The following is a 72,089-nucleotide window of genomic DNA, read 5'->3' as shown; positions in this document are numbered from 1 at the left end:
GGCTATGGGGTATACATCACTTTTTCAGATGTGGAGCTGTTGGCTCCTTCTGGCATTGCATTGCATCAGATGGATCTCCATTGCAGGATACAACAGATTTGTGTCTTTCTGTATACAACCAGCCTGTAAATTTTGGAGATTTACCAGTACATGGGACAAGTTAAGTCTACACATTTATTGTATCTCTCCTTTTCTGTCTCCATTTCCATTAATGAAGCAGCTACATGAATCTAATATATATTTAAATGTGCATCTAAGACCCACTTAATTTGGGTATTCTCAAAGACTTGATGGGAGAGAGGCCATGTAGCTGTACAGCCACACTGTCTATACTATAGCTACATCCATCCTAGATTAACGCTGGCTGTATCAAGTGATGGTACAGATTTAATGGTGCCCAGTGAAACTAACAGATGTGGAGAATTCATAGCTGAGTTTCATTGTACTGGACAGCCTATAGATATTCTGTATGGTTTCAGTTAGGCTCAAATCTTGTACCTGAAGTAACTTGGATACCTCATTCTAGGAACACTTGGTCCCCAGAGTCGACAGGCATTGCCCAGGGGCACACAATAGCACGCTCTGCTCCAGCCATTGCTGTGGAGTGACCCCAAGATACAGCGGCTCAGTCTCAGGAAGGATGACTGCTCTTTTTCTCCATCCTGTGATCAAACATAGTAATTTTTCCTAAATTTGCGGGTTATGGTGTCATCCGGCACCATGTCAGAAATGGAGAAACCTAAGAGTCATGGCTAAGGTTTATGTTGAATAGCTTTATAGTCCCAATCTATTTTGTCCCTGCTTTGTTTTCCCTGAGAGCAATCGCCAAGGAGGTACCAATGACCAAAAAATACCTGAAGTATCAGATACTGAAGGACCTGCTGATGGCAGCATAGAGGATAACACTGGGCAAACTGGGGGTTACCTTCTCTCTGTGTCTGATTGCATCTGTTCTGGCAGCAAGTAAGAGATTTCCAGTTCCCAGACTCAGTACAGCACATTACACAAACATTAAATTCCCTTAAAAAATAAAAATCTCAATGGCTGAGTTGTAAACTCCCCAATGATAATCATAATGGAAACATTTATATATCCCCACAGCTATAATGGGATTGCTGCAGTAATCCTACACTGTTTATGGTGCTGATATTTTAAATAACACATTCGGTATCTTTTACTTTTCCCCTTTTTTCATGGCGCTGTACACACTTTGCATCCTTTCAATGACAAACACTGAGCAAAGTGCACCAATAAATTATTTCCTCTTTGGATCCTTTTACCAAAGGAGAAAAAAAAATCTATGTGCACACATGGCAGCTTGAGTCCAGCTAGTTAATCAGTTGCATTATTATTACCACCCACCTCATCCTGTTAAAAAGCCAGATTTTTCTACCATTTGTGCTGCTTTTAATCCATAGGAAGTCAATTTTCCACTCATATATTAGTTTATTTTATATTTTCAAATTGATTCTACTATACATTGATTTCCTGTTGTGTGTATTGTATCCTGAGCTAGGATTATACATTTAGTAGAAGTGGATATTCCTGCCACATAAAGGTTGCTGCAGCTCTATAGGACCCTTATCTTGAAAAGGGAGAGTCCAATTTTATTGAAACAGCTAAAATCCCACTTAATTGAATTTTTTTTTTTCTAAGATGTACAAGCTTAGAGACTTTTGGTTTCCAATTCAACTTCAGCTTCGCGGTGTTTAAATTTCCAAACCCATAAAGACCCTTATGAAAAAGAACTTACAAATATTGTATTTCTGATATGGTGAATTACTGGAGAAGCTCAAGGTAAGAAGCAGTGAAATATCAATACTTTGTAGAACATCTTTTGATCATGCTGGCTTTTCATGGCCTGTTTAACACATTCCTATGGAAAAAGATCGTGTTTGAACCTATATTTTACAATGTTAGAGCCCTGAAATGCTGCAGAGTAGAGCTAGGGCTGTGCACTGGAACAGAAACACACTAAGTGACAACATTTGATGCAAGAAGATGAGGCAAAAAGGAATTTTAGTTTCAGGGTGAAATTTTTGGCCCAGTCTGCAACCACAGGGGTTTAGTTCTCAAAGTGCAGGGGGCTTGACCTCCAAATATGATGGACATTTTCCCTGATTAGATTACTGAATACGTTGCGTCTAATGTTAATTTTTATAAATTGTATCCTTGACTTTCCTTAGTTCTTTAATAAAAAACAGACCTTGGAGGGCTCTTTATTTTGTTTTAAAGAAAAGCCAAAGCTCAGAGGAAGCTCACCCCTTATTCTGACTGCCTAAGCTCAGTTATACACTGTTGGCCCACCGCAGCCATGGTCATGTTTTCCGTCACAGAGTATGCCATGCTTATGGTGTCTGCTCTTACAAAGATTCAGATCCAGATTCTGTAAGTGGGTCTGAGAGCACATTTGCACCATTGCCCAGATTTCAGTCAGGCTTTGCTGCCAGACCCCTTCTTTCTGCAAGATCAAACCCTTCACCACAGCTTCCACTGACCTGTGCCTGTCTGCAGCTTCTTCCTGTGCAGCGTGATGCACATCAATCATCCCATACACCGAGGATAAATACAGCATGAGCAGAGACGTATGTACTCAGGAGCAAAATGCAATAAGAGAAGCAGCCTGCCCCAGCACTGCTCCCCATAAGGAAGGCAAGCAGGCAGCTAGACATGTGGCTGTGCCCACACAGCAAAAGCCTGTAAAGATGACCATATAGCCTATATGTAGAACACTAAAGCTGGCTGGAGGCAGAGGGTCCTATGCAGACACAGAACTAAGTAACAAAGGTAATGTAATGTGAAACTAATTACTTTTGCAACTCCAGGGTTTCAGTTGAACTATTAGAGTCATTTTATGACAGTGGAGAATTTAGACCCCAAACTCATAGGTCCATGGACCCAAATTGACTGAGATGCCATTAAACCTTAGGGCCAGAATTTTCTTGTGAGTTTGCCTCATTCAAAGCCATGTAAAACGGACTGAAGCCCCGCAATCCTTGATTCAGCATCATTTTCTAACCATCTTGCACCAATGACTATGCACGACACACAGCAACAATGTACGTGGTCCAAGTGGCTCAGACGAGGCTTGTGATGTGATTTCTGGCCTTCAGTTTATAGGTATTTAAGAGACTGCTGTATAAAGCCTAGCATCTGGTAATTACATTAGAGAGAGCTGAATGTGAGGCCCGGAGGATAAATCTCACTTCCTGTTGTGCTTGCACAGGGAGAGAGGAGATGCAGAGCATCTTCCCCTCTCCTTGCAGAGCAGTGGCAACAGGGATGGGTTCTCTGAGGAGGTGAAATGACCGTCTGTGGCAGAAGGAAAGAGGATCCCTCTTCCCTGACAAGCAGATTAGGTGCAGTCAATGGCTGCTTCCAACTAGAAAAGAGGAAAATCTGATCAATGCTGCTGGGCCAGCAGCAGCGATCTGCTCTGAGGAGTCGTCACTGGATGGATTAATTATCCTCCACCATTTCTTAGGAAGAACTATATTTCTGCACTGAAGGAGCAGTGGCTCATGGATTTTCCTCTTTGAGGAGTCTGTTCCTAAGGGCTCAAGGTGCTTTTTGCTGTGGATAAAAAGCAACCTTGCCAAGGAAATGCAAAAGGAAAGTGACAGGGGAAAGCACACTTGCATTCAGCATGCAGATTTCAGGCAGGTCTAGGTCTCCTGCATGCTGTACGCCCATTTCTGCTTTACTCCTTACCCCAGGCTCTTTGCACTTTCACCACCATATAACTCAGACTCAGACTCTCTGCCCCTCACCCTGTGTGCAAATACTTTTCTTCTCTGTCACCCATTTCAAACCCCATACCCTTGGCCTCCTCTTTTTTTCACATCATTAAAAGACTCAGATCACAAGTATCAGAGACACACTGGAGAAGCCACGTGGTCGTGCTGCTGTAGCCTCCTGGCTCTTTGCCCCTTCCCCTCTCCCTAAGACCCCATAGGCCCTTCTGGGTTTTGGTCACTTGCAGAGACCTTCATTATTTAAACTGCAAGCTCCTAGAGAGCAAAGATTGTAATTTTTATATGTGCTGTAATTAGCACCACATAAACAGCATCACATAATTAATTAACATTAATAATATTATTAACTGCATGCTTTATAAGTGGTAGAGGAGAAATCCAATTTTGCTACAGAAATCACTTCCTCTTTCCAGATGTGCGCCTTTGCAGAGGCAGAAGGGTTTTTATCAGTCAGTTTTGTACTTTCCTCACTGAAATACATTCACAGCTTCCCCTCCACCGTCCTCCTAAGTGCCGTGTAAATAAAAGAATCCCTAAATCTGCCCCAATGTGGAACATCTCTTTTAAAATGTCACCATGTTCATTTTCAGACTCCTCTTCTGCATGGCTATCACTGCTCTTTACATTTGCTACCTTGTTAAGCCCCCACTGTGGTAAATAAAACATGAAGAGAAATAGAGAAAAATGTAAGGCTTTTATTTACTCTCATTTTTTGGATATATTTCTCTAGATGAATGCTTCTCCCTTTAATGAAACCCTTGACTGCTCCAGTGGTGAATGTGATTTAAGTACAGTGGAGACAGCTATGATTCACAAACCCTGTTCTACTCCAGCACTGACCGTTATCTGATGCCTCTTCATGCACAGTTGCTCAAATGACAGTTTAATGGCTCACTGTAAAGGCTAGTTATTTTGTATCTCTATCCAGTGAAAATGGCTAATGGTGATAAGGAAAGGAAAAAACAAAGCAATTGTTCAGATCTTCAGACTCAACCGAGCTACTTAGCACGCGCTGAGAGCCTTCAATTAATTATTTCCTCAGTCCAGTGAAGCACTCCGAGATGATTTTAAAACTCACCGGCTGCACTAAGAGTCTGTGTTAACAGGGTGCAAGGAACTAAAATTGTGCATAAGCAGAGCTAACGGGTTTATTAGGGATACGCTGACCATACCTGTATGCACAGAAATAAACACCAAAAATGCCACAAGCTGATTTAAGGGAAAAAAATAAACACAAACAAGAAAAATCCCCAACCCATCTACTTTGCACAGAGAAGAGACAAATGAAGGAAAATACCAGCAAATTATTTAATGTCTTTCTCAAGAGACAAAGAAATTACTGTCATCATTCTGCTGCTCACTTCTTCTTGCATGCGTGCATAGAGTGTGTATCTTAAGGTCCTTTCCAGTCCTAATTTTTCTATGATTCTGTGTTTCTGCCTATCTAAAAAGAAATACAGAAAAGGGAACTGAGTAAGAACAAATGAAAGAAAAACCTGTAGAGCCTAATTCAAAACATGAATTAAACACATTTCTGATTTTTAGTATTTCAGTCTTCTTTATATGGCTATAGTCCATAGCGCAACAAGGATCCAATCCTAGATAGCGGATAGTGCCTTTAGGAGCTGCCACAATGAAAAAATTGCTGACTTTAATCATTGGTGGAATTGGCACAAGCCACAATCTGGAAGTCAAGATACTAAGTCAAATGGAAGAACAATTTTTTGACTTCACTTTTAGCAAAAGAATATCCAACTTATAGGTTCCGGGTAACATTTGCATTGGAATGCTCCCTAGATATCACAGAGGATAAAACAAGTAAGAGGGCCCGATGGAAAAAGTCAGGCTTTGAATCATAATTGAATCATAAATTTGTGACAGTTTACAGTGACTATATTTCAAAGATGATTTTTTTTTGGCTGGTCTAAACTGTACCACCTGTTAAGATTTAAAACACTGACTGTCTGCCCAGTGATGTTAGGTCTTGGGGTTTAAGCATAACAAGAATCTCTCTGAATAATCAGTTCAGGTCAATAAGAAGACATCATTCATGGTGGCGTCATGGTGCAGCTTGAGGCCATGCTACCTTGCTTTCAGCCTACCTTGCCTGAAAGATATATGCTTCTGAATAGCAAAACTGACAACTATGTGATCATCCAAACTTCTGCAGGGCAGTTGTCAGTGTAGAATGACCACTTTGTGCTATCAGTCCTTTAATATCACATAGCAGGGTTTGCAGGCTTTTTTCCCTGGGCAGAAAATATTCTACTGGTAGAATAATTTGGAATCAACTCTTCTATCTTTCAAAAACACTACCACCAAACCTGAAATTTCTCATGAAAACTTAAATGTAATTTCACTGCTGAATGTGCAGGTTTTGCACATCCTGTACTTTTAATCCCTCTTTATGAATTTTGCATCATAATACATTAACAAAAAAGTACTAATTTGTTTCTTACCCCTGTTTTACAAATGCTGCACAGTAAAGTTCCCTTTGGCCGTGAACATTGGGAAGCCGATGAGCTGTGCCTGAGGTTTCAGGTGAATAAGAGAGGTGAATAAGAGAAAACTTATTACTCTTTTGAAAATCAACAGATCCAATGCTGAATAACTTGTCTTCATGTTTGAGCCCAGAGCCTAATCTTTACAGCTGGTTGCCTATAAGCACCTAAATCCATGGTCATTCAAATACCTATTTTGTGCTGATTCAGTAACCAGACTGGCATCAAGCCTTAACCACACATTCAAATATTTGACTTGAAGCTCCCTAAGTCTGAAAATTGAGTCCCAGAATAAGTTCAGCTTTCCAGTGCCCCATGGCCAAGGATGTATGTTAGCTGTTAGCAGCACACAAACACAGCTAATCTGTCATTTCCAACACAAGCAGCCTTCAGTGGTACCCACACTTACTCTCACCAAGTTAAACTAAACTTAGGACAACGTGGGCATGACAACTTTCCCCCATCACCTGTGAAGCTGGCAGCTCATAACATTGATGACTGCCCATATTCTCCAAGACAGAAAATGTGTCTGATGGCACTGCATGTGCAAATGGGTGGAGAAGCGTGCAGATGTCAGTTTGGAAGTGTAATGTATTTGGCTGTTGTATTCCCTATATCCTTATCACTTGCTATCTTTGTGTATCAAGCACAGAGAATGTTTCATTTCTTTGTCTTGATCCTCAATGTATGGATCTCTTTTATTCAAAGGTACAATTTAACCTGAGATTTTCACATTTGCAGCAGCTATTTCCCCTTGTACAGTCCTGTCCTCTGCAATGAAAATGTGGTGTTAATTACCAGGAATTGCAGCTCTTGAATTCATGGGATAATTGATAATACCTGCATGCAGAAAATCCCCATCATGATGTTTTAAAGATTCAGTTAATTAGCCCTGTGTCTGGGAGATCAGGCATTAACCATTTGCATTAGGACTCCTCCTTCAGGCTTTTCAGAAACCTCTGTTATTTAGCTTTTAGAGGTGATTAGTAGAGAGAAAGCCAAGGGAGGAAGGCTGTGTGTGAGATGTTGTCAAGGGAATAAGGAGCCCTTTGTCCTGTCATGAACTATCCTAACAAAACATTCAAATAGGATTTAATCACTGCACTGGTCTGCTCACATTGCTCTTAGGGTTAGATACCCCCATAAATCATGCATAGCTTGGAGACTAGGGTGTCTTAGAGTTGTTCACAGCTGATTCTCCACTGCACATAGCAGATTGAGATCACTTATTGCTTTCCATGAGCTTTTTGGTCCAGCCACTCTGGCTCCTGTCTTTCATTCTTGAAAACCTAGCAAACCACAGAAAATAGGTCAAGAGTGCTTGCCTTATAAGCTCTGGTTGGGGTGAAGTATGCTAGCAGCTAAAAGCAGAATAATTTTGTTACAGATTCTGTAACTCATGTTTGATTACATACTAGTAGGAGGGAAAGAAATGATCGTCATTCTTTCATGTTAGAAGGAATCAAGACCAATTTTCTTTCAAATTCTTTTTTTTTAAATAGATATTTTGCCTAAAGATGGGTTTAATCAATTTTTTTTTAAAACCAGAGAGACTACTTCATGTACCCTGATACCCATTATCATTAGTTTTGAGCTTTTAAAGATACAGTCATGAAATTCCTGTCATCACACTAATGTGTTTCAGCCATGGCCTGGGGAATAAGTCTGAGGAAATCAGAGGGTACTTTGTAGTTTTGTTTCGTCTGTGATAATCACAGAGTTAAGTTTGGGCTGGAATACATGACATAAATAACAGCTCAAGGAATCGTATCGAAATTCTTAAACTTCTTTCCAGATTCACAATCAAACAGCAATGAAACAACACAGTGAGCAGAACAGTAACTGCTCATGGTTGCACTTGAGTTGGTCCTTTCAAAGCAAAATGCTCAATACTGAGTTCTTGAGACACATGATTTGCCAGCCATGGAAAACTGGCCATGACCCAGCACTCACAAAAATCAATGCCCTCAAGTGCAAATTGTGAAGGTTTCACAGAAACTGCAAATCATTTCACAGGGAGCACAAAACCCAGCCTGAGCCCACTCTTGCCTTCAGAATGTATTTCTGTATACGCATCCTGCAGAGACCTCCTTTTCCTCTTCAGATATTTATTAGTCAATAAAATACAACAAAAAGTGAACAAAGTAATTAAAAATAATCATTGGTAATACCCAACTCTTTCAAACGTACAACTCTGTTACGAAAGGTTCTGTGTCTAAATATCTAGAAAGTAAAAAACAAAATAATCAAATTATAGTGCCAGAAAGATACACGTCAGTGCAGAAATAGTACTATTTAATCTAGATGAAGAATTTAATTCCTACTGAACTAATGAGTGACTTCTACACAAGACATGTAGCACTATGTTCTAACAAAACAAGGACTTAAATTGTTTTCTTAATGATTAATATCATTGTGGCATTTTCTTTTGCATGTTATGGAAATAAAAGTATTTTCCAGCTCTCACAGACTGTAGCATTCCCCTGCACAGGCTTTCAGCATTGACCACTCCATCATGTATTTGCATGCTGTAGCCAAAAGGATTTCTTCCAGTAATCCTAACTGGCAAAGTTTGATTTGCAACTGCAAACATAGCAATTATATATACAAAGTGGTTAAGCATTCAGAAATTATTGGATAAACCAGATACAAAGTTTTCCCAGCACACAAATCAGACCAAAATATTATTAAGTCATAAGTTACACACGTAATCAGAAAAACAAAACTATAGCCAAATTGTATAATATTAGTAAAGCTAGAACACTGTGGTCTAACTGGAGATCCGTCCTAAATACTACATAGATAAAACCAATCCCAAGTACAACTTAAATCATTTTTGAACTAGCACCATTCATTTTCCTGTTAGGCTGAACTGCTCATGAGCCTTCTTTCATTTACATCATCCTGAGACTCCTTTAGCACCGCTGACCTCAAAGGTGTAACTCTTGATTTATGATGGTAAAATGTAGTGACTAGCCTTAGAGTAACTAGTGACAACTGCACACGTTAACTGCAAAGTTATCATTTCAAAGGATAATTTCATCTGTAGGAGCTTAATATATCAGAATCAAACCCAGTCTTTCTTTCAAAATACTTTTAACTTATCATAACTCTGTTAAGCTAAGTTACCTTCATCAGAGTTGGTCCTTATAGTGACAGGACAAGGGGTAACGGGTTCAAACTTAAACAGGGGAAGTTTAGATTGGATCTAAGGAAGAAATTCTTTACTGAGAGGGTGGTGAGGCACTGGAATGGGTTGCCCAGGGAAATTGTGAATGCTCCATCCTTGGCGGTGTTCAAGGCCAGGTTGGATGATGCCTTGGGTGGCATGGTTTATTGTGGGGTGTCCCTGCCCATGGCAGGGGGGTTGGAACTGGATGATCTTAAGGTCCTTTCCAATCCTAACTATTCTATGATTCTATGAGATGACATGAACAGAGAAATGGGCCTTATACATCATTATGCTGCGAGCCCACAGAGCAATACTTATTCACCATTCTTTTTACTGGAATTTACAATTTACACACTCAGAGGGCTGCTCCACTACTTATAGGAACCAGTGCAGCTTCATTGGCCTGAGACAGACACTGAGCCTGGGCTCTAAAGATGGGCACTTTAATAAATTTGGAAGTGAAGAGTTTTACTAGCAGCAGAAATTAATAAATACCAATTTCTTCTCTTCACCCCCTCTCCCAAAATCGATTTAAAAATTGGCCTATATTTGCCATCCAGTAACTAAAGACTAGTGTTCTGTATTTTACACTCCTGTTCCTATTAGGAATGGCATGTCACATATTGCAAGGCTACACCTGCAAGGGAGAGAATAAGGGCTGATACAATCTACCCCAGGTTCTACAGTGTCAGGACACTTATCAGTCTGCAAAGTGCAAGAGCAAGATTTAGGCTTTAAGGCAAAAAAGAAAAAGAGAAAGAATACTGAATGAAGAGATATTTTGCAGACTTGCCTGAAGGTTTATAAGGACAACAATAAGAGCATGACAGTGTTATTGGGAGCGTGCATGGTTCTTGGCATGCACAAATCTCAGCTTATATTGTGGACGTCAGTGAATTACATTCCCCATTCTGTACAAAGCTTTGCTGTTGGGATTTTTTATGAAGGTTCAAGGCCAACATTTTATAACCCCTTATGGAGCATTGAGAATATAAGGCTGTGCCCACTGATGGAGAAACTGGAGTCCGAAGAGGCAAAGACCAAGGAATGTACTTTTTGATTATTTCCTTTTAGCTGACTCTGTGTCTCACTTGAGGAGTGAAACATCTCAGAGACAGGCTAATACCTTTCAGGCGCTTCTTTTACTTTGAGTTTAAATTGGGGAATTACAGCCATGATATTTTTCTAGAAACAGCCTGAAAGTTCAACCTGTAGTTTGGCATGATCTGATCCTGACTATTCTTCCTGGCTGTTGAGTCTACAACATTCTCCTTACTTCTGAGACCCATGTACAGGGTCTACAATTTGCTACAATCACGGACATGCAAACCAGTCAAAGCCCGTATATAGCAGGGAAACCAACAGACACACATCACCTCCTCCCTGGAACCTCTCCAGTTATCTTTCATAGAAGCGTTTTCTTTTATAGCTGGAAGTCTCAGACAAGCGCTGTCTACCATTAAGAATAAAATTCCCAACAGAAACACTTTCTCCTCCAGGCTCCTGCCAGGCAAGCAGGGGAAATCAATAAATTCCGAAAATAAAAAGGAAAATCATTACATGGAGTTCTGACCCTGGAAAGGAAGGAGCACTGGAAATTCCAAAGAGTTCTACCAAGCTCTCCACATCAGGGTTTCTTGTACTCTAGGTACTGTAATTGTGGGAAAGACTGTTAAAAATGACACCAACGAATAGCTGAGTAGATCCTAACCTCCCCTGAACTGCTCACTTGTGCCTACTTGTTGCTGCAGAATCTCCACCTGGGACATTCTCAAGCCTTTCACCCACAGATCTGGCAGACAATACTCAACACATTATCCAACCTTACAACCACTTAAGAGTTTCAGATTTGTGCCCCACTACAAGATAGTCTTGCTCTTGATTAGCACTGAAGGAAAAACACAAGTGGCTTGTGCCCAAGGAAGATAAATAATGCTTGCTACTCTGTATCCTTTAAGGGATTCTACCTGAAAAGCAGCCACTGAATGAGAGAAAACACAGTGTTATTCACTTTCAAGCTGTCTGGATTCTTCAGAATATCTACTATTAAGAACAACCTGTTCTCCATGATGCTATATTTATCTGTTTGAGCAGGTAGAATATATACATTCTAGCAAGAAATTCACATAACCATTTTAATAGCAGAGTGTAATTCCTCAGCACTGGAGAAATGAAAGTGAAAGGTGTATGAATTATTACAAACCCACTCAATCTCTGGCCAGGCAGCAGTGCCCTGAACTGTAAAGGCTTTTTTCTTGTGTTTAAGTTACCATGGAAGATGAAATAGTCACACAGATGTACTGGCCAGTAGAAACTGGTATTGCTAGCTGTGTATCAGCTATAAATACTCTTTTTCTTTTTTTTTTTTTGTCTGATTTATAACCTATCTCCACAAATGGAAAAAAATACTCAACCCCAAAATCCAGAAATGGTTTGGTGCTTTTTCTATTTTTTCTGTTTTTAAACACAAACTTTCTTAGTTGAACTGTTCTTTTTAAGAAATAATATTCAAGATGCTAAAGTTATTTTGTGAGAATGCATCAGATTATGCGTTGTACTGCAGTATGAAAATAAAACTCACTTCTGTTACAGTGAAGTTGTTTTCTGCTACATGAATATCTCCCAACACCTCTTGGCTCTAGACCATATTGTTTTGCAGCCTGTTATCTTGCTGTCTTTCCCATGGATTACTGTAAAGCTTGGCATGTAAGCTAAATGCTGACTGAATCTTCCCTCTAAAGCAAGGTCTGTTTTCTAATCTGTGATGCATCAAAGTTTCTTTCTAACAGGTTGATTTTTTTATGATTGACCATAGGATGTTGCATGTGAGTATCTAGGAGGAAGCTGCCAAGTCAAAGAGGGAAGGATGCTCTAGAGGTGAAGACATCAAACTGACAAGTCCTAGACCTACCCATGAGCTCAGTCAGAGACATCCTGTGTGACACTGAGATGCTGCTCCTACAGCAGTGCAATACAGATAACATCCACTATGGACTGTGCAGCCCTTAAACATATCCAGGCAAAGAGAAAGTAGGGAATTAAATACTGCCACACTTACTGCTTCACAACAAATAGTGTAGGAAATAAATCCCACTGTCAGGAGAAAGGCCACATGCTTTTCAGTGAGCTGGGCAGACATCTGCTTTACACACACGTGCTGCCCTGTGAAAGGAGCTGCAAGGAGAAGCCCTGAGATTTCTGTGTGCCTCTTGCCCATCCTGTGCACTCAATGGTGCAACGGAGCATGACAGCTTTCAAGGGCACTTTGCAGAATTACAGCATGGTTAATCTAGAAGGGACTTCTGGAACTGATCCAGAATCAGCCCAATCCTCTGCCCCCAAGCTGGGTCAAGCAGCTCAAAGAAGGGTCACCAATTCAACAGGATCATCCAGAGCAAGTTCCCAGTATCACGTCAATATGGCTCCTGATTATCTACCAGGATGAAGATGTGCTTGTCCCCAGACATCCCTCTCTTCAGCTACTGTTAGATGTGTGCTCAGGATCTAGTTACCAGGAGCTATCTGTCATCCAGTAAAACAACTGGTTGCATCATTCATTTTACAATATATATGAAGGGAGCACGAAAGATTGCAAAGATTGGATCTACTAATTCCCACCCATCAAGAAAGCCCTTACAGATCTCTGGTTGTTCCACCACTGCCTTGCACAAACAGCAGGTTGAAGGGCTATGAGATGTTTCTGGGCTCTTAGGACTGAAAAACTACAGCTGGCACTTTCATGATATTAATAAGACATACATGGGCAGGACCCCAAATATCTCAAACACACCGCAGAACTCATGGACAACATCTGTTGTTCTTCCAGTGGGAAATGGTTGTCCATTACCTCAAGGAATGACATTAAAATAGCAAGACTAGACTTGCTGTCTTCCCATTGAACATTAGGGAAGCAAGAAAGTTTTAAATCCTGTGCAAAATAACTCAAACCATCATAAGCAGCAGCCTTTGCCATATCTGCTAAGATGTAAGGAGAAGCTAGGCTAGGGGAGGTTTACTCTCATTTCTCAAGGCACCCTTTTCATTATCAGACTTCACAGAGAGAAATGTGTGTGACAGTTTCACCTTGTTTGATTAAAACATTTTTATTATAACTTGTTTGGGGTTAAAAAAGTATTAGGAACTTAATATTTCACATTGGTTTTGGTCTGTGAATTTTTGAATCATCTAGAGAATATGAGCTCCTTGATGAAAAGTACTATTTTGTGTTATGAACCAGAAAATAACGGCCTATCAGACTATAGAAAGTGGTCTAAAGCATCTATCTTTAATCTTCTTGTGTAAGTGTTCTAGACACTGTAATTTCCAATAACAATAATGGAATAAATACCTCATTAACCCCTTTAAAGCTTCCAACACCATGACAATCTCTAAATGAACTGTCAGTGGAACAGGCATTGCTCAGTAAGACGGCAGACCAGAAAGTTAATATTGAGCTATATCCCAACGAAGTGACTGAAATATATTCTCATCCTCGGTAACTTGATAACTTATATTTTGTCACAAAAGGCAGAAGGAAAAATTTCAAACTCATCTTCTAAGTTCAACAAATCACCTCACCTTTCAGATCAGCTTTGAAACAAGAGATAAAACAGCACTTACTAAAGTTTGGAAGGGAATTTTTGTTTAGAATTTAACTCACTGAAGAGCCACTGATTGAACTTCGTATTTACACATTTCTGTTCCATAAACCTATTGATATTACACTATTCTCATCATAAATTAGTGTTCTGACAGACTAATACCCACTCCTGAGCTGAATGCCATAGATATTTATTGAATAGGAAGCAAAAGTGTAATATCTAGTATGAGCAGAATATTCACATAACAATAAAAAGTATAGGTTTGGCTTCAGGGAACAATTCACAGTGCCTGAATGCATCAGGAAGGAAAATGTGGACCTTGTGTAAAAAATATGAAGATTTTAATTATTAAGTACAGGCTTCTGGTGGAAGTGTCCAGATCAAAATCAAAGCCTTTGGGTGAAAAAATTAGGACTATATTACACAGGGCACTGGACATTCTATTGACTTGAACACCATGGTAATAACCACTGGGGTAAATGCACCGCAAAAGGGAAATAGAGAACGGGAAAAATAAAGCAAAGAGAAAGACCACTGCTTTGTATGCAGGTCGGGAGAATATAATATCAATGATGAATTTTACCACAGAGCTCTGAGAACCATTTTACCCTATAAATCAGTGATGGATAGATTTTCTTGAAGGAAACACCAAGCAATTCTAAGCAAAATTTAGGCTGAAACTTTCAAAACTACTTAAAAGAGCAGGATACTGAATTCACAATAAAGTGTGTGTGTTTTAAACCCATGCAACTCTATAAGGCTTGGCAAATTCAGTCTTAGATGAAATCGAATAAATTTCTTAAACAGCAGCTACTGGTACTTTATACACTGAATTTCATAAAGCACTTTAGGTGTCCATCTGAAGTCAAAAAGCTGACACAACACGGATATCTAACTTGAAACATCTTGCTACACATTAGGAGAACAGCAACTTGGGCTAAAGAACATGCTTCCTAGATACAGCTGAAATCAGAAAAAAGAAAGGTCAACCCCTCCAAATCAGAATTCTGCTGTGAAAACTTAGACCTTAGAGAAACAAACAGAACAGTGGAGCACTGCAATAAAATTGTAAGGACAACGTAGCTAAGTCTCCTGAGACCAAAATCTCACCCTGAACCCTGAGTTATTAGCATGAGCCCTTTCCATTCAAACTCAGGAAAGCATTTCCTGGGTTTTTTTGCTGGACCCAGCCTCTCAGGGTCCCTGTTGTGTTGCTCACTGCTTCACCATAACCACAAAGGCAATTGGTCGTTCATCTAGACTTATTTATTTTTACATAAAAGCAAAACATCACACAGAAAGTTGCATTTCATGGTCTCTTCCATTGTTTCCATGGGTCAGATTTTCCTGGTGTCTATCACATCCTGATCCAATTCTGGTGACTTCAAGGAAACAAGGAAGATGTTCAGCCAATAAAAATCAGTTTGTACCAGTCAGGTCTTGAAATAGATTCTAACTTTAGAATACATTTTTGAAATCATGGCTTTTTAGGACCATTGTACAGGTGATAATACCACTGTCTGCACTATAGCCAGCTCTGAAACACTGTCTTTGAAGCACCAAACTGAACATCCCAAAGAATGACTTTGAGTTATAAACTTTGGAATCTACTATATTACTACCCAGAAAAAAACCCAGCACTATATATCACCCTTGATACCTTGATCTAAATGAGCAAGTAAATCTCTCTTTGTAACACTTCTATTTTTAACCTCTTAGAGACTGTGAAGCAGGCTTTACAGTGCCTGTGTATGACAAGTTAGATTGTCATAGGAGGCTGAATTAAAAACATGTTTGTGAAAGGATTCAGTCGAGAGCTGTTTGCTTCCTGCTAGACACTTCTATCATCAAAGTCTTTCAAATTGCTTGAGAAGCAGTTCACAGCAAAGTTATGCAGGCTCTGAATTGAAAAGCATGACAACAGGTTTCTATGCTTTTTTCTCATTTTCAGTGATCAGGTGCTGTTGCTCAATCCATTGCTGAGTATGCTGAAACTGGCTGGTTAGACAGGCAATAATCAGTTCACCTTCCCCTAGCCATAATAAAAAGCAGTCCACGATAAAAAGCAGCTTTAGGGACCAAAGCTTCTCTCCTTCCATCACCTCCCTGAAGCTAGAGAGATCTCTGCCTCCAATGGAGTCAGAACCATCTTTGGGCATTGCTCAGGCTTTCCTCAGGCAGCTGGCTCATTAAATCATCTCAAAACTGAGTTATCTACTTACTGAAATGGCTGATGTTTTCAATAAATATTTTCTAGCATGCAGCATCAGGGTTGTGGCCAGCTCTCTTGTGTGTTCTTGTCACCTGTTTTATTTCTCCTGGAGTGCCAGCATCCAAAGGGGGGCCATGAACAGAGCAGACCTTGTATTTAATAATATAAAAAGAAGTTCATCTGGAGAAACATGGATCCAGCTTGCTCAGCTGTTTGACCCTGCTAGGTCTGTTTTCTATAGGGCCATATTGAGACTCAGAGAAATCAGAGAATGGTTTGGGTTGGAAGGGACCTTAAAGCTCATCCAGTTCCAACCTCCTGCCACAGGCAGGGACACCTTCCACTAGAGCAGGTTGCTCCAAGCCCTGTCCAACCTGGCCTTGAACACTGCCAGGGATGGGGCAGCCACAGCTTCTCTGGGCACCCTGTGCCCGTGTCTTATCACCCTCATAGTAAAGAATTCCTTCCTAATTCCTAATCATGTTTACCCAAGGGTTGTCCTGATCCTGCTCGAGTATGAAGCTGCGCAAGCAGTCCCCTCTGTGACCCACAGTCTGGTGTGCTATACAGGTCTGGGTCAGAGGACCTATTTTCAGGATTTGAACCATACTTTTGTTGTTAGATGAGCTGGGATGGTTTCCAGACTTCATTATTTGTATTAGATATACTTTTTGCCCGAATTCTGTGCCCTGGTCAATAAGCAATTAGCATTTTATGACAAAGTGCAAGTGGCAGAGTTAATAACATTGTGTAGCTACATGCACATGAGAGCCAAGAATAATTTTTATGACTCCAGTAGAAGTGCGTGTAACAAACAGAAGTCAATTTTTATGACCATAATGATTGCATCCTCTCAATGCCTGTAGAAAATAGCTTTACGCAAATCAGTTAATTAGTATCCAGGTGCCCTTGCTCACAGACTGTTCAGTTGTTCCATCCGATACGTGGAGAAGCTTTCAAAACAGAAGCTTAAAGTTTAATATATTAGAAAAAAAAATCAGTCGCCACACAAAATCCAAAAAAATAAAGTTCTAAAGTACATGTTTTACGGTTTTATAAGGTTTTAGTTCCAAAATTTATACCACCAGACCTCTTTAACACAGACTTCTAATTTGGAGATGATAAAAACGCATTTGGTTATAGCTGTGGCACCAAATACCTCCACTGAAAATTTCAAACCTTCTGGATTTTAGTATTAACATTTATATTACCTCCATCTTGCCCTTTCAGACTCGTGTTTAAAACAAATGAGCTAACACTCCTTACAGCAATATTATCATATCCTGTGCTTTATTATTTCTCTTGCTAAATATTTTCTTTCCCAAGGCCCTCAAACTGATTTAATACCCTTCCTACTTAGCCTCTACCTTATGCGCAGAAGTACAAGTCTTTTGCATCAATTTAAAGCCAAAGTGATGAATGGAATTTAATGATCTTTTTTGTACAGTTCTGTATAACACTAAACAATGGCCAATGCATTCATTCATGATCAGTTTTTTGCCTTGTTTTTAATTAGCTTCCTATCTGGAGGGGTAGTGTGAAAAATTGCACCTTGGGCCTTACTACATCTTTCTTTTTATAAAATGTATGTACAACAAATAAAAAGCAGATTTTAACCTACCTGCTACCTATTACGTTAAATGTCATTACTACTAAAGACTGGCAGCTCAGCTAACAAACGCCCTCATTATTTTATTCCAGCTCTACTTTAGGTATAGTCAATCAAATCACGCTTGATTTATGTCAGATGCTAACAAAATACAGTATAAATAGAGTCATTGAGTACAATTCAGTGAGTCTGTGTTTATTCAGCTCTAAGCTATGAAGCTAAAGTGGATACCATTTATAACCAAGACATGCATTCTTCATGGCCATAAGAGTTAGCAGGCCATAGCTAGAGCACTTTTAAGCCTGAGAGAATATAAAGTGTTCCTATGAGCAGACTCAATTTTTTTTTAAGTATACAAATTAATAACTTATATAAAGATAGAAAACACGACCATGACTATACATCATGTTTTTCTTTTGATTGGGGAAGTTGTTTGATGGATTTCAAATAACCTAATTTGCAATGTAGGTCTCATTATTAATGGTCAGTGGTTTTAGTACTTTCCAAAGGTGACTTTCTACAAGGAATGGCTTTTAGGGTTATTTCTACATTACACTTTCAGTCACAAAGGTTATTGTGAGGTTTTTTCTATGCTTTGTCTTGACGATTCTATACATCCGGGCCATTGACCTGGGGAAGCCCAGTTTGGTTGTGGAAAATTACAGAAACCCAATTGTGCTCACTGAGTTATGGAAGAGCCATGAGCAATATTTGCTGCATGTCAGATGGAAGCCCTTCCCAGAGAGTTCAGCACACCAATTCCTCTCCTCGCTGCTCTCTACTTTCAACAATTGTTTCTACACAACAGCTATAACCTGATATATATTATACAAGAAAGACTGAGGCCACGAGACTGCAGTTCTCAATACAAGCCCAGTTGTCTTAGAAAGTGAGATACATTAAATGTTGATTATCTGGTTTATGATAGATGTCATGAAGTGACTAGTTTGCAAACGGCAGCTGTGCCATGAAGAAAGGGTAAGAAAATTCTTGCAAGATATGATCCAAACTGTGCCTTTGAGTATACCCAGAAGCACAATTTGTTAGAAAAAAGGAAGTGGTAAGAGTTTTATGATAAATCTTTTAAAAAGTGTTTCTGGTAAAAATGACACCGGGGATCAAACCCACATCTCTCGTGTTAGATAATGTTTTCCCAGAATTATCATGGAAAGGTCAGTTAATGACAGCAGACACTGAGACTTGTTCCCGCCACTGTTTCAGATCCTGAGAGCATCCAAAAACCATAATGACTGGATTGAGGTGTTCTCCATGAGTTCTTTACAGCATGAGGACATTGTGAGTATCCCTACTGCATGGACTAGAGACCAAACTATTGATGGTGTACTTTTTGCAGGGAAGCATACGGGCAATATTATTCATTCAAAAGGGAAAATGTTATTCATTCACATAGAATGAATATTAACCCATATTAAAATAATAACCCATATCTTTCCCCTTTGCTCAGGACCGCAGTCACCAATGCTACATGCACTTAAGCACATCTGGCATTGTGAAATGGCACTATACATGCCCAACATCATTATGAAAGACATCTTTTAAACACGTTGCCTAACTTGACAATCAAAACTGGCAATCTTCCCAACAAGCTGTAATAACAACATTAAAGTTTCCACTGGACCACTGAAAAAAACCCCAAACTTTACAATGAACAAATTAAGACTCTCATCAAGTGAAAATAATCAACCAAAACCTGGCATGATTTGTCAAAGCAGTGCTGTAACAGGGGAAGGCATGGGAAAACAAGTTCTCTCCCTTACACTTCACTGGTAGGGCAAAATGCTTTAGGACTACACAGCACCAGAACCTGGTGTTTCCAGGAAAGGTGAAACCTGCACTGTGTTAACAGAGTGAAAGCAAAAAGGAAAAGTTTACTTACACAGATTTCAGCCTGTGGCAACAATCCATATGGGATATGATCACTACAGACTAGCAACCTTTAATTTGAAAATACCAGTGAGGAGAGGGAGGAATGGACTTTTCCAGCTTCTCTGGAGGGAAGACAGTGAGCTCTTCCACTCCAGGACCATTGGGAATGAGCAGGTGCCAGAGATATGGGTTAGAAACAAAGATTATGAGGAGGAAGATGGGGCTTTTCTTTTTGTTTCTTTATTTCACGAAGGGCTGACCTGTTAAAATAATGGCACTGCAGCATTGAAACGATCCTGGGTCTCTGTCAGACAAATCATGGCCCAAGGTATTTTCTCTCGGTTACATCAGAAAGTATGAACTTGCAACCTTGGCCTCCGCTCATTTAATGGCACACTGACAGGGCAAGAATAATTCACAGGTTGAGCTAATCAAAGGTGAAAAGGGAGAATCAGTAAATGTCGTATCCTTTTGCCACTTTCATCAATCCGACTAACTGAATTTGAGCTAAAGCTTGGCAAATTTTCTGCAAAGGGAAATTAATATGTAACACATCTGTGGCATGGTGCTGGCCAGCAAAATTGGAAAGCCGGCGTTATATCAGAGGGCGATTATTGAGGGAGAGAATGGTCAAAGCTGAGATAATCAGAAAGAAGCTCCTGCGTGTCTCTCTCCTCTGATAGCAACTGTGACCCTCCCAGCCCTGCACCTGAGTAGAAATCCTTCTACTTTTCAATTTTTCCCCATCAGGAATATATTCTATTGCCCATTTCTGTTGCCCACACATGATTGAATCAATTCAATTACCTTGGAAAAGTTGATACATATTCAGGCCATGAAGACGCTCAGGATAGAAAGAGAGGAAAAGAGACAAAGAAATCTGTACTTACCCAATAATAAGTTTCATTTGGAGAAGGTTTGAAAACAATTCTCCCTCGCATTTGTCCCTGTCAGATCACATTATTCACAAATGAAGTTTACAAAATATCAATTCAATTTCAATAAGGGAGCCTGAATCCCAACACACGAGGGCTGAATTTACGAAATCATAACACTTGAGGGGACCCTGGTGGCTTCCAAATATTTTCCAGTCAGAGGTAATCAAAAGCAGACTACTGAATACTAATACATTCAATTTCACCCCTTTTGTTCGCATCTGTTCCCTTATAATACTATTTTCTACACTTCCAAATCACTGATGATGGCAGTTTTCAGGGGAAAAAACGTGCGTAGGGGGGGAACCATATAGCTCAGACATTTTTGTGAATACACTCTCAAATATGTTCAATTAATTGATTTACTGATGAGCAGGCCATTGAGCTGTATCATGGAAAAGAAGAAATCATAATGTTCCCCCGATGCCACCCCAGATTGCTTTCTAGCCACATTCTTAGCACAGAGCATGCCCCAGAATTAGTGGCTGGCATTAAAATTTGTCAGTGTGAAAATAAATGTGGTTTCCTCATCAATCTGTCCTCAGCTACTGCCCCAGTATGCAGAAAGAGAAGACCAGCAAAGCAATAAGTCCAGGAAAATATCCAATGCTTTCAGCTCTTGCTCTCTTATGCTTAGTCAAAACTTCATTTTTTCTTGAATTGGCACTGGATCAGGCTGTTAGTGCTAATATGACAGAGATTTCTTAGAAGAAATTATATTTTCATAGTGTTTACCAGATCAAAGTTTCCTTTAGCGTTTTGTGCAACAGCCTCCACCACTCTTCCTCAAGCTAAGTGCTCAAAAAAAGTTACATGAACATAGGAAAATACAGTATTTCGTGATCTGCCCCTACAACTAACAAATGCTGATGTAACATTTGACTTAAAATGTTACTAAATCATCAAGTTCTAGTCGACATGCAGAGCACACAACCCTATCCTTCACTGACAAGTGGTCAGCATGCTGTGCAAAGTAAGCAATTTTCCACTGAGCTTCATAGAAGTTCAGGACAGAAGTGATTTCCAGATCATCTGGTACCTCCTGGCTTTCTCTGGCAATTAAGTGTCACGAAGATATCTTGTAACTAGCACAGAACAATGCTAAACTCTTTTCGTCTCTATGCTTCAAAACCAAGAATACATACAAAGAGCAGGAGCCTAGACAAGACTCCAAAATTGAAGCAGGGTTAATTTGATGTGTCTAGTGGCCAAATCATTCCCCATGCTGCAAAGAAAGACCACAAATCTTCAGATATTCCTTCCAATTAGGTCTGCAAGGAAATTTCTCTGCTAAAGTGACTCCAGACAAGCATTTGACATAATCATCTATACCACCTTAGAGTACAGGTCCATCCACTTTGTGCCATGTGTCCTCAACAGTCAGCATCTGTTGCTTTAGAAGACAGGGAAACAATACAACAATATCACTGTAGAAGCTAAGTTGTGCATCAAGTAAATTCAACACTGAGGTTACATCTGACTAAGTATGAAGCTGATAAACTGGTCTGATCTCACTGGGGAACTGCAGGAGTTATGATCAAGTCCAGGATCCCTCATGTAAAGGACCAGAAGGGACTACTGTAACTGCATGACCTACCTTTCTGCTTCTGCATACATGGGCCAAAGGACTGAAAAGCAAGACTAAAGTTATATGTATGCAGTTCCAATAAAAATAATGCTACAAGAGGTACAATGTATTTTCTGAAGTTTGAATAGGACCTTTTCTACCTATAGGTATGGCTGAGTATGTGGAGAGGATGGTAGCTGTGAGATACATTAATGCATTACTCAACTGAAAAAATAATTCTGCCACATTCACAGGATATTCACAGGATTCACCCTGAATGCATAAAAACACTCATGGATTATTCTTACCTGTAAGGTTTTCCTGAAATACAAGTCACAACTAAATTTTTGAGAAGCAAAATGACGCCTTAGGGATGCCAACAAAAGTTGCTTCCAGAGTATAGTCAATCCTGTGTCCACACAGGAAAGTAATTCTGAAGAGAAGACAAAAGCAAAAAGATCGGTCCACATCAAGAATACCAAAGGTTCCTGAAGTTCCTTCACAATGGCACTGCTTTCCAGGATGAAGGGTTTTTTCTTTTCAATTTCACCTTCTTGCTGCAGGGGATAAAATATATGTGGATAAAATATATGTGAAGTGACATAACGGTGTACGTCCATGTGCACAATTATCCATATCTGTATGTGCATGTGAGGATGCACCAATTGTGTGTTGTGATAAGCACAATAAACTACTCAAAATTACCCCATCCCTGGCAGTGTTCAAGGCCAGGTTGGATGGGGCTTGGAGCAGCCTGGTCTAGTGGCAGGTGTCCCTGCCCGTGGCAGGCGCACTGGGTCTATTGATGATCTTTAAGGTCCCTTCCAATCCAAACCATGCTATAATATCATAGAATCATAGAATAGTTAGGGTTGGAAAGGACCTTAAGATCATCTAGTTCCAACCCCCCTGCCATGGGCAGGGAGATGTGAGGGACACCTCACACTAAACCATGTCACCCATGGCTCTGTCTAACCTGGCCTTGAACACCACCAGGGATGGAGCATTCACAACTTCCCTGAGCAACTCATTCCAGTGCCTCACTACCCTTACAGTAAAGAATTTCTTCCTTAGATCCAATCTAAACTTCCCCTGTTTAAATTTTAACCCATTACCCCTTGTCCTGTCACTACAGTCCCTAATGAAGAGTCCCTCCCCAGCATCCTTGTAGGCCCCCTTCAGATACTGGAAGGCTGCTCTGAGGTCTCCACGCAGCTTCTCTTCTCCAGGCTGAACAGCCTCAGCTTTCTCAGCCTCTCTTTATACAGGAGGTACTCCAGTCCTTGATCATCTTCATGGCCCTCCTCATTCTATCTCACACTATAGCCACTCCAAAAGAAGAGTTTGCTTTTCTCAGCTTGTTTCTCCAACAGTTCATATTCATTCAGTATTCATTTTCCCTCCTTTATCTCCAACACTATAATTTAAAAAAATATTTGAATTTTTCCCGGATTAACTTCTTTCTTTTTAACATTTCTCATCTCATCGCCTTCCTTTCCATTTGTTTTTGTCCTCTTATTTTTGCAACTGAATTGCTACTGAGCATTAAGAAACTGAACAAAAATAAGTCTAACTGTAATTACTGCAACAAGCAGTTGTAAGCTAATCTACTACAAAGAGCATGATTCTATATCACATAGAACTTGAAAACAAGTTTCATTTACAACTACTGCCTGCCACTAAAAAATACAGCACAAATTGCTTAGCATGAAATTTTACTTCTAAGCTTATTCCATGTCAAAAATCTCCACAGACTTCTTTCTTGACTTACATTTTTCTGGCTCTATGTGGGAAGATATTCAGTGTATTAGCCCCATGCTGTTATAAAAATGGTTTTATACTTTGTGAAATTATGCCAGGACAGAACCAAATAGCTCGGCTTAATTTAACATTTACAAGTTATTGTGAACTATCAAACCAATACTTGCAAAAAATATTATATTAAAATGGGGTTAATCTAACAATTTACAAACCATACCATTTTAAAAACATAGCAATTGTTGTTCTTAGCTCTGTCAAGACCACATGCTGTGCAGACTCCTATTAAGGAATCCAAGCTTTTCTTAATGTATGAGAAGAGTGAAAATGTGTAATTGGAAAAGAAAGTGAAAAACTCCCTACAAAAGGATTTGGCATGGACATATCCTTCAATGGATTATGGTTATCAGTTTCACCACATAAACTAACAACAGCATTCAAGTCTACATTTTCCCTAGTATATTAGGAGAAAATAGGCATTTAATGGTATTTTGAGAACATTAGACCTCATCATTACATTCTAAAATTGATCTCAGTGTTTCTGCTTCATGCAACAAGCTGCTACACTGATTTTGTGAAATGCTAAAGCTAGTTCCTCTGGGAAGCCAAAACAGATGCAGTATAAATTGTGGGTCATTTTGTTGTCCTGGTTCAGCACATGTTCCTGAGCAGATGAGCGATGAAATGAGACAGATACATTGAGGTTGGGACTATTTTGTACACATCATCCTTAGCAGCAATGGACTGAAGTGTCAGCTTCAAAGATGAAGCTCTGGAAGATTCAGAGACAAGATAACACCATTTTTTTTTCAGTGCCTTTTCTTTCATCAAAGAATATGGTATAGTCCCTTTCCCACATTCACAAATGTAGACATGCTCAAGTAAATTTCTTATTACCCTTCATACGCTGTGTATTATTTGTGTCTGTTGAAAGACTCACTGCTCCAGATATGTAGTCTGCCCACCCCACTAACACCAGCTATCTGTCTGTCAAGTCTCCAATCTAATTTGGAATTTTGCTCTATGGGAAAGAGAAGGGATGGCACTTTGGGAGGACAGCTCCTTCCGTCCTAAGATAAGCCTTCTTAAGCAAGGGATGTTTAGGTATTTGTCTCAGATTGGGATGTTTTCCTCCACAAACGCCTTTCCTTGAAAATGGTTCCCCACTGCTAGGAAAACTACAACAGTGACCTCCGTTCAGAGACTTGTGATCATTTAGTTTCAGCCGTGACAATCTGTCTAAAATTGCCTTTCCTGATCTCTTTCCAGATTCATGTTTGAACCTTTAGGAACAGCACATTTCACAGGGTTGAACACAAGAGTATATTTACTCTAAAGTGTTTTGAGAATGACTATCTCTGTATACACAGCCTATATTTTCAATTTGCAGTCAAATATCTCACCTGATAAGTCCCACCAAGGTGTTGACTTTGCTTTTGACTTCAAATACTTCATATAGCTGTCACTGTAGCAATACTCCCTATTATGTAACTGAGATTTTAATATGAATACGTCTGGGCTGGAGTAACAAAGCCAAGCCAAAAAGTTTCAAACAGACAGTTCTTGAGGATAAAGCAACCCTTCTGTACCAGATGCTGGCCTGCAGTGTGAAAGGAATGATTTACTTCAGAAGCTACAACCAAAGTTGGTCACAAGCTTACAGTAGCTGGCGATCTGTAGACCACCTAAGAAAGTAGAGCTGGATTCCTTTATTCTGGACCATAGCCTTTAAGATATCCCAAATAACTGGGTATAAACTCTTAAAGATACTATATTCTGTTAGTTTTATTGTAAGAGAGGTAAGAGTATTTGACTAATTTTAAATTATGAAAAGTGAAAATACAGCACTGTATTCTTCCAAATCTTCCTACCACTTCATGCAAGTCCCTCAGCTTTGGCAAAGAAAAAACATTCATAACATCAGCTTTAGCTTTCCTGATCATTTCACTTTCATACACACAGTGCTGGAATGTTTGAATTGCTGATGCGGCAGGAGGGTTTTTAAATATAAAAACATCTGCTGCCATTGTAAATTGAGAAAAAGCTCTCAAATTGCAAAACATCTTGATCTGCTTCAAGGATTTAAGTATTTATTTTTACAAAGTCTAAATATGGAAATATAAATGAAACCTTGATTTCTGATTAAAACAAATCTAAAAGCTAACAGTTAGAAGCTTGGGGAAAGAAGCTGCTTTGCCTGGATTTATCCTAACCATTGTATTCTCTTTTCCTTTTTTAAGTTTTCTGAGTTTTTGATTCAGATGCTTTTTCACCAGCTGCATAGTTATGCCCAGTCTGCACAGAATCAAACAAATTAAATGAGATTATGAATTATTTATTCATCTCAATTCCTTGAACCAACCTGAGGTTTGGAATCAGCATTAAAATGCAAGCAAACAAACCTACTGCATTGGTAACCCTCAAAAAGGCATTGCAGATTCAAGTTCATTCTAGTAAACTTTTTTCCCACTTTTGCTAATGTTAATTTTATACATTAAAAACTATCTTGGTGCTTCGGAGGAGCCCTTCAGGATGCTATGCCAGTTCTTCCTATTAAAATGGTCAAAAACCTCTGTTCCACAATGGGTTTCTTCATAAGGAAACTAAGCGGTCAATTCATGGAGCAGGTGAATCTTTATGTATTGAACAGTCCAAAGTGGTTTGAATGCATTTCACTTTGAAACAACAGTAGATACATATCTAGAGCTTTCCATTTTAGGGAGTCCGAAATTCAAGCAGGACTTTTGCATAGTACTGGAATTCACTTCTTTATCAGCTCAAAATCTTAAAGGATGAAGAAAGAGTCAAGGCCATAAGACATGTAAAAATCTAACAAGCTTATGGAGAATAAATATGATAAGTGATTTTCCGTACCTCTATGGCTTGTTGTTCTCTTTGTCTGCATTTTACACTGTCTTTAATGTTGGAAGAGATTCTCATGCACAGGATTGAATTCCTCTGGAGGACCTACTGCTTTATATAAACCCAGGAGCATGCCGAAGCAAGTACAGGTCCTGGAGCAATTTCTTCACGTGTCTCTTGTTCTTCCTCTTCTTCTTTTTCCTCTTTTTCCTCTTCTTCCCTGGTGCAACCACAGGTAAAGCATTGCAAAAATATTTCCGTGTAAATATATTTGAATTACTTATTTTGCACAGAAAGCCAGGCAGTCCAGTGGATGACCCAGTGCTTGAACAGTCATTCTTTGCTGCCTTTTCTCTTATGTGTAAGACTGCTGTATTTGCTTTGAAATCTTTATGTCCAAGGACAGTAACTGGCATGCTATTCTCTTGATATATTGATCTTAGGACCAAAGCATGCTGTAAAATGAGATGATCATAATGGGATTTAAAGTTATTGCGGGCAAAGCTGCAGTAACGTATGGTAAGATCCTGGCATTTTCATTTACTGGTGAAAAATCACATACCTACAATAGATGCGCTTAAAAAAACCATGGAAAAGATCTTCAAGGCCTGGCACCTGTATTTTGTAGTTAGGTTTACAAAACTATTATAAGCAAACTTTTATGGGACGGGGGAAGAAATAACAAGACATTCTATTAATGGAACAGGAGTTTCAGCCATGGTATAATGTATTAAAAAATATAATAAATGTCACTAAAAATTAAAGGACCTTATTCTGCTTTATACTAATGCTATTTTAAATGACATTGGCAATATAAGACCACCTGGCCCCCCAGCCCACCTGGAAATAAAATAATAATAAATAATCCCCCCTTTAAACTACAGTCATTGTAAGAAGGTCTTTGTGTAAAGAAAAACTACACCCAAAAATAGCAAAGTGAACTAAAAAACCCCAAGCAATGGTAATCGAACAATAACAATGGACAAAGATGAGCCTTTGGGGGGGAAAAGTGTTGGGTCAACACACTGCATATGTAAGCAGGAAATGGTAGAAAATGAGCGGGAGCTATTAATTGTTGATTCAGCTCCTGGTTCTGTTTTTAGTAGTTGTGCAGGGAATTAGAATTGAATCTCTGTGAGAGAGTCTAAGAAAAATAGAAGAAAAAAAAAAAGACCAACCCAGAAATTTCTCTGCCAAATGATATTATCCAGTCCAGACTGAAGTGTTCTGGGACCAGCAGTTTGAGTGAGGAATCCAAAATACTAAAATCCACAGGACCTCAGGCAGAGGAAACACTGGGGGCTGAAGGCCAGAATCCACTAAAAAGCAGAATCTGGAGTAGCAGACCCTGTGGCAAACACCACAAATGTGTTGCATGCATTCATAATCCACATTTCTTGTATGTATTTACCAAGTACCAGTGGTGTGAACTCTGCATGATAAGAGGTGACTGACCACTAGATCAATTAATCATTGCTGCATTAGAAGGTGAGGCAGACTATCACCTAAAAAGCAAGTGAAACTTTTTATTATGTTTAATCTGGATGCAAGTGCGTGAACCAGCATCTGATAAGAATAGATGACATTAGCAGAGAAAGAAAAGCCATTGGCAATTAGAAAAATTAAAAAGAACCAAGATTGCTATTACCATTAAAATCTGCCACTGAGGTTAAAAACTTGAGATTGAAAGTAAAAAAGTCCAGCAAAGCAAAAGCCATGTTACGATTAGAGATTCCAAAGTTATGGTCTCACAAGAAGAGCAACTGAGAGCACCTCTGAGAGAAGGAAAGGCTACCTTAGGTGACAGAAGGGATTTATTTACCAACCCAGGAATTATCGTCCCAACTAAATCTGGTTGAAGAAAGACCAGTTAGCAGTTTCTCCAGATCTCACAAAGTAGGTCAGGCATCAATTGAACCATAGAGGTTGTCCAACAAACAGACAACTAGCTCAGCAAGTTTAAATGGCCTGTCTCCATGACATGACACAAACATAGCAAATTGCCTGTGGTGGGACACATTTCCAAAAGAGTCTGCAGGTCCATGTAAGATGCAGGATATCTCACAGAAACTGCTTATAAAGATTTTAAATTCTGGGCTACATCAGCATAGATTTTTCAACGTTACTACCATAATATCTTTCTTAGAATAGAAGATATGGGGAATTATATCTTAAATAGGCTCCAGAATGAGTGGGGCATCGTTTTATGTCGTAAGAAAGCTCATATTACATGACAGCATTTAGTTAGGACTTACACTCCAAAGTCAGACCCCTCTCTGGCAGTAGAGTCTCAGAAAGTTATTGAACACAATGATTACCCATCATTACCTGTGTGGACAGCCACCACAAAGGACCCTTCCCCAGAGCAATGAAGTAAATTGGGGTCCAACCAGACAGACCTTTTGCTTCTTATCCTCTATTTTGTGAGCCTCTAGAAACCTACAAGACCTAAGAGAGCATTTATACCCAAGAAATTCAACACAATGAGGTGTCTGGAAGAGATTTAAGGAAGTTTCCAGAGCCCAGTGCAATGCTGTTTAGAGCCATCAAGTAAGGTCTAGATGTCTCTTGGAAACATTCTTTTGAACTTATGCAAGCACTCCTATGCCCTAGTTACTGGTAATTTTGCTTCAAACTTCAAAGCAATTCTGGAAGAGCTCAGTATTGCAATCATAAAAAAGAATTATTACTCTGTCATATGTGTCCCAAGAGAAGCCTTAATAGATCTGCCTGTGAATTTTGAGGGTTATGGTCTAGGTCAGCAGACAGAAACCTGCATCATAACACAAACTCAACAGTTGCCTTGCCTGCAGTCTTAGCAGAGTGGTCAAGGTGACAGAGATGAATTCTTCGTCTCATGCAGCGATAGAAACTGTATATCAGGGCTGACACACACAGAGCTATGATCCAGTCCTGCAGCTTGCATTGTTTGAACTATGCCTATTTTCTGGCTAAATGAAATTCAGCACCCAGAGCTTTCAATACAATTTTCATAGGCATATGCCACCTGAATACAAGCCCAGATAAAACAGCCAGAAGCTCTTGAGCCTGCAGTCAGTCAGACAATATAAGAAGGCAAAAATTCAATAGGACTCTTAATAGAACAATAGAGTGAGGACAAAAAATAACTTCATAGATAAATTCTCTAAATTTTTTAACCAAGTGTTTAAAGAATATTTGGAACTGATTTGAACATCTGTTGACAAATTCAAGATAATCCCATGTTGGTCTCATAACTGAGTCTTTCCTCAGACCTGGAGCTATTGAAAAGAAGGGTAGGGTGGTAATCAGAGGTCACATCCTTTTTACTCTCCTCTCATCTATGCAGGTGGGTGAGTGGTATTTTGCAAGTTAGCAATAGTAACTGAAACACAGTGAATATATTAATTTTGCACACTTACTAGTTGAACCAGTTGTTTATTAATTATGGATAAGTATTCCACACTCCCAAGCAAACTTCCTGCTTTATATGAGGATAATGCTGAAGCTGTAGACTGAGCCGTACAATGTACCAACTTTCTCATACTGACAATGGCTGAGTGTTTTCATAGGTTTTCAAGTGGAACTCCCCTATTCCACCATTGAACTGAAATACCATATTGAAACCACATGGTTCTAGGAACATTACTTATTCATGTCTAATATGTTGGAAGCTACAATCCTGGGCATACTTCAGGATGATTATTGCTTTCCAACTTTCTTCTTCTGATTCAATATCTACTTAGCATATTTTCCTTCTGGATTAGTGCCCCATTATATATTTTTCAAGACTGCATCTCACTGTCTAATCTCCTGTCATGTTTTAGTGTCTCCTGTAAGAGCACCTATGTCCTTCCTGGCTTTCACAACTCCTCATAACTTAGGTTACTTCCATTTCTGGGTTGCTAAAAGCAAAATTAGTACTGAAGAAAGCATTACTGTTCATGAAAGTGTCTTCATGTGTGTTTAGGTGCTGGTGAAGTCAATAGGATGTAAACAGCTCCCTACAAGGCAAACAGAAGTTTAAAGTCTTCCCCAGAAAGGACCTATATCATGTGCTGAATGCCACAGTGCTCAACTACATTACTGCCAGCAATGTTACATACTGTCATTATCCTTTATGCTCCAACAGATATTTCTCTATCCACATCATTCCTTGTAAGTCAGATGCAATGATTTTTGTAGTACTGTTACACGAGACTGGATCAAATGCATCACTGACCTACAACTACTTCATGATCATTGCAGTCCATTCACCCTATTCTTCTGCAATGCCATGAATGCAAAACATTTTATCTACCTCAGTGGGACTATGGACATGAATAAAGTTAAAAAGGAGCACCTACTTTTGACCTGATATCCAGCCAGAAAACATTTTTCATTGAAATTTGATGTTATCAAATGGCAACTTCCACGTTTGCGCTGTTTTCTTTTTGTTTGTCTTTACATCCCACTTAATTTTCCAAATTTGCCTGGTTCATGCAAAGTTTTCAAAGTTATTTTAAATTTAATGATAAATTTTTTATTAGCATAAAAATTAATAATACTCTAAATAGGATCCAGAATTTGCCAGATTGACTCCCTACACAACAGCTTCTCAAATCTGTACTTACACTTGGCTATTCTAACATACACATATAATTCACTAATTCTTTGCTTCTCTTTACAAAGACTTGGAACAGAGGCCTTTCCACTTTCTGTTTCTCCAGTTTCATTTATTTCATTTTTGGATTTTTAAAAGGAGTTCAGTATCTCAGCTATTTTTAGCTGGGATAATGCAACACACTTCTCATTTGCATGTAAAGTGCAGTCAATGCAAATTGATCAAAACCAAATTAACAGCAATTGGTTCCAATATTTTCCCTGTTTACACATTAGCTTGCTACCTCTAAGATATAGATGTATTGAATTCAGCTTAGCAACCTGAGCATGAATGCTGTGGCCTTTAAAGAGAAACTTATCTGTAATTAAAATCATGCACAAGTTTTAGAGGGAATCTGTTTACTACCTAGACAGAAAGCTGATTCTAAAAATGAATAGAATTTAGCTGAGTAGTTCATGTGTTTAATTCTGAATTTAATCCCCTAAATTTATTGCGAGTTAGCCTTATTAAGCTTCAGATTATATGAAGGTTATGTCTAGCTCTGGGTGGGCTTTGAATTAAAAACCAAGGGGTACTCCTCCTTCCCGCACCACTATTGGTTTCTTTAAGTTATTGCTGCAAACTGGTAACACAGTTAAAATCATTATGAGCATTTTTTGCAAAAGTCATATAATAAATATGCATTGGAACCACAAGCACGCAGTATAAATCATCTGGCACAGTGTTCAGAAGACAAGTAATAAGGGCTTTAGAATAAAAACCAAAGCACATATACAGTGGTTGCTATAACGAAATGATTTATCCTATAGCGTATATTGAATTGCTTATTATAATTTAGAATGGTAATTGCTATGGCTTCACTATACTGTTTAATTGTCACAGTACACTGATATATACCTTGGGAGACACTGCAGTAACTGCCGTCGTTATATAACCGTATTTGCATAATCTGCCCTGTAGTTTATTCTCATAGTAGATAATGCAGTATACACAGAAATCAAATTATTTCTCACCATATTGATTGCAATTAAGGACACAAATATGAATACAAAGATAAGGCTTTTTTCAAGGTATATATCACAGGAGAGTAGCAGAATTCAAGTTTAAGTTGTTACTGTGCTGATCTTTCTAGGAAAATAATTATAGAAATGCAGCTACTGAGATTTTTATAACACAAGTGTAAAAAAGAGTGCTGCATTTCTTTGCAAAGATCACCATTTTTCAGGCTGGATCTTTCTCACAAACACCTGCAGTTAAATCAACTTAACCACTGCAGATAAATGCAGAGCAGGATTTGAACCATTGGTGCAAATTCATTGCCATGGTTGAAAAGTACATAAACTTCTCAACACCTCACGGTGTTACAATATGCCTGGTGGGAACTGGCTGAGGCTGTGGTCTATGTTGATGAAATGGCAGTGGGGTCCTATGTGAAAAAAAATGACTTAGATGGTAACTTGCTCCCAGTGTGTTAACTCTGTGTTCAACTGAGCCTCCCACTCTGCAGGGAGCTAGTGGTGACCCCTCTGAGAAATACAGCTTGCTTCATGTGTCCCCAGACACAGGTTCCCCTGGTTAAATATGGGCACCTAGAATTGAGTGCATCCCTGCACATTACTAGTCCAGAAGGCAGAAGCATATTACTGTGGAAAGAAGACATCACTGGAAATTTTCCAGTGCCGAAGTTCAGCCCAACAATTCTAGCAGCGATGTCCCCACTGCTCTTGAGCACTGAGATAGCCTACAATGAGCGGAACTCGAATCCAAGGCAGCTAGGGCTAAATTGCAGCAAGCTGTGTAGATTATGAGCAACCTTTTCATTTGCTTCTCAAATCACAGGTGCCTGTGGGGCAATATGAAGACTACAAGTATATGATGCTACAAGAAGAACATCACATATAAGAAGATCATCACATATTTAAGAGGCCACAAGGAGAAGCATCACCATGCATTTAAAATGCCATTTTATTTATTCCTTGTTTCTTTGCTTAAAAACAAAATGGAAATCTTAGAAAGGACTGGCCAGAGTCATGAGTGTTTCACAGAATGAACAAAAGTCGTGCATCATAGACACCGGCTATGCCACAGTGCTTGAATGGATGGCATATTTTGATGGATTTGTTTCTATTTTTGTGAGTGAAAGTAAGCAGTGCAATTTACTTTGATTTGGGGGATTTGCTGTTTGTTATTGCCACAGATTCTGACTGACACAGCTAATTTGTGGAACTAACAGCAAATTAAGTAAAATCTTGTCTTCAAATTTAGGAACTCATTATTCTTCAATTTTTAAAGAAGCCAGCACACCCAGTGTAGAATCAGAAAGAAAATCAGATCACAGAACTCAAACAACCTCAGTGATGAATTGTCAAAGCAGGGGATAGGGCAAAAATGCTTGGCAAGTATTTGCAAACAACTACTAGCAACATAGATGAATTAAAAAGTCAGAGTTGGTAATACAGGATTTAAATAATTGCCTTAGCTCTACTGCTAAAACAAGAGACTGCAAAAAGTTGTTAGGGCAACTCTTTGTAAGAGCAAGTCCCTCTTCACTTCATGGACTTCCGTAGTTTCAAGAAGCAACTGATGGCAGGGGACATTGACGTACGATAAATGTAGCATGCAATCACTCTGATTGTTTGTGATCATGACATTTTACAAATGCTGCTTCTCTGTCATTTTCTAAAGTATTGTTTTAGAAGGCTGTGACAGAAGTAAAAGAAGTAAAAAAAAAGAACAAAACAAGGAGAAATGTCACCCGTCTCCCTAGACAAACCAGACTGAAAAATTGAAGAGAAACCCACTTGGATGAGATAGATTCATAGCACTGACACCATATCAGCAACATCAGAATTAGATTTTGAGATTATTGAAATAATAAAACCACAGATTCTTCTCACAGGAGTTTGCAGTATACTATATGCTATATTGAGTGCAGCAGTACTGGCTTGTAGTTAGAGCAAGAGCTTACTAGGTATTTTTCTATTTGACTCTGTTATTAACATACTTGAGGTTCACACCCAGCTTGTGAGATGGAGATCTTAACCTATTTTGCAGCTCAGGAGATGAAATCTCCGTGAGCTCTCTTTAAATGCCTGCAGCCAATAATTAATGCACCCTACACTTTATTGTTTTTCTTATTTTGTAATGGGAACGAAATCAGCTTTAAATTTAAAAAAGAAATTTTTCCTGCATGGTCCACAACCCACAGCTAGCCCATTGCATTTGCAGATGGGAAATAGAAGTGAATACTATTCAATCAGCTATGAAAACAAAGGCAGACCATAGATTCAGCCTACTCACTTGCAGGCAGGTGCTCAAGCAATACCTGAACATTTCCTACTTTTCACCTGTATCTAACTATCTTTCAGGCTTTCCATCCAGCTAAACTTCTTGTCCAAGCCTTGTTGTCTCTTCCCTTGACTGTTCTATGAAGGAAAAAAAGATTTCCCTTCATGTTGGCTACTGCCCTTTAGGAAAACCTGCTGCCTAATGGCAGTCATCCCTTTCTGTTCTGCCCATACTATGCTTAACAGCACCTTTTCAACTTTAAAGACTTCTTTTGCTTAGCTGTCTCTGTTACATGTCTATTGTCCAATTGCAATACCATCCCTTAGTTTTCCTCAGCCAGCAGTCTAAGCCATTATCAGCTTCTCTTCCATAATGCTTTTTCCCTGTGCAGGTAAGATGCACGTGGAAAAACATGAAGATGGTCTTTACCTTATTTTCCATCATATCTTCATTCCAAAGGAGTTCTATTGCAGCACCTTTCAACCCAGACCATTACAGAGGGAGGGAGCAAGGGTGAACTATTCCCTTTTCAGCTGAAATTTTAACTTTTTTCCTTATTCTCCCATAAATAAAAAAGCCCATACACTGTATCCAGAACTAACAAGGTTGAGCTAGTTTTTCCCTTCAACCACTTCATTTTGTTTGTAACTTTCAAATAATCAAGACAGAGACATCTTCTTGTTCTCCTTGTTTCTATTTGCACCATTAGCTACATTGGTAAAGACATACATGAATAGAGCAACAAAATCCTTGTAGTATAGACTAGGCAGAAGAGAGTGTAACAGAGACCTTATATGTGAAAGAGACCCTATCTGAGTAAGGTGGCCTCAGCTGCAGTAATGGAGGGTCAAAAGTACAGACCGACTCTCAGTGACTGACTCCTAAGGTTATAACTTTAGAACAAGAGACATTTTAAAAACCTTTGAAAACTGTCATTTCCTACCAGTAGGAGATTCTTCTTGTGCTACCAAAACACAGACCATAGCAGAACTAGATTTTTTAAAATACCCAGATCTTCTCAGCTGAAACTTCAGTACATTTTTACTGATCATTTCTTTTATTACCATCTGCCACTGCATAGCGTGAATGAGGTAATATGGGGTTTAAATTCCCAGAGAGTTCTTTATCTAATTAGAGGGAACTGAATTTTGTAAAAACTGTTTCTAGACCTTGTTTGTGGGAAAACTATTTTATTGGTCTTTGAATACAGTCATTCAAATAATATACTCAGGCAGCAACTCACAATAGATCATACTGAGCTTGAATTCAATATGCAGGAATAAATATAATGTCAAATCTTATTCTCTGCATGTTAAGCACCCTGATAATTTCATGCAGTTGAAGGGGTGAGCAGGTAGTCTTAAGAGAATGCAAAGTTAAGCTACATCTCTTTCAGCAATTTGACCCAACCCCACAAGTGTGCAGTTCTGGAAATATAAGAAGACAGGGACTGTTCTGAACTTCAGAATGACCACCACTACTTCTGACATGAGCTCTGTGCAGCAACCAAAACTGGTTCCAATTTCTTCCATATCACTGACAGTAAATCTCCTGCTCCAGGCAGACCTGGGAAAGAAGTATCTGAAGGAAAGCCTTGGACTTCTTGGGGCAGTGGCAGACTTAAGCTGTTCTGGATAAAACCAGGATTTTGTTTCCTGATGGGTTGCTGCCTCTCACTTTCAGTCAGAAAGTCAGAAAAAAACTTGTGCCGCTTTGGGTTGCTTTCTGCAGAGCAAGAAGAACAGATGCAAAATTCTGTTCATGTGTTTTTGACTGTCACCAAAGTGGCTTCCTGTGTAACCCTGATTTTAGCAATTTGGGGTTACAATTCTGAACCGAAAATTCTTTTGTACAGACAGAAATACTTGGGATAATGGCTGATTTCCATTTTTTTATACTCTCATCTCAAGATGATACTTTTTAAAAAGCCGTATTCAGTATTCACTGTGGAATTTGTCATCACACAAGAAAACAGATACACTGTGTGATTTACTGTCATGGGTTCAGCAGCAGCAGTTAGTTTTTCCCCTTCTTAGTAGCTGGTGCAGCGCTGTGGTTTTGACTTTCGGCCTGGGAATAATACTGATAAAGCCGATGTTTTCAGTTGCTGGTCAGAATGTTTACCCTGACCAAGGACTTTGTGAGTCTCATGCTCTGCCAGGGAGGAGGCGAAGCCGGGAGGAAGCAGGGACAGGACACCCGACCCAAACTAGCCAAAGAGGTATTCCATACCACAGCACGTCATGCCCGGGGATGTAACTGGGAGTTTCCCAGAAGGGCACGTCCTCTTCTCTGTCGGACTCATTTTCGGCGGGAGCGGTTTCGTATTCTTTTCCCTTGTTGTTTCTCTTATCATTATTATTATTGGTGGCAGCAGCAGTGATTTGTGTTATACCTTAGTTACTGGACTGTTTTTATCTCAACCTGTGGGAGTTACATTCTTTCGATTCTCCTCCCCATCCCTCTGGCGGTGGGGGGTAGTAGAAACTGTATGGCTGACTTGCCGACTGGCTTAAACCACAACACTTACCTACTGTCCTGGTTTCAGCTGTAAGTTGTTTTTCTCCTTTCCAGTAGCTGGCACAGTGCTGTTTTTTTGCTTTAGTCTGAGAACAATGTTCATAAAATACTGATGGGCTGGGTATCAGTTAGCAGGTGGTGAGAGAACTGCTGCGCGGTGCTGAGCTACTGTCTGGGTCTAAGGCACGACTTATTAAGTAGCATTCATAGCAAGCAGTGAATAAATAATATCCAAATATTAAGCTGAAGCCCAGGGTAGTGGATGACCTAATTCCTTGTACTTTGCCTCCATGAAGGTGTTTGCAAATAGTTAAACAGGAATATTCAAAATTCATATTTTGTCAGCTCACGTCAGCCCTGCAAACACAAGGCATCTAAGTACTGTGGAAGATCTGGGTCTGAACACTTTTCCTAAGGTCATACACAACATCTGGAGGAGTATGAGGAATTAAATCTATGCTGTCCACATTTAAGACAAATACCATAACAACCGAACCATACTCCCTCTGGAAAAGGAATGTACAACAGAAGTCCCTATTTCCAGATGATACAGGATGTCACCCTTTTGTACACAAGCATATTTACACTTGGGGAAAAAAGAAATCAAGAGTTCTTTTGTTTTAACCTTTGTTTTGATCTTGAAGCTTCAATCCAACATTCTCAGTCTCCAAAATGAAAACAGTAAATTGACATGTCATATAGCTTACAAAATGAGGAGTGTTATCAAAAGCAGGCTGTGTAACTAGACTTCATTCAGTACATAAGTACAATTCATATTGTTCCCACCTATTACCAGAGCTTGAATACATAAAATATGAACCATTCCACAATCTGCATGCTCATTTGTATTACCTTTGTGTAAAACTTCTGAAATAAAAAATGTTCCATTTCCCCTTGTAATGTAGAACTCTGTGTTACACAGTCCTGCTAGTTCCCTCGGTGAGACTAGGCTTTGCCACAGGCTTGGTTACACAATCCTGCTAGTTCCCTTGGTGAGATTAGGCTTTGCCACATGCTTTGCAAAGGACAGAAGTGGACACTTATCATTGGGTGTTTGAGTTTAAAAGTGAAGCGGAAACTTCCAGAAAGAAAAGTGATTACATAATCTGAGATTTATGACACTTCTTGGTCCCTAATTTCATGTGAATTTAAGCTGTTTTGGAGTTGGTAAAATTTTCTAGTTGACACAGGGAAGACTGTGTTTCCAAATAAAACATGAGCATAAAACATGAGCATAAAACAGAGTTTCACTCCAAAGTAAGGTATGAAGTAAGGGTATCAGCTGAGTTTTTGTTCAAGTTTCCCAAACTCCAGGTTCAAAGCAAAACTTGAGGTTAATCTCAAGAAAAAGACAGCAGGAGTTTTTTTGCATGAAATTCTTGCGAAGTAAAGCAATTAAGACTTCTTTTAACTTAACTATAAGCAGAGGCTTACAGCCTCTGCTATGTGATTCCAGTTGCAATAAAATCAAGTTGTTATTCCTACCTTGCATTTAACTGTCTTTCTTCTCTTGTCTCTTCTTTATGGTTTCCCAAACTGCTTCTTTATTTACTACTGACTGCACTTCTGCTTCCCTCATCTCTTACGTGATTCCCTTTCATAATTGCTCCTCATCCCACCACTCTCTCTGCTGAAGCGCATCCTCATCATCTCAGACACGTTTCCCTCTACTTGCAGGACTTCGGCTCAGTTCAGTGTTTTTCCCTCTCTTTTTTTCCTAATTCTCATTCCTGTCTCTCAGCTCATCTGCTTCCATTTTCCTTGGGCTGATTTAACTCCTGGCAATTCCTAGCTCTGCTTCTCTGTTCTTTCCTTACTCTTGGAGACTCTCCTAACTTCTAATCTTAGTCTCTGGCTGCCGTGTTATCATATTTCTTTGTATTTTAGTTTTAAAAGACACAACCATGAGAGAACTCTCTTTGCAGAAGCCTAAAAACTGTAAGACTGTTACAATGAACAGAGCTTCAGCTTTCTCTGCTTCAGGCTGAAAACACCCATTAATTCATCCTTTCTTTATGGACCATGTATTCTTACATTATTCTTGTTCTCTGAATTTTTACCCATTTCTTGAAATGAAATATTACAAGCTGAGAACCATTCTACCACCAGGACCTTACCAGTACCAACTACCTTCTTCTTTTCATTCAAGCTTTTCCTTTGGCTGCTCTTTCTCAAAACTTCTTGATTCCATAAATAAGTTTAAGCCAGAGATCAGAACTTTTGGTCTCCTCATGTCATTCTGGTTTTAAGCTATACATTTTACCTAGAAAAGCAAGGGTAGTTCCAGTCTCACAAAAGAGCTCACTGAATGCAATTAATTGTTTACTGTTCTACCCTAATAATCTGATGTCCTTTTGGTATTCTGAGAAAAGTCATCATAGGAATTTACAGTAAAATGAACTAGCAACATTGGTGGATATAACCACACACTGAAAAAATAACACTGACTTTTATTCTATGAAAATATTTTCTCAAACTTTCTACTGTTTATTGAAGTGGGACACAGAATTGTTCTAATCTGATTTTAAGACATATGCATTTAAGCAATGCTTTTGGCGGGGGGGAGGAGGAAGTGATGCCCTAATGCTATTTTTTGCTAAGGAAAGTTTTACATAGCATAAAATACTCATCATGCTTCCATAGTTGACCAAGACTCTGGGAAAGAGATTTCTTACTTTTCCTGAAAGTAAAAATGCTGTGAACAGTTGTTTGCAGGAAAGTCACTAATCCTTGAAAACCAAAAAACAGCACTAAATTAAATTTTGCTCCTTAAATGATATTGATAATTCTGCGAGATCAATTTTTAAAGTTGGCACCAAAAGGGATCCCACTTGTTTCCCTGATTTATTGACAAAAGCTTTACATATTCTCACCTAGAACAGTGAAAGCAGCAATATAATTTGATCCCCAAATTCCCCAACTTCAGTAGGCTCTTTGTAGTATTAAGATAATAATTTATTCTGAATAGTGGTCTATCCAACTGTTGATGCAATGAGGAGTGAGAATGTGCTGGGAAACCTCTCCAAACCATTTCAAGCAGCCTTTCAAGAAGCTATCCAGCAAGGAAGATTAAACATTAGCTGATTACTGACAAGTAATTAACAATGTCAACGAAACATAGAAACTGAATTAATAATAATTATATCATCAACACGCTGATCATCTTGTAGAGAATCCCAGGGAAGAGGAGAGGTTAATTACTCACTGCTAGCAGAACAGCAGGAAGTCGACCACAACCATGCCTCTGCATGGTGTTAACTGCCAGGCAGATAATTAATTAACATCATAATTGTAATGCAGGCAGCATGAAAATATTGAAATATTATTTCATTTCCATTCTATTACCTACCCAGCACATTCTATAACTTAGAGGCTGGAACTACAAAACTCAGTTGTGACCAGACTCCTGGGTCACATGGGTTAGACTTTATTTTCCAGCAAAGATCTATAATGTATGACAGACTGAGAGGCTTGGGCAGAGGAAAAGGAGCCAAAAGGGATTCAATTCTGACACAGACTTTTGACTTGACACAAGAAGTTCCGTATGATTCCGGAAGAGTTAGACTTATGGGTGTTTGCATGGATAGTGAGAGTTAAACAGTCAACAATTTCTTCCAAAATAAAGTAAGCTGACAAAAGATTTGGAGAAGACATTAAGTCACGTAATTGAACCAAATCCCAAACCAGACTTCAAGGAGAAGTTGTATGGAGGTTACCTGTCATATGGACAGTGCACTCCCATGCTGAACTTAATGGCCTTCAGCTCTTCTGAAGGTCATTCTGCAAGTTCTGTTGTTTGGATGCCGTCTATGATAAATACTTTTCTTCCACTGCAAGTTGTTTGGCTTGAAGCAAGACAGCATACCACATAAATGGAAGCACTGCATACAGTTCTGGTCAATCTTATCCAGGACAGACAAATTCAAACATCCTTCTTGTCAGGTTGATCAAAGGAAAGAAAAAGAGAGTAAAGGATTTTGTTGTATGCAAAGTAGTAATGTAAGACAGAGATGAATATGGTTGCTGGACATTCACTGATTGGACATTAGAAGAAAATCTTTAGAAAGCTACTTTAAATCTCATGGTAGAAACTAAGCTAATGAAAGTAACCACTTGTAAATAGAGCTCAATACACTGATTATATGCCATGGGTCCAGGATGAGAATTTGTTCTAGTAAACTAAGAGGTTCCCTAGTGCTCTCCATTCTGTTGAACAGCCAGAAACACATTTACATGCCCACCTGCCCCACTGAAAAAGCATTACAGCACTTTGTGTCAAAAAATATGTCTTATAACCATAGCCTTCTGAGACTTCAGCCTGATGAAAATAAACCATTTCTATAGCCATTAAAAAAACACTCTTTTAAATGAGAGGAGAGATAGGAGCAGACAAAACACAAAAACAGAACCAGAAAAGCACACTGGGAAAGCGACAACTTTACAAAATGGACAGGAAGAATAAAAGCTGCAAGCCATCATTTCCACCAAGTGAGGAAGAAGGATTGGAACTGGAGCAGTTTTAGCGGAATAGTGCACAAGAAATCTGGATAATATTTCTTTAAAACTTTAAAACTCATCGTCTTGAAGGTAAACAGTGACAAAACGTGCAAAGGCAGACTTCTTTGATCCAGAGACATTGACATTTGATCATCTGTAAATTTAAATTCCCTTGTAAAAGATATTTGAGGGCTTGAAACAGGATAGTTTGGAAAGAGTCAGAGTTGACCTAAAATAAAATAAACTTACCAGAATGAGATACTGTTAGTTTCTCACAGAGAGTGCCATGAAAGAGTTATGGTCATCTGCACCATGGGCAAAATTCTCTTTATCACCCAAATTCACTGCATGTTAAACACACGCAGTCCATTCCATGCTTGTGCTTTTGGTTGTCTGCAAAAGGAATGGTGCAAAAGCAATCTGGCAGAAGAATAAACTAGTAGTTATGCCTAGGACATGATGGATGCAAGATTTGTTAATTCCTTTATATAGCCTTTCTGTATATGGTCTACTTGCAATATATGAAAGACTATCACACCATTTAATAAACTACTTGTATAATTGCCTCTGCACCTGTAAACCAGCAGAAGTTATATCTGGAAATTAACAAATAAGTTCATTAAGACTTTGAAACATGTTTCAAGAGGGAATACATATTACAGCAAATGGATTTCCATAACATTTCTTGAAAAGACAAGGACAACTACTCTTGCATTTTGGCCAAAGGCCAAAACTCCCTTTCTTTATAACAGAGGATCAAACGTCCAGAGCCTGCTTGTGACCTCTCCCTTCTCATATAAATGCTTGTGCAGTCACTACACTACCAATCTTTAACTCACAACTTTGACAAGCTATCTAGGGCTGACAGGAGCTTCATAACACCGAGTCCTTTTCCATTCTGCCTAGGGTCAGGCCTTATTTCAGTACGCAGCTAATGAACTTTCACTGGAGGTCATACTTGGAGTATTAAATGGACATACTGAACATCTATCAACAGCATTAAAAATAGGAAAGTTGGTTCTGATTTGCACTATGATAAGTCAGAAGAAATCCTACTGTCTTCTTTACACTTTTCCCAGTGTTTGTGTAGAGTGAAAGCATTAGAAGAACCAGGTCCTTTATGGCCAGCTGCTATATTGCTACCCTCACACACAGACAAATAGAACTCAGCTTACTCTGTAGCCTGTAAAACTTAGAACCCACCAAGCTATGGAGGGATACAAAATGCAGAGCATCTTTAAATTCCTGGATCATTGCTTCGGTTTCATTCATAATTCATTTATTTTTACTGTGACAAAATTATCATAAATAAAATAATAACTATTATAATATTTTTATATATGGTGTATTAAATACATATATACGGTGTATGATATATACCCCAAAGGACCCAGGTCAGGGTTGGAGACTCCTTATTCTGCAACCTAAAGAAACTAATTCAGCATTGAGAACAAAGGACAGACACATATAACAGCTAAACATAGCCAAGAAATAAAAGGACTTACAACCATGAGTGAAACACCTTATGTTGATTCAGGAACAAAGAATATTGTTCAGCTTTCAACATCTAGCAAATATCAGAGTCAAACCAGCCTTCTGATGACTGAGTCAATGGTAACTGAAAATGTACAAGTTGCAAAGATAGTTAACAACTCATCTCTACTAGAACATTTAGTGCTATTAGAAAAGCCATATTCACATCTGGGAGTCCTTCCTGGCAGTTTGTATCAGCAAGGTGTGCTGGGAGCATCCATAAACATCTCACTGCCCCAGTGTCACTGCCTTTGGTGTGATGTCCAGCTCCCACATGTCTTTTGTTTCCCCCCACAACAAACAGATTTATGTGTGTCTGTGTGGAAAAATTTCTTAGAAAAATAATAGTTTCCTCTGGGAAATTCCATAACCTGTTCCTTTCTGTACATTTTTAACCCTCTTTCCAGCAGAAACATAGGACTAGCAGAAACCTGGTGTTAATTTTAGACATTAAAAAAAAAAGTCCTATCTCTAAAATAAATATCTGCTAATGTCAGCTTCTGCATCTTTTGCATTTCCACAAGTAGAACTTTATCACGTCATAATATATAATGTAAATATAAAGCTAGATAAAGGGAGATGCAAGCCACTTTAGCTTGCATCACTGACACACAGAGATATCTCCAAAGCAGCTCTCCCTCTTGATTCATTTAAATGGGCAAGATGTTGCTGTAATGATTACTTGTATCTCAAATGATGGAGAGAAGATACGTTCATACATCCCTCATCCTACAAATCTGAAGCAGACATGCATGAAGTGTGATGAATTTTCAGGAGTTGCTGTACTGTAGTCCATAATTCCTTTAAATAGTTCTGTTGGTTGTCTAAGGAGTGGTATGAAGTTTTAGTGTGGGTTTTAAATCTGTTGTTGCTCTGTCCTATTGTCTTTCACACATTAACTTCTACACAGGGTTTAGGCTTGATTAGTCCTGAAGTCTTCCCTTGCTCTCCTTTTTTTCCTTACATACTCTGCATTTTACACATGCAAACTATGCAGGTTTTTTTTAATATAGAGCTGAAGAAACATGGGTAAAATTGCCAGTGTAAGTCAGGTAAGCTAAATCAAACCCAAAAGAGAGTGACTCCCAGGTAGAAGAACAGCATAGTGTAATGAGCTGATCTTTAACGATAGGATTGCGTATTGAACATTTCAAGTAACTTCGCCCAATTACATCAAAAGACACTGGTTACTGCATTAAAGGTTTTGTTAATCTCAAAAAAGAAAGGGTGGTCTGAAATGCAGCCACTAGATAATTAAAATTAGAAAGCTATAGATGGCTACTAGATTGCTCATTTTATATAACGAATTGAAAGCCTAATAGGAAAACTCATAATACCAGCCCTCTTAACATTAACAATTACCATGATTAACAATGATACTCACAACTCATTTTTCATTAAAGACTATGGGCAGAGATAAGCTTGTTTATATAGACTAGCTTTTGAACCGATGAGCTATTTATCACTTAGAAAGCCATGAAAGGACAGAACAGCACCCAGCAATTAAAACTTGCAAAGTGACCTCATGACAGTGAAAGACCCACCATCTTCTGAAGCAACAGTAAGGCAGTTGTTTTAAAATCAGTTAGAAATGGAAAAAATAATTTGCTGGTTTGTTAAATCGTATATTCTGGCCTTGCAGGGACTGGAGTGTGCTGCTGCACGCAGAAAAGCAAGAGGAACGGCTGAGGGAACTGAAGTTGTTTAGTCTGGAGGAGAAAAGGCTCAGGGGGGACCTTATTGCTCTCTACAGCTACCTGAAAGGAGAATGGAGCAAGGCAGTGGCTGGTCTCTTCTCCCAGGTAACAAGTGATACGTAACAGCCTCAAGCTATGTCAGGGGAGGTTTAGATTGGATATTAGGAAAAATTTCTTCACCAGAATGGTGACCAGGGATTGGAACAGGGAAGTGGTGGAATCACCATCCCTGGAAGCATTCAAAACCCTTGTAGATGAGACCCTTAGTGGTATGGTTTAGTGGTGAACTTAGCAGTTCTGGGCTAAAGGTTGGACTGGATGGTCTTAAAGGTATTTTCCAATCTAGTTAATTCTACGATTCTATGGATTAAGTGAACAGGAAAACAACACTAAAGTAAAAGTAACAAGTCTCTCTAAAGATGGAAAAATAAGTCAGACATAGCAAAACTGTTTAATTCAGGTATCTGATATTTGCCAAGTTTTATTTAAGGATTAGGCATTTCAGTCATGTGATATTAGACATGCTCAGAAAGAGTACTGTCTAATACTATAAAAGACTAAGAAATAGCACAAAATGATTACAAGATATCCTTGCTGGCAGTGATCCAAATAGCTATTGAGGAGGGAAATAAACATTTAAGAACAGCATGCATCCAGTCTAGTCTCACCATGACAGCCCTAAGGAAATGAAAAGAAAAATTAGAAGAAGCTTGGCAAGATGACTAGTTTGAAAGATATTATATTTATACGCTTAACCTGCCTTTAATATAAATTCAGGAGCTACCCAGGATTCTTATTAATCAAATTAATTTACTATTCAATTAAAAAGCAAAAATTAATGTGAAAGCTCTATTGTATGAGCTGCATCAGAAACACACACACCCACATATGCATATACACTCAATTTAAAAAACAATGAACTCTCTGTCCATAGGTAACATATGTCACAAGAAATTTTCTTTATTTACTTTAGAAAGAAATTGAATGTAAGAAATTTGCTTAGTGGCAGAATGAGAGGGAATCAGACTGTAGCCTTCAAGAGCAGAGATAATAGGTTGTGCCTTCTTCCAGCATTAATTGATTCAGGGTGACGTGCTTCTGAGCAGTGAGCACAAGCTAACTAAGCATAATTAACATACAGTACAATTATTTCCCCATGGCTCCTCCCATTGCTATGCTTTTTCTAGCAGCTGCTGATAATACCTACAACTGATTTATAATGGATAACTACTTCCATTCCAGAGCACCTTGCAAATTCTGGATAAGATTCTGAGAGGTTTACCACAAGCTAGAAGGAAGTTTGGTGAGTCAAGGCTACACATGGCGGCAGATCTATTGTGAGTCATGTTCTGCGGTCTGAATTCTGCTGCTAGAATCTCTTCATATTCTCTGCTGCATCTACTGCTTTGGTAAAGGCATTCTTCAAACTATGATTTCTCAGTAATATTGTGCTGATGGGAGAGAGGCTCATCAGACTCCCCTTTCCAGCACTGCCTGTCTTACCGTGAGCATGTGGTCTCCCTGCTTTGCTGACAGCTTCTAGGCAGACATTATACTATTTGACCTGTTATAATCTCATCTTATTGCAGTGTATGCATGAACACTGTTTTCTATATAATGATTATATTTCCTAAACAGTGTTGTACTTCCTTGTAAGCAGATAATGCATGGTCCAGCACTGAGTACTTCCCATAAAACCCAGCCCAACAACTGTGAGAACATAGCATATTTGTACATGTGGAGTTTCATGCAAACCCAAAGATTTTACTTCTGCTTGTCTGCTCTCCTGCCAAGTGTCCTGCTTTTACTAAGAGAAGAGGGATAGAGAATCATGCAGGTTGTGGGGTCTGAAGAAGAAAATGAGGCAGTAATAATCCTGGCCTTTCTCTAATACAGCTGCTGGTCCAATCAAAACCACAGCCTTTTAGGTCAAATCAATTGATTAAAACCTTTTATGTGTGCAGAGCTTGTAGTTCCCCATAGGTGCACACACTTGTAGAGTACATACCTTCATTGTAAAAGCAAATGGCATAATTCGTGGATTGACATCACAAAAGATGACATATTTCCTCCTTTCAGAGGTCTTGAAGTTCCCAGAAAGTTCTGACATGAAGAAGTGTAAAGGAATTCACAGACTAAAAAGCTGGCTACTTGAACGAATGCTTTCAAAAGAGACAAGGAGAATGAAGGTCTCAGAACTGATGAATAGCTTGAAGTTTGGCATGCTCCAAGACCACACTAGAAAATATACTCTAGATTCAACCAGTGGAAAACATAGTTTGTTTACCTATCTCTTCTAATAACAATTCATTTTCAAAACCCACGTGGGTGAAACCTGCAATCCAAGTTCCAAGGCTGTAAGTCAAAACTAACTCCAGCAAAGAAAACAGAGTGATCATAAACTTACACCTGGGGAATCTAACAGCAAAATCTGACTGAGCAGATTTCTCCTGTTGATAATGTCAGACGAGGAGAAAGTAGAGACAAATTGTTTGGCTTGAGTTTGTTTCTTTGATAGAAGCTCGCAAGCCTAGTTTGGTAAATCAGACCTACAGGGAGGCTAGATGAGAATTTAATCATGATTGACACATAAATGACAGTCTCTTTAAAGGAAAGTGATACATCATCTGCACTTATATATCATGTCATACCAACAATACCAGATCCACTTTAGATATACATATCTAAGTAAATAACATTGGAAAACATTATTTACATCCAGTTTTCTTGAAAGTGACTTTTAAAAATGATCTTTTGCTGATATATACCTACATATCACTGACTAAAAAGTTCAGACAGCTTTTAGGACCCATATAACTGAATCACAGGATAACTAGGCTTGGAAAGGGACCTTTGTAGGTCACTTGATCCCATTCTTTCCTCAAAGCAGGGCTGGCTTGGAAGTTTGAGTGGGTTGTTCAGGGCCCTGTCCAGGGAAGTTCTGAGTATCTCCAAGGATGGACATTCTACAGACTTTCTGAGAAGCCTGTTACAGTTTTTGGTCACCATCACTGTGAACCTTATTTCTAATTGAAATTTCCCTTGCTATTTGTTGCCTTTCATTCTTTCTCTGCACAACTCTGAGAAGAGCCTGGCTCTGTCTTCTCTACAACCATCACTCAGTAGCTTAAAATCAGCAATAATATCCTCATTCAGCCATCTCTTCTCCCAGCTGAACAAAGCCAGCTGCTTTGCCTTATTCTTGTATGTCATATGCTTGAGCTTGTCAAATGTGTTCAGCTGTTATAGGAACTCACAGATCTCAAGGCTTAGCACAAGTTAAACTTTAAACAGCAAAGGGACTACACAACACCCGAGTAAGACACATGTGAATGTGGAGATTCAGCTATCCAGCCTCTGCTCTGAGTACTGTTAATAATATTAAAGTAAATAGCCTGGATATAATATGCCCAAAATGTTCATCTGGTAGAGCCCAAAATACCTCACCCTTCAGCCCAAGTCTCTCACCTTGGATGCCTAACTGCTAAGCTACTATGCAGAAACAGGGGACTTGGTACCTCCTCCAGTTCTGATAAAGATAATTTTTAAAGTGTGTTCTCCCTTTCTTAGGAAGAAATTGAAGTTCTAGGAGAAGGGCAATTCCAGACTAGCTGTTCTTTAGGAAAGTGAATAAAAGGACCTAAACACTGATGTGGGCAAGATTAACACTCACCTTCAATCTCTGCGCTTTCTGCAGTCTAACATAGGCTGTATGCCCTCTGATGTGGGTTTGTTCTGAAGTTCACTCTCCATACACGTTATACATGGTTTGCAGGGGCTTTAGCTCAGTTAGTTACCATGGTCTATTACAGTAGCAAGGTACAGAAACATTCCTTCCACATTCTCACACTTTATAGGACCTACCCCTGTAAGTACCCCAGGACATCACCCAAGTGGACAGTAGCAGGGGAAAGAAATGAACCCAGTTTCCCCCAGTTCTAGCACAACCCAGTAACAATAGAAAGATCAGAGAGGCAAATTAAGGACATACAACTGGACAGGCACCTGTTGAAACTTTTAAGTCCAAATAAATATCCTTTTCTCATTTCTGCAATTATTTTCCTGGGATAGCTTGCTCCAAAATGTGAAAGAATAATTAAAAAATTGAGTTTGTATTCTTTGTTAAGAAGAAAATGAGGAGTATGTAGGCAAAGAGAAAGTGTAAACGGAACAAACACCCATAAAAAACACTATGTTTTGGAAATGGCGTATACGCACATGCATTTGCATATGCAATAATATGTATATGCATCTGAATTACACCTTATAGATAGGAAGCTGAGACAATGCATATAAAGATATGTACTTTAAGCTCGTATACTTAAAGATTCTTAGGTTCATTTTCCTGGATCTCCTTATTTGTGATTTATTTCTGAAGACTAAATTAAGTTTTTAAGTAAACAGTTGCAGTGTAACAAGCTAATCTGGAAACTGTGTAATTCATTTCTCACTCTTATAGATAGGGAAAACATTTAATTAGTATTCTGCCCATGTTAATTTTTAATTTAAAGCCTTTAACCAAAGTACAATGGACTTTTGACATATAAATATTAAAAATTAAATTTCCTGAGTTCATTATCTGATAATTAGAACTAAATAACATCTTAACTGAGAGACAAACCCCACGCAAAGCAAGTCAGTTCCATTTAAGATTCCATTAGAAAAGTGTTTGAGCTAGCATGTAATGGACCATAAAATTTAATTTGGAAATGATATTACCAAAAATGATGGAATGATACCAGTCACAAAAGGACATGTAGGCAGCCCTCATCTTTTCATTTGGCATGATGTTCTTCTATTGATTGTGTAGAATTAGAAAGGAATTACTTAATATTGCAGAGAATAACATATGTAGGGTTTTTTTTTTTCCTTTTCTCCGGTGCCTCGGTATTTAAAAGTCAGAATTGACCAGTGTAGCTCCATGTAATTACAAAGATTTCCTTATCTTAGCCTATTTGCTGAAGTCATCCTAAAGAAAGGGTCCCCTAATCCATCGGCTGTCTCATATCTCATTTACATTGGTGGTAATCCCCATCCTATCTCAGCATTTAGGTAATGACTTTGGGATTAAATTGCACTTCTTGCAATTCTTTACTTTCAAATCTCTACAACACATCAGCGGGGCCCAGCTGAATAGGGCTGTCAGAGGACTGGTAATGCAGCCGGGTAGGTAAGGCCTCCAACTTTCAAGTGAAAATAACTTTCTTCCTAATAGGGTTTTAACAAAAGAAAACCTTGACTCCATGCTGCAAAGTATTTTTAGGACGTTATAAAAAAGATGCCAGGATTAAGTTATATTAAGCTTTCTAAACCAGTGTATTTAGCTACTTTTGTGCATTTATAGCCATGGTGGGTTTAGTAAATCATTTTCAGAGAGCTATCAGTCTAAAAGACCTGCAAATGTCAGGTGTTCTTAAATTTTACTTTATGGAAAAACTCTGAAGAGTGCTGCTCTACACCACTAGGACCACATCATTAAATTTGATTTAATGTATCGTATTTGACGAGAAAAAAATCTGCTGTTATGGCCTCATACTGAAAATTAAAAATGATCCATTTGAAAATTAACAATTTATGCCCAAATTCAACCAGAAACCTAAGCACATTTTTAATTTTAAGCATGCAAATAATTTTACTGAAGCCAACAAGCAACAGAATGAATTAAAAATTAAGCATATATTTAAATATTGCTTGCTTTAAAACTTGAAAAATTTGGGTTTCAGCAAGAAATTTATCATGACAGAGCCATCTTTTTTTATCTGCTGCAAAATAACCCCATAGTTGTGTAAAATACATGCATATATTGGTGAGAGAAAACTGAATTATATATATTACAACTATTCTATGAATATAGGTAATGTAATATACAGATGTTGATGCATAAAGCTCCATGTATAAAGGTAATTTTATTTGCTGAACTTAACATTTCTAAGTGCTTAAGCTGTTCTGGTTTTCACATGTTTATTTACTCACATTTCATCTTTAAAACTTCAGCTATTTCCAAGTTTGGGGGAATACCTTGTTTTGCTTGATAAAGAGCATCCTTTCAGCTATTTCACCAAGGTGCTGTAATACACCAGATATCAAATGAGACACCTGAAATTTAGCAGATGGATCGTGATTCAACAGAGGATATGCCTTTTGCCATCACTGTGAATAAAAGTCCAAGGCAGCCAAATATAAATCACCCAAGGTGTCTCAATTCATACATGTGACTCATCTTGGCAGCTGTGTCCTGCAATAAATACATCTGCATTGAAGTTAGCACCATCAGACAAGTGCCCTGTCCTCTGTTACTGAAGCCACTATCTAAAAGGACCATGTTCAGAAGAAGTTCACAGAAGACACCTCATCTGACCCCTGTCATCTGTGTGTATATTCTAGGAAATGAGTCTTTTACAATGTGTACTTTCTTTTTCCACAGAAGCCAAACCTTTGTTTACCATCCCACCAGATCATATTTCACATGTAATAGCAAATTAGGCAATTTCATAGGGGAATAGTCAAGGCTATTAAGCTCAAAGGTCTTCACTGGCAAGTGCTCCAGCCACACTGCCCAAGTTACAGAGGCAAAGGTGGAGACTGGAAGAATGAAGAACCACCCACTGTAGAAGAGGCTCAAGATCATCTAAGGAACCTGAAGCTGCACAAGTCTATGGGCCCCGACAAGATGCATCTGCAGGTCCTGGGAGTACTGGCAGATGAAGTTGCCAAGCTGTTATATACATATTTAAGAAGTTGTAGCAGTCCAGTAAGTTTTCACTGTTTGAAAAAGGGCAAATTTGCTCTTCTAGAAGCCTTCCAGTACACAAAGGGGGCCTACAAGAAATCTGGAGAGGGACCTTTTACAAGGGCATGTAGTGATAGAACAAGCGGGAATGGCTTTAAACTGAAAGAGGGGAGATTTACATAAGATATTAGGAAGAAGTTTTTCACTATGAGGTTAACAAGACACCAGAAAATGTTGTCCAGAGAGGTTGTGGCTGCCCCAAATTTGGCAGCGTTCAAGGCCAGGTTGGACTGGTATTTGAGTAAACTAGCCTAGTGGAAGGTGTCCCTGCCCGTGGTACAGGGGTGTAACTAGATGACCTTTGAGATCCCTTCCAACCCAGACCATTCTATAATTATATAGATATAAACATTGTCACTATCTTATCCTAAATGCAATAAATATGTGTCATAGACATTGAGATTAAAAAAGAATGTAAAATTTGTATAAGATTCTGTCATTCTTGTTACACATTTTGGTGCCATGTGGGCTAATAACCAGATGAGTTGCCCTTCTGACACTGGCTGGCAACCTGTAAAATCAGGACCACTTTCCAATAAGACCATGTTCAGAAGTTAATATAGGAACTTCTCAAGCTTGGCCTCAGGTGAAAATAGGTCTTTGACATATAGTTCTATGTTCTTACAATCTTCAATCTTTCTTTATTGATGTTCCATGTCTCTCCATCAAATCAGTGGAGAGAAAGTAGAAGTAGTTCTGTTTTCAACATCATATTGCCAGATGCTGCCCATGATACGCAGGGTGTGAGCAGCAAGGTGTTGTCATTGTACCAGAAACTCTGCCCAAAGATTCTTCCCCAAATAGTATTTGCCTCCAATCCCAACCCTAACAAGATGCAGTCAGTAAGACAAAATCAGGCTGTCAACAACCACAGGAGGGGAAACTCAAGATTCGTGCAGCTGCAAGAGAAAGCAAATCTCTAAGACTTTTCCCCATTTGGAGATCACTTTGAATTTTCCCGCTCGAGTCAAAGATCTCAAAAGCAAAATTAACCTCGTTGACAATAATCATGTTTTCTTACTTATTTTTCAGGGGCACTCTTCAAGAAATCACAGGTCCATCTATGTGGAAGGGTGAGCTGCTGACTCACCTGCGTCTTCTGCCTACACTGGCCCTGAAGGTGCACTGGGGGAGTGGCAGCCAAGAGCCAAACACTGGATTTGATCACATGAGAAGGAGGGAATGTTTGCCAGAATGCCAAAAAATCTTACATGCAGGCTCTTTTATTCTCATTAATTAACCACTTAAAGGTGAAAACAGTTTCAGTGAATCCATAGGTAACAATGAATCCACTCCCATAAACATTTTTTTCAATCCATCACGTTAGTTTTCTACTCCCAATGTTACCTGGGAATCACAGAGACTTCTTTCTAAACTGCTTCTAAGTATGAAATCAGATTTTTGCCACACATGCTGCTCAGAGGCAGTATTAACAAACACTACAGGTAACTACTAAGCAGTGACATTCCATCAGGACAAAGAAGAAAGGCAAGACAAGGGATTTAACAGGAAGCCCTATCAAATTATGATTAAATTATCCTTGCTTATACTCTTGATATCTTTACAGCAAGCTGTAATCCATGCTAAGAGGCTTCTGAAATGTGTAACAGTCACAGATTCAATGCTGTTTGTAGGCCTAAGTAGTCCTTATCCTACAACGTCCTCCACACAAGAGCATAGCATCTCAACGCCACACAGATACCATAAGGAGCTCTGGGATGGCATAAGCTACTCAGGGGGGATAACATCTTCACCACCTGGCCCCTGCAACGGAATCATTTATCTGGAAGAGGGAGAGGCTTTGCCTTCTCATCCCCATTCACATCAGAGCTATGTTCACTAAGAGAAGGTAGTGATTCATTTTGAAAGGAAACCGCATACTCTAATGGTTACAAGAACCTGAGTGGTAGGTCTGGAGCTGGGCAAGCTACTGAGTGTATATTTATCTGGCTACCTATGGTATGCAAGATCATCAACCCTGAATTAACTTCGTTCCTTCAGAAGCTCAAAGATATGTGAACATCAACCTCCTATATTTAGAGCTAAAATATTTGAGGGTTTGATGTTTAGGTGCTTTTGAAAAGCACGCCCTTTACCTGGCATAAAGATCACCCTGCCACTGTGAAACAAAGCGTAAAGCTTACCTTACCAGCTGTTTTAAAACCAAGTTCACATATGTTTACAAGAATGGTGAATATATCCAAGTGATGTGCAGATTTTGTTTTTATAAATCATATTTGAAAGTAATATTCTTCAAAAGCACACATAAGACAATGGGCCAAGGTAACTATTGGTTCTCCTTCAAACCCTATAGCTAAAATGTAAATGTAAATAAATGCTAATGTAAAACATTAAGCACATAACTGTTCAAGTGTGCTCTACTATGAGTGTTCAGCCCATTTCACATTTCCTTGAAGCCTTTTTCATACACTTAGCCCTGTAGTTCAGCTCAGCTGTATCCAGTGATGAGTGATAATTGGAAGCCCTCCTCCTGCCATTCTCCACAATGATACAGAAATTAATTCTTGTACACTGTGCATCTCATACACCAAAGCAAGTTGACCCTATCAATTTACATACACTATAGGGGCCTGCTATCACACTGCAGCCAGCAAACAGCTTCTCTTATCTAGGAAAGACCCTCATTTGTTATTTCTTGCTGAATACACCCACTCCCATTATTTCTGTAATTCTTTGCAATAATAGACCTTACCCTAATGAAACCTGCATTATGAGAAGGTTATAGTCCTGACCCAAAGACGATTAGCTCTGTGCTCTGTTATTGCTACATATGTAATTGTATAATTGATTTTAAAATTTACTTTTGTGTCCCCAAACCATAAAGTGAGCAGCCCATTAAGGGGGAGACATATAATTAATATATCTATTAAAGTGGGGCAAGATGTTATTGCAATTTCAGGAATATGTAGCAAGTGTACACATAAAACCAAGAAAGAAACACAAAAGTTGAGATTCTCATCACTTTAGGTAACTTACACAAAGGATGTATATTTTCAATACACAACAAAGAGCTCAGACACAGGTCTATAAGATGCACCTGGTAGGTAGGGGTCCAATTTTATACACAACTCTGTGACGCCAGGTGGGTAGAGCATTCTGCAGCCTGAGCCTTTGTTAGTCTATGCTAATGAAGCTATGAAAACCTTTGTTTTCACATTATTTACTTCTATATGCATGCTTGACTATGCAACTAACACAATGTGAATGATATTCCCCTTGTTCAATAGGTCCATGTCAGACAATTGTCAACTTGTGTTTTAAATCTAAATAAATAAAAATTAGCACCATATATTTTTTAACACTTTTTTCCTCATTTACATCTTGTTCTTGATGTCTAATCAACTGACGGCTTCCCATCATCTAAACCAATCTGAGCCACACCAATACCTGCATCGTCTTAGGTACTGAGATGGGTGACATATTCCCTCTTCAGACCAAGGACTGCACCTGCACTAAAGACTCCACATGTACACACATGTAAACCCATCACGAAACAGACCTGTTATCACTTGCACAGTAGCAGCCTAGACTAGACTGGTACCTCCTCAAGCCAGGGCAGGTTTTGCACTAAGAACTTACACTGAAACAGCAAAAAGGGACCTGGTGGTGGGGAACTGGGAGAGAAAAGACCTGCTAGTGAAGCCTGCCAAAGTCCACTTCAGTATCATTCCCCAGCAAGCTACGCCAGGGAAATCCTACTGACTTGCACACTGTGTTCAGGTATGACTTAAGGGATGGGATGGGTGGCAGCTGGTTTAGACACATTTCTTATGAACTCTTTTGGTACCACAGTGTAATTTAGGTGGCTTCCATCACGGGTTCCTGCATTCATTTGTTAGCAGCAGCCTAGCATCTCATGCCTGATGAAATCATGCCTGAGATGCTGCAGCAGAACAGACAGGGCCCTCAGCAGCAGGGTTCACTTTCTATAGCTAAACCACAGGCATCTAGTGTTGTTTCATAAGTCCTACATGCCCTCCAGATGCTGCTTTGAATGGCAGAAGGTGTCTGAGGGGACTGGCACCATAGCTAGCAGCCACTTGTGGCTTTCCTGAGGGTGCCTGAAATAGCACAAATACTTGGGGGCAGCGGTATCATGTCCCAAGCAACTTTCCGACAAGAGCAGTGAGCTTCTGTCAAGGAGGTTATTGACCCTGCAGGTGACATTTCCCTCATCATAGGTTGGTGTAAACTGCAGGTGCTTAGTTTACACTGAAAAGTGCTCTGGAGACTGAAACCATTCCCAATAAGCTTTAAGTCCTACACTTACAAAAGAAAACTTGGACACCCTAAATCAATGAGATTGTTGCCATCATAACTTCAGCCTCACCTAGTTCTGGCTTAAAAATACTATATTCAGGAGTCAGGGCTTTTCCCCATGTTTAGACGAAATCATATTCCCACCCAAAATTACTCATTATCAGAGAACCATTTTACATGGACATGCCACTATTGAATTGGATTTGCAAGATAAGTTAAGGAAAAGGCAGTTGTGTAATTTGCACACAAAGTGGTTGGAATTGATCTAAAACAAACCTTTAACTTTCAAACTGGTTTAAATGGGGAAAGGACCATTGGATAATTACATCATTTAACACATTGATTGTCTAAAAGTCAATTCTAATGATTTCAGAAATAGAGGGCATTGTGCTTTCCTCATTTTTAAGGAAAGATTTTTGCTCAGTGCAGAGGAGTAAATGGTGAATTTTTTAAGAGAGGCAATACAGAACGGCTGAAGAAAACAAAAGTTTCATTGTGCCAAACAAGGCTTATTTCACAAAAGCTAAAAGAAAAAAAATAAAAAAATCAATGGGACACAATTAAAAAGGGTGCATCTCCGTTTCCAATACAACAAAGTAAAAGAAACCTAAATGACCTGTTTGTATTCAGAATACGTAATTAAAGAGGTAGTTTGTAACTTCAGTCTGACCAATATCTACATTTACTTTGAAGTTATGCATCCTCTTTGTTATATTTGGTCATTGTCACTTGATCATTGATTAAAAGGTGAAACACTTAAAGCCCTAAGATTAATTTTCTCTCTTTTTTTGTTGATTTTTTTTTGTTTCTGGTTACTTATACAATATTGTATTTCTCCATCAATCAGAATACAAAAATATATGGATGTGTCACAAGGACATTGATAATCATATTTTGCATCTATTTAAGACTTCAGACCATTGGAGGGCAAATTCTTTCCTTTACTTGCACAGCTAACCAATTGGGATTCTTTGCATACACAATAAAACCATGAATTTTCACCCCAGATCTCAAGACACTTAGAACCCTCTCTAAAAAAAGTTGCATTTGTTTGACTAAAGGAAGGTTCTTAAATCAATTTAGTCACACTACTGCAAATCCACATAGACAATCTTAAATCAATTTGAACCTAGCTTATTTCAATTTGGCTTAATTCAGAAAGAAATCAATTTAAGGTGAAGCAATATATGCAAGGTTTATATTTATGTAACAGCTTGCACAAAGGCATTTGCAATAGTTTAAGCAAATCAACTTGGAAGATAACTTCAGGTTCTGCTTACAGTTAGAGTGCTTCACCAGTACAGAAACACTGCAGTTCTCCCATTCCAACTTAGTTTTAAGAACACCAGAGAGATTTTGCTTATTAATAGTACAGTAATCTCATTCCCATTAATAATTGTTAAGCTTAAATTCAGTTTTTCTGGGTGTAATGGTTTCCATTGTCTTGGTGAGGTCTGCCTGGGCTGTGTAACTCACACTGATGGGTGCAGTCAGAGGATCACAAAAGTCTGCTTGGTAGATTTGGCTTTAAATGAACTTTTGCGGCATGTAAAACTGAAAAGGTGTCGCATTTTAGTTTCCTCATATTATCCAAAAATTCTGGACATTAATTGAAGACAAGGGACATTGTAACATGATGTAAAGTGGCTCTTTCTGAGGCAGCAAGAGGTTAATATACATATTAATTCTGGAAGATGTTCAGAATCTGACAACTCCATTTGAGTGGTACTACTGTATCTGGCGTTCAGAAATGCTGTGTTTCTGCAGTGCCTTTTAAGCGGTGTGATAGTTGGGTTACCCTTACCTGGGTCTTAGGTGAGCAGGTGGATACAGCCACTTTTATACAACAGGGTAAAATCAGCACTGCAGATTTTCAGCTTGCAAGAGTCATGCAGTCTCCTCATTCTACCAAAACACAGTGATGAGTGGTTAAAAAGAGGGCCCAGATTCTCCCTTCCAGATTCACCAAGCCTCTCCCAAGGCTTCCTTGGATGAAATAACTTACTGCGAGAAGAAGATCAGTGACATCAGTGAAACCCATAGTAGAAAGGGTGCTTCTAAGAGTAAATAGGAACACAAGATCTTAGGTTAGCTTTCTGTTTGCAACATAAATATGTGTCAGTTTGCTAAGGGAGAAAATGACTCTCTGTAACCTGTCCCCTCTGTGCAACTGCACATACACAGACAAGCAGTCAGCTATCACCACACTAAGATAAATACCTGCAGGTGGTAGAAAGAACTTGTTTGAATCAAGGAAGGTTTTGTCAGAGTATAGTTACACACTGCTTAGGTACTGGAAATCTTAAAATATTCACCATTTACTTTCAGAATTTGTGCCTGGCTATGTTTTAAGTTTTCTTTTGAAAGGAATTAAGGTCCTGTCAAAAATATCCAGGTTTCTTAGTAGGAAATGAATTAAAACTGCCCGTTGCTAATTTGGCAGTGAGATCTGACCTTGCTGAAATTATCAAAAAATTTCAGATAAACAGAAAATATGAGATGTTCCTTCATGTTGTAAGACCTTATCTCTCCTTTTGTCCATCTTTTCATACTAAGCATATAACTCAAAGGGTTTGCATTGCTCTGATGGGGTAGGTCTTTTTGCTGTTGGCATAGAGATGAACTTCTCTGTTGTTCACATTGCCAATCCATCTGCTTCAGGCAAAAATGAGAAGACTGAGTTTCGCTTTCTTAAAAACTTCCACAGAGAAGACTGTGATGTGGCAGAATAGAAAACAAGGAAGGTATTCCATACAATGAGAATCCTATGGGTGTTATAGATGTCCTGTATAAGCAATATATAAATCTTCCTTTTGTGATATTCTTTGCAATGGACAACAGTGCTACTGTCTCATGCCACTGAAAAAGCTTTCTTTTTATTCTAGGTTCAGTACCATTCAAAGGAGCACTTTCAAAAGAGCACATCAGTGAGAGCATCCTTACTCATGAACTGGCTGGAGGAGTGGAAATGACATACTCTGTACTCAGCAGTTGCTTGTAGTGAGGGTCAAGGACTTCAGTCAAAGGCACCAACTATTCCCTATGCTTCAGTACACATCACTCAAACTGTACAGAAGATATGGCAGTGGAATACTTTTCCAGCTGGAGTTCAGGATCTCAGATAAGGCTGTTGAGAAAAGCTTGTCAAAAAGTTTCTTATCCTAATATGTAGAAGTCCTAAACAAAAAACCACCATGGTACCAGAAACTTCAGACATGTAAGACATCCCAAGAGCAGGATTTTGGTACTGCTGCCCAATGATTTTGCTGAGTGACTCCAAAGCCTTTTCCAGTGGCTGAGCAGCAAGAAATTTCAGTGTCTTCAAGACTTCACTTACTGATGAGGTGCTCAGTTGACCTTCAGTGTTTTCTCACCTCAGGTTGCCAGCCTGGCTTTGCTCTGTATCCATCTACAATTCACCTCATTTTATAAAACAAGCAGAAGACTTCTACCCACCTCCTCTCTAGCTGATTTCCACTCCTCCCTGTAGAACCAGACAGCAATGTGGCAGGGAAGTTTGCGCTGATGCTCCAGCCATACTCTCTATTGATACTGAAATCTCAGTAGGAAACATGTTTGCAGAAGTGACAGCACTATCTGGGTACTGACAGATTCTCTCTCTGGATACGGCCAATGAAACAAGAAAACAACAGAGGAAAGGAGTAAGCTGTAAGAAGCACAGGGCAAGTAGCAAATGCTGCCGAACAGGTATTATTCCTTTTGTCCCAAATAACAAATGGAGACTGCAGAAATTCTGCATTCTTCATTTTATCAATGTGGAAAAATGCAGACAACCACAGCTATTACACATAGTATTATAGGAAGGCACAGACATATATTCATTCTGAAATTCAGCAGATAACTTCAGTAAATCACACATCAAAATGTTTTTAAAAAGTGAGGGGTTTGAGAACTGCTGCTCGTGTTAAGCTGAATAAAACAAAATATATGAAATAAATTCAGATGCTTAATCATGGAGACAAAGCCAAGGAAGATAATTCTTAAAAAATATGGTTACAACCTGAAAATGCATTTTTAGAAGTTATTTTATTACAAAGTGCCCTATCAAGAAATATCATTAAAATTATGGTGAAGCATGCATATTACTCAATGACCAAAATGGCTATAGAGACTTTGGAAAGCTAAGCAGTTTAGCAAGAGCTAAATTGTCTTAACACTGAAAAGTTGTGATGAAACCATTCTCCTACCATCGCTCAGCCATCAATCACTTATAACAGTAACTATGTGGTGGTAGGACACGTACTGCTTCAGGCCATGAGAAAACCCAGACCCTTAACTCATAATTTAGCACACACTAACTGCACTTGCTTGATAGATTCAGATGTTCTTTGCCAATAGAAGAGTATGGACAACTGTACCTGGCCTGCCACGGGTCCATGGGTCTCTGCTCTTTGGGTACAGGGACTGTTCCCATGCCTGTTCATGGGGATACTGGTTTACAAGCTAACCTCTGAACAAAGAACAGTAAGAAAAAGAGGAAATATTTGGGAGAGCTGAAAAGGGAAAAAGATATCTCTCAGGTTCAAACATGAGGGATAGTTTGGCCCAAAATCTTCTTGCATGAGAGGTCAAACTTTTCTTGTTCTCTTTAGAGTCTGCACTAAAGGCCCCATGGAATCCACTCAGCATCTGGCTAACCAGATCCTACAAAATGTGTTAAACATCCATGATCTAAAACATAGATCACCAGAAACTATCAAGTTAAGCATTTGGGGGGAGGGGGGGGGAAGGAGGGGGGAATTACAGTATCCTGGAAAATCTGCAAAATCAGGAACCAGAACAGGCAAAGATCAAACCCAGGAGGATGCACAGAAAACAGGACAACTTAATGAGATTGAAACAGGGAAAATTCAGAAGAAGGAAAAACACAGATGAGAAGGGTGTTGAAAAATAAGAACAATTACATTCCCCATTCTTTTTATCATCTGGCAAGTAAAACTCCTTTTGGACTACAGAAAAAAAAAGTATACTCATTGGTCAAAAAAAAACCCAAACAAAAACCAAACAACAAAAAACCAACCCAAAATGTAACAAAAACCAACAAACGTAATTACTGGAAAGCAACAAAAACCCCACAAGTTGTGTAGGCTACACAGGCTACGCGCCATGGCCTACAGTCTGCCTGCTAATCCTGTCATCACATTGATGCCTTGATGGGAAAACATCCACTCTACTGGCAACTAAGAAATAAACACCACAAACAAGTTGGTTCCTTCTGGTATGAACTGGAATCTATTTTTCCACAAAAAAAAAAACCTTTTGCTTTAAATGTAGGTTCCCTGTAACTGGAACATCAGCTTGGCACATGTGACACCTTGAAACAAAATGGTATCTGTGGTTTACCTTGCAAAAGAAAGAGCTTCATTATAAGCCAAGCCTATCTATCTATGCAGCCACTCATATATCTGTAACAGCACCAGTACTCTAAGTACATAGAGACAAACTCTATCATTTTTTTATTGCATAGACTGAAAGAAATCAAACTGCTGAAAGGTATTACTACTATCAGGAAAATATATACTTAGAACAATCGCTTACAGTTAATAAATACCTTTTAGACAGACTCTCTCTAAATAATGTATCTCTTCAGTTTGTTTCTGAAAGCAATCTGAATGTCTGTTTGCATCCTCAGAGCAAGCTCTTGAAACAGTGGCTAGTGGTGCATTTGCAAAATTATACAGACTCTTGATAAGAAAGAGCAGAAAAGACTGCTGGTTTTCAGCTCTATTATTTGTTGCTGGGTGGGCTGAAGGAAGCCATTTACTGCTTTATGCCTGAAACATCTTTCCAACAAATGCAGTTTGGTATTAGGTGCCTTCATGCCTTTTAAGAAACTTAATTCCATTTTTTGTAAATCAAGCCTTAAAATCTTAGGAGCACAAAATTTTTTAGATAGCTTAAAGAAAAACAACAACCACACAACACACAAAGAATATCTGAACTATTCTTTCCACTGAGCTTAGAAATACTTCTCTCTGGTGGGCACCCTGAACACTGTACAAATATTAATTGGCACCATCAATTACTCACACTGATCAGCACTTGCTCACCTGAGCAGTCACAGCAGGGTTAAGCAAGGACATCGTACTGTTCCTCCAGGTTTGTGTCCCTTGGAGCTCAAACATATCACATCACCCAGCCCTACATAGTGGCTTGCTGCAATTTGATATATACTGATGTACAATAACGAGAGTAATATTTCGCACTAAGGGATTTGATAAGAGCCTGATCAAATGATTTTCACCAAAAGCTCAGTCAATATAAAAACAGAACAAATGAAAATCACTTATTATTATATAGTTGCTAATTTTCACCATCTATATTCTTGTTATTTTTGTTCTCCAGCTCTTGGAAAGCAATTGTGCTGCTCAGGGGTGTTTCCTCCCACCCTCTCTTCCCCCCAAGGCTTGCATATGCTTGACACTACTTGGAAAACTGACTAACAGGGTGTTCACTTTTACCAGGCCATTAATTGATAACACTTAATTAATCTGCCGTGTGAGAGATCAAACGAAGATTGTGTCCCACAACCAGCAACATATATTGACTTTGTTATTCCAATTATGTGTCTGACCAGAACAACCCTTTGGAATAAGACTTAACCTTTGAATCACCCTCAGTGCAGAACTAGATCAGCTGCTAGGGATCTGACCTGAAAAAGACCTTGACACCGCTGGAGCTCTATATGTGCTCAAAAATATTCCACCTTGTGCTTGTCATAGTCAGCGTTCATCTTGTCATTTGCAATTACATTTGTGTGTTTGACACAATTCCCCGATAAGAAGTCAATAATTAGTGCGGAGCTCTGATTGCAACGCACTGCTCCATGTTGGCACATATTTTGTTTATTTTGTTTTGTGGTGGGTATTTTTTTCCTTACAGAATGCCCAGAAAAGAGCAATTAGTTTCAGCAGCAATTGGGTAAGTGCAGCAGACAAAGAGAGCAAATTGCCTTTAGCAGACAATTTATAAATCAGCTGTAGATTTCCTGCTCAGTTTTTATTTTTGTTTCCCTGGGTTATCTTCCACTAAATTGATGGGTAACACCATCAGAGACAGTTTGGGTGTAATTTACTATGAGAAAACGTAATTAAAAATATATTCATTTGATTTCCTGTGGTTTTCTTCAGGGATAGTGAACAGCAGCAGCAGAACAAGAAGTAGCAATTGACCTTCTCTATGTGCTAATTTTGCTACTTTAAATCCACGTTTCTTCTCCCATACAAGTCAGTATAAAATCTAGAGCAAACGTACCCAAAACTGCGTAGCAAATCTTAGTTAACATCCACCTGCCATGAACATCACATACTATTTTGTCAGACATGGATCTGACCAGGATACAGATGGCTATTTTATGGTTCAATTTTCTTTAATGCACCCTTTCTCCAGTAACACCCTTTCCAACCAAGGCAGAGCATAGAGTATAAATGTGACAATGAACTGCACAAAGATGAATTCTTCAGAAAAGAAGTCAAAATACAGTAATATATATTTTAAAATAAACCAAACATGGTTTTAAACCAAACACATTATTAGAGCAGAGAACTTAGCAATATTACTTGCTGGCATAGGAGGGAAAAAAAGGGTACACTGGTAGCTCAGAGACACCTATATAACAGAGAATGAGATGGGTTCAGCTCCTCCATCTTGTCTATTACTACAATCTAGTGTGAGGTAAAACTGCTTTTGGTTCTGACTTTACTGATGTAAAACCCCTGAGTTTAGCTCCAAACTCAGATAACTCTGAAAATTTTAATAGAGAGTTATAAGTTTAAAGTTGCTTTAAGAAGGCAGACCATCAATATGCTGTATTAGCAAATGTAAATGTGGTGCACCTATTATCTACACTGTTATTTAAATCATTGAAATTTATTTTTAATAAACACAAGGAGGAGTAACTAGCCTTATAGTTTAGCATATGAAGCTCTTCCCTCTAGGTTGGTGCCTTTTAAACACGGTTGCTGAATAGGGTTCAATAAACAAATTTCTTTGCCGCACTCCCACAAAACAAACAACTGTCAACCTGTTTAAATGTCCTGATTAAATCTCATAGGGTTCTAGCAATGAAAAGCAGCCAAACACACAAGCTAACTATAACTCACATGTACAGCAGTGCTCTCTGAAATATTTCTTTTTCAAAGTGTTAACCAAGACATAGAGTTTTCTTACTCTTTCCATAACATGCAGTAGGGTCCTTAACTTTCATCTGCCTGGGTACCTTGGCAAGCAGTAGGGCTGTGAAGAGGAAATGTCTTTGGAAGGTACCACTTGAAAACATCAGCATGGTATCCAAAAGTGTTGTAAATCAGCTGCAGCATGAACCCCTAGGAAGCACTCCTAACGTTGGGGTGAATCATGAACCCACAGACTTCTGGCTGAGACACAGAAACACTACCAAATGAACCAAAGGCAAATGAGAAACATCCAAAGATAAATGAATATATGCCAAGGCTTATGTGTGCTATCAAGCAATAAATACACTAGGAGTAGGAAGTGCAAAAAGTAATTAAGGTTAAGAAAAAGGCATATGCAAGCTATAAAACATTAGGTAGAGAGGAGGACTAGAAAAATTGCAGAAGGAAGCTAAGAGAGTGTAAAGAAAAAAATTAATAGAGGAGGCAGAGAAAAAGACAGTAAGGGAGATTGCTTGAGAGATTAAGATAAATAAGAAGATAGCTTGCAACTCTGTAAGGCTCAAGAGTTTGATGTTGGACAAGTGTCTCTAAGAGATGGCACACAAATTCTATTCTAAAAAGCAGGCATTGTGTTAAAGCAGATCAAAATCAAGCATTTTTAACTCCACATTGGAAGTCTCCATGTGGATTTTTGGGGTAATAGCATACACATCTTGGATAAAAATGTGCAGCTTTCATAAGGGACTACAAATGGACCAATGCACATGTACACGATGATATACTATGATATTATTATTGTCCTTTGTAAGGAAAATGGATAAACTGAATTTGATGTGAAACCAGTACCACATTAAAAGAATGGCTTGAAGTGTGTGAAAGGATATCAAGAAACAAGGTGTAAAGAGGCCAGATGTGGTAAAAAGAACCTCAGAAACCTTTGAAAAGTAGTTTAATATTGGCGAGTCAGGAAACAGTCATATCAGTGACGATGACATTTCAAGTACCAAAGGGAGCATTATCTCTTTTGCACTTAGATGAATAAGTAGAAATATGAAATGGCCAGAACACCATGGGTCAAAGGACTGTTTTTATCTTGTTCTTCATGAATACATTGTCATTAACTATTTGGGAAGTCACTAACCATGTAAGAACTCATACCTCTAAGCAAGAGGCTGTGTGAGCACACAGAAGCACACAGAAGGGGACTTTCATCTGCAAAATCTGTATTCAAACAATCTGTGGGAGAAGTCCTAGGCAATATAGTAAAAGAAAAAGGATCTTTTCTTTCTGGCAGTAACAGGGGAAGTTTGAAAGATAATTTTCTGTATTCCCCACACACATACACCTTGAATATTCTTAATATTTCCTCCATAAATATTATTTCAGTGTTTCTATTCAACACTGTTAAAGTGTGTCAATTTAAAGCCTGAAAAATATTGCTAACAGGACACATACTGGTCCCACCATGGACAGTGATGGAGATGGCAGCATTACCTGTTTGGCTGGTTAATGGAGCAGAGAGAAAACTTGGCTGAGGCTACAACTGGCTTCCTCCTTCTCGTTATGTCTGACTGTCGTGGAATGGACTCAGTCGGAGATCAATGTAATCAGACAAAAGCCATTTATTATTGAAAACTAACTCTTTATATACTATTGCTTAAAGTTGCTTACAATAACTTGGCACATTGTGATTGGATACATACCTTGAGGCCTTGGGTGACATGGTTTAGTGTAGGGTGTCCCTGCCCATGGCAAGGGGGTTGGAACTGGATGATCTTAAGGTCCTTTCCAACCCTAACTATTCTATGATTCTATGATTCTATGAACATATAGTTGGTTAAGCACAGGTGTGAGAACCTGACCTTCAAAGCTTGCCCACAGTCCACAATTTTGCAACTCAGTAAATTCCAGCTCCTTCTTATCTTGCTGGGATTGTTACTGCCAGCGCCTCACTCCCGTCCTCCTTCACCTTTAGTTGTCCCTTGGTTCATGTCGAACTCCACGTAGGCACTTGCTGATCTGGGTATGTGGCCGTTCTTTGCCAGAAAATCATCCACATCTGACCACTTTAAAAACAAACCCTTTCTATTCTAATACAGCCTGGTCACCTTCTGCACTGGGCTGAGGAAATGAGACTTCACTGAGACAGAGGACTCCCACAAAAAAGTGTGAAAAATTGAAATGACAAGGTTGTGTTGATAGCTTGTTGAATGAATGAAGGGAATGAATTGAAATTTACATTTATATAGCACAGTTCATCTACACTGTATCACTCAAGACTAAGGAGTTCGCAGCAGACTTACTTCACCAGCACAGCTGCACTGGGGAATGAAGTAGAATAGGACCAAACATCATTTTCCCAAAAACAGACCCTACAAAAATAGTGGAGAAAGGCAAAGAACTTGTGTAAAGCTTAAGAACGGGGGAAAAACAAGAATAAAAAGCAGAGTATTTTATGTGTGGAGGATTAGGAGGTAAAGAAGGTACTGAATTATATTTTTAAGTTTAGAACATGATTCCAGGAATGAAACAAGGCAAAGAATGCAAAAAATATTTGAATTTATCTATTCCAATCCAGGAACAAGTATCCCACCATTCCTCACTTTCCAACAATAGAAACCTACAGATACAAGGATTCAGTAACTCACCTATTGCATTGTTGCCTGTCCTTAAAGTTAGAAAGTTATTTCTAAAGTATAACTTAAATTTTCTTCATTTAAGTCTATTACTTCCAATCAATTCTTTCTGAACATGAGGTTCAACTGAAGGAAGCAGTCACTGTTCTCTTGATAAGAGCTTTTTATGCACTGGAAAGCTGGAATCATGCCCCAGTTGGTCCTTGGTATAACTAAAGGGTAGGTGAGTATTTAACTTTAACGACTTGACTTTTATTTTGTCTATGCTTTGTGTTGCTATTATGAGAATACAGCACTGTTTGAAGGTCTAAACTGAGGTCTTTGCCGTGTGTGTTTGATTCATGTAATTAATCATATGTTGGGTGTTTGGGAGACAGGCTAGCTGTTACTACTGTACACTCTAGCAGTTACTACTGTACATTGTGTAGTTGTACACAGGTAGCATTTACCAATGTAACATTTATCAAGCCATGGAACCCACATGTTACTTATCTAATTCATCCTTCAAGGTCCTACAGAGGACCTCACCTCCAACCTGCTATCTTTCATTCATCATAGCTAGCAAATCCTGATGCTGCTACAAATCTGCTTTCTTCGAGCACTTTCCTTGTAAATACAGTATGCATTAAAAGCAAGAAAAGAAAACACCTACGAGGCAAGAAAATCTGGCTTCTCAGTTGCACTTCTACCACTTCCTGGTGTGATGAAGAGTTGGTTGAATTCCTGCATGATTCAGTGCAATGTCATTCTTCAAAATGCAACAGAACATGTAAACTCAGAATATGCTGCATTCTTCCAAACCATTGTGAATTTTACAGCTATTTGTGAAATAGCTTTATCAGTATGCCCAACAAGAGTACATGCAGCAGAGCTTTCTCCTTCCCCTGCACCAAAAATCACACAGGTTTGCCTCAAAATCATGAGATTTCAAGATAAGTCCACACTGATATACAAGTATTTTATTTTGCTGACATTTTTAGCTGACCAAGCACAGGTCTATGACAAAGTAAGCTGCACAGCTTACACGAGACACCTGCGTAATATCATCCCATATCTACTGCAAGCTGAAAGCTGCATCTCACTTGAACTGCTCACACACACATGCCAGCCCCAGGTTTCACAGCATTTGCTTCCACTTCCTGGTCCCATTCTCCCCTCTCACCTACCACAGTGGTTCTCTGACACCTATTACCAGGCTGTTCCTAGCCTTCAGCTCTTATCCTTTTCCTTGAGGGTTGAGGTACAGACCTCCTTTCCAGCCTCCCATTTACAAACACCAGCAGCGCTCCAAGGATTCAGACTACTTTCCTGCTTCTCCACTTTTCTGAGCACTCATCTCCAGAGGAAAGGTTTCCTGAGAGCTGTAACCTTTCTGACCCATCTGTTTTCTTGACAGTGATGATGGGCACCTAATAGCAAGTGCCTGCTGAGTTCAGCTCTGCTGTTGCATCAGAGCAAGCACAGGAGGCCAATGCTGCTGAGAGTATTTCAGACTGCAACCCACAAACAGCACAGTGAGGCACTATGAGATTCAAAACAGCAGGAATGCTGGTGCTATTAAATCACTTTTTCATGTGTTTTTTTATCCAGCTTTAAACACCACTAATTCACGAGTACTAATTCACCAGTGTTTTTAACAGTAAAATTAATCCATGATATCCATGTTACCATTATAATATTTTTAATATAGATATTTTGCACAACAACAGCAAGTTGTTGTTCCTCAATGTTAACCTCTATGCACTGCAAGATACCATTGGAGAAGAGAGTTTTGCTTAAGTGGTAAACACTGCTTTTAAAAAAGACATTCTTTATTTAACATTCCTAAAATTTAGGGTTTATTTTATAACCAAAAAGGACTTATGGAAGACCAGTGACTTCCAACTCAGCCCTAGATCTGACATCCTATACAGATGGGTTCTACAGATACCTCTGACGAAGACACTCTATATGAACCCAAGCAATGTGCTTAATTTTGCTGGTTAAAAAAAAAGAAGAAGGAGACAGCAAACCTTCCTTTCTCCTGAACTTTATCTGTTTAACTTTCCAAGGTCTTTCAATTAGCACACAGTGAGATGGGGCCAGGTTTGCAGGCAGAGATAAAAATGGAAGATTACAATAGCTCAGAAGGAAATAATACAAATAAGGATCTCTTCTGAAGCAGGATTTAAATAAGTAAAAATGTTACTATTGCTCTGGAAGTGAAACTAGAGATGGGAGAAAAATACTAAATTAAACTTCAAGGGTAAATAAAATGTTTTTCACCTTGATAGCAGACTCAAGGTCTGAGTTACAAAATATTGGAATAATACGCCTATATTGGAATAACATATCCAGAAAAAGAAAGTCCAGTGTATACGAACCAAAGTTTGGAAACTCCAATTTAACCTTAAACAGGAACAGTCAAGGCTGGTAGACAGACAAAGAGCAGAGGGTTAAACGAATAAAGAATGTGAAAAATGATGTTGAGCATACCTAGTCCATCCTCATAGAATCATAGAATCATTTAGTTTGGGAGAGACTGCTAAGATCATCCCTAAGTTAACCCAGCACTACGAAGTCCATCACTAAACCATGTCACTAAGCACTACCTGTACATGTCTTCTAAATACCTCCAGGGATGATGACAGCCACTTCCCTGGACAGCCCGTTATTCCAACATATACTAGAAAGAAGACATAAAAGAAGAAACTGTGACTGATGGCAAGGAAGGGAAGGTTGAAATGTAAAAAAGCTGTCTTAAATTCACCATTAGGAATATAAAATAATACAGTTTTGGAGTGGGAGCAGAGACAAGAGGAATACAGTATTGATTAGCAATGCCAGAACCTTTTCAGAATTACAACTGGGTGAAGAAGAAATATTTTCTCACATAAGAACTGAGGAAGTCATTTACTGCTCTTTAGGAGGAACACTTTCTGGAAACCAAGCAGAAAGCTGGCAAGATATCTGTGGTGAAAGTAATGGTGAGACTTGGAGATAGGACACTGGTTATTCAGGGATGTCTAGAAAGACTTTCCCATTTGCTTAGTTCACTGAGAAAACAGGTGTTGAAATCATACCACATCTGCAATCAGTCCATACCAGGTCTGCTACCAGACCTTATAGATGCCCATCACTTCTTTGCCCAGCACTCATGGAAATATCTTACATAAAGAAAGACAGATTATAATGTAATTCTGAACAACTGAGAGCAAGGTAGTTCTGGGAAATTTGAGGTGGCTGATGAGAATGGAGTATTTTGTGCCAACTCCTCTGAGCAGTACTGATAATGCATGCAGGTAAGTGGGTGAGATCTTGTACAAAGCTCCAGATGCCCTGAGAAAGGGGCAGCAGCAAGAAGTCTGAGGTTAAGTAGTAACAAGGAAACAACAAAAACAAATCCAACTTCAGCTCACCAAAGCAGTGCAAGGCTGCAGGAAACCGCTATGCCTCGGCAAGAGCAGCTTTCTGGAAGCTTTAGACAAGGCTTTCCAGAAGGTCATGAAAATTGTAAAGTCTTTATGTTCATCTGACATTAAACTGAGCTTTCCAGTTGGTCACCTGCCATCATTTCTTCTGGGCACATCTGGAAGTTTCCTGGACCTACCTGGTTTGTTCTCAAAAGTGATAGCACAGATGGTGGACCAGATGTAGAAGATTGTGGAATGTATTCACAAAGAGCAAAGGGAAGTTTGTACTGCAGACAAGGAACCAACTGCTGCTGAAAGTTCAGCAGGGGAGAGAGAAAGGTCATGTATTTAATGTATTAAATGCAAATTGGGAAGGTTAGGGTGTTTCAGAGAGGGAAAGGAGTAAGGAAATTGGAGGCCTGGGAAACGTACAGATAAGCTGAATAAACAAATACAAAGAGCTATCATGGCAGTCATGCAACTGCACAAAAGAAAAATGCTCTTCCAAAAAATAGATTCCCTATTAAGTGATTTTGCTTGATTTTTTCACGCCACTCATGAGTTATCAATCTCCTCACCCATAAAGACAAATGTCATATCGGCCCTAACCCATCAGCTATTCTCAATTTATCACCATTTAATATATATTAAAATGCTCTTACCTCTGATTGCAAAAACAAACAAAATAAGGCAACATAAATCAAAAAGAAAGGGAAAGGGAGATGAGGAGGCTGAAGAGACAGAAGGGAGATCTGTTTCTCGAAATAATGGATTTTTTTTCTCTGGATCTTTGCATCCAAGCTCTCAAGGCCTCTCCACTGCAAAAATACTCCAATGGTCTAACACTGTAAATCACCGCAGTAGTTTATTAATCCCCTCACAACACAGAAACAAATGCTCAGCCGCAGAAGGGGAGTGGGGAAGCTGCAGAGTAGTAACAAACTCAGCAGCCCCATGTCTCTCTCTCTCTCTCTGATCCCATTATAAACTAACACAATATTTTTCTCCAATTTTCAGTCGGTATTGCAGCTCGCAGCAGAAAAGATACTGAAAGCAGCAGGAGCCAGCCAGAGGTGTCAGACTTCAGAGCGGACACTGCCTTGGGACCTGGGGGGGCCAGTAAATCAGTGCACGCTTGTCAACAGCTCCAAGCTGCAGGAATTACTCGAGCGAAAATAACAAATGGCTGTCATTGTGGAGCCAAAAACCTGTGATTATAATTATCACATCCCCAGTGACCTTGCATAAACTTTAATCCCTCTCCAATGGAGCATTTAAATAGCCTGCATCTACTGGCAGGGGACCGTGTCCCCTTAGTTGAAAATACAGAGACTAGGAAAGAAACGAGCCACAAAGAAACCACCAAGCCCCTCTGTGTCTTACAGCGTGTATTAAAGAGTTGTACAAGAAAAGCCCTGTCAATGTCATTTTAATTGATATTATATAGTCATCCTGAATTCAAAATGCCACGGTGGTATCCAAACTCAGCTAAACCCAGCACCAAGCATTTTAATCAGATGAAAAGGTCAAATAACACCAAGTTTTCATCACTGCATTCAGTGGGTCACAGGGCTGAGAAAGTGGGTACACAAGGGGAGTGTATGGGTTGTTGAGTCAAGAACCCTTCAGGGGAGCAACCTCCTTCCACCTTGGAGAGGTTTGCTCACCCTTACAAGTGCCACCATGATCAAGACATTAATTAATTCTTCAGCTCTTGTTAAAGACCTTTTCCCACTGTTAAAATCAGCTATTTTAACTATTTGTTTTTTATGTTACCACTTACAGCCAGGATTGGATGTCTTTGATTACAGGATTAAGGGCAGCAGCTACTTATATCATGTGGAAATACCTTTATGAC

This window comes from Psittacula echo (assembly GCF_963264785.1).
Source record: "Psittacula echo genome assembly, chromosome: 1".
Classification (NCBI taxonomy): Eukaryota; Metazoa; Chordata; class Aves; order Psittaciformes; family Psittacidae; genus Psittacula; species Psittacula echo.
The sequence above is the reverse complement of the archived record's forward strand: the minus strand, read 5'-3'. Positions refer to the sequence as shown.